At 38.2% G+C, this 67,584-nt stretch overlaps 1 protein-coding gene across 1 annotated transcript; it reads right to left on the minus strand.

The window, feature by feature from the left end:
* Positions 1-7,510: 7,510 nt before the first annotated feature.
* On the minus strand, positions 7,511-58,106 carry LOC139728135 (nuclear pore complex protein Nup155-like). Its single transcript, XM_071639094.1, has 34 exons — positions 58,079-58,106; positions 56,414-56,537; positions 55,576-55,713; positions 54,361-54,457; positions 53,507-53,670; positions 51,926-52,089; positions 50,899-50,998; positions 50,299-50,464; positions 49,500-49,597; positions 48,316-48,477; positions 47,912-48,012; positions 46,309-46,521; positions 45,365-45,475; positions 44,075-44,246; positions 43,056-43,278; positions 41,225-41,291; positions 40,448-40,554; positions 39,519-39,622; positions 38,078-38,211; positions 37,303-37,362; positions 36,387-36,518; positions 34,886-34,963; positions 34,183-34,243; positions 33,355-33,490; positions 32,593-32,743; positions 32,154-32,258; positions 31,497-31,651; positions 30,717-30,846; positions 29,588-29,704; positions 12,081-12,201; positions 10,864-10,974; positions 10,167-10,303; positions 9,330-9,436; positions 7,511-8,648 (listed from the first exon to the last, which is right to left on the minus strand). The coding sequence occupies exons 1-34, from the start codon at positions 58,082-58,084 to the stop codon at positions 8,498-8,500; spliced, it is 4,203 nt and encodes a 1,400-aa protein (XP_071495195.1). The 5' UTR covers positions 58,085-58,106; the 3' UTR covers positions 7,511-8,497.
* Positions 58,107-67,584: the final 9,478 nt, after the last annotated feature.

Here is a 67,584-nt window from a genome sequence, read left to right on the forward strand (position 1 = left end):
TGCATTTTTTTATATCAATGGTAATAATGATGATGATGATAATAATAATAATGATAATGATAATGATGATACTACTACTACTACTACTAATGATAATAATAATAATGATGATAATAATAATACTAATAATAATAATAATCATGATAATTACAATAATATTAATCATTATTGTCATCATCATCACCAATGAGCTTTTTTATTCAATTATATAGGGGCTACATGTACTCTTACGGGCATATTTTTAAATCCTCCGCTGTATTATTCGGTGTTTGCCTTCGCAAATGAATGTCAACTAGGTAAATCTGATTGAAGTCATTTTATTTCTTCTTTTTAAGTCATACATGATAGGTGGAAACTGATTGATATAAGCTATATAGCTAATATTACATTCGAGAAAGCATACCAACAATATAGTGCTTGAAAAGAAAAGTACAGTTGACGAGGAAACTGGTGGGATGTTGTAAGTGACGAAATTTACCAAAATATTGCGCCATGTGACCAGGGAGTTCGATGGCAAGCCCACAGAGTCAAAAGATAAAAAAAGAATTTTGTAACATGCTCGAGATTGTGGGAAAACATCTGATAAGTGGCACAAAAATTTCACAACATAAAAGTATACAGAAACAATGATTACAGAAATAGAGATAAAACAAAACGAAGCAAAATCAACACACGTTATGGTGAGCCATACTGATCATTTTCATGATATGAATTATATTATTTGCTATTGTTTTGATTTGAGGGGGGATAGGTTGGTTTCAACGAGGGCACGTGGAGGACAACGAGTATTCGAAGAAAGTTGAGCCAAGCAGATATAATGAAAACGGACGTGATACCCGTAGAATTATCATACTTTATATGGCGTGGCCCGAGACAAATACATGTAAAATGTGCTGAAGCCGCTTTCCAAAATTCTCACACTCTTCAGGCGCCACAAGCATAGAGAGAAAGGCAAGACATACCCTGATCTTTACCATGAGTTGAGGACGTGCTGTCCCCTTCTTGCGAGTTTCATTCAGTTAAATTTTACAACCCTGTCATTTTAATTGGGTTGCTTTACTTCTTTTCATATCATTTATTGTTAAGATGGATGAGGTGATAGTCATCATCGCAGCTCGCAAGAATACGCTGGGTCCTGCACAGATCCCAGGTGTGGACTTACGATTGATTTTCAGCAGTTCTCTATACTGCTCAAAGTCTCATTTGGATTTCTTTGTTTTTTCCCCTTTTCACGGAACGGTGCCAGTACATTTCCGATAATTGATTCTTTCCCCAGAAGCCTGCTTATAGCGCAGGTTATATTTCCTTTTCCCTCAATAAACCCGTGCAACATTATTTTGGTATCTTCACCCGTAATCTTGCAACATCTCCCTAACGAGATAAAATACGGCTTGCATCAGAATTACAGAATTATACTGTACAATAAAGTACCGCAGCATCATCCGCTTGCATGAAAATTACTCGATTCGTCGAATCGAGAGCGTTGTGGAAGTGATCCAAACGCTGAGTTCCAGAAAGACAAAGCAAATGGCTGACATGCAGTCTTTGTCAGTGATATTCGTTTGCCTCAAACTGACTTTGTCGCTGCAGTAAATTTCCTTGTTCGTAAATTTGCACGTGATCATTATCGGTATATTTTGTGTATCATATGGCATAACACATTGTTGTCATAATATTATATTCCTTCTCCCCCTCGGATTTCATTGTCAACGAATAGATGCCGATCTCCCGAAAGTTGTATGTAACTATAGATACCTGCAAAATCTATCGTTTTCAGGGACTTATCCCCCCCCCCCCCCCCCATTATGAAGGTCAAAGTCACCCACCCTTTTCCAGGCAACTATAGCTGGTCGTATAAGGGATGTTTTCATGACCCTTTCCTGCTTGAAAACAAACACAAATTCGATTAAAAGTACAGAGCATTCCTGTTATGGCAGTAGTCGCATGCGGGTATCACTTAGCTCTTTTAATTTTGTGTGCACAAATTACAGGTCAATTTCTCTCTCCCTTGCTAATACCTTTCTTTCTCCCTTTCTTTTTTTTCTCTCTCTCTCTTAAAATATTGCGATTTAAGTTCTATATTCATCGAATGCAACATGTATCAAACTGAGTCTCTTGGGAATGTAAATAATTAAACTGAAATTGTAAAATTCTTGTAATCCTGTCACCATTCTTCATACTAATTTTCTGGACTATTTCATGTGTCCCGTTGACCTTTAAAACTTTAAAACTTTCGCTATGTCTAGATAGGGCCTATCGGTTAATTCAACCAATACAGTTGGGCCTAAAGTGAAAGTTTTGAAGTAAATGTCAACAGGGCAATTTTTATCTATAGTCCAGAAAATGAGTACTGAGAATGGTGACATAATTACAAGAATTTTACAATTTCACTGTAATTCACATTACATAGCCTACGGATATTTACATTTACGCAAGCCAACTCGTCGGATCGGTCATGTATGGGGCCAAACTGAGCGGCACATTATTATGCCTGAATGATGTTCCTTTTGCTTGGATTTGCCACAAATGTCGAGAAGGAAATGTCTTCGAGATTGCAACGAGATACTCACGAGCATTACATATCGACATGTATACTTGCATGATTAATGTTGAGCAACAGGAAAAGAAATTTCTCGGTATTGAATTTCAAACCTCTGATTTACTTTCATTTCTTATTTTCATTTGTATCTATTTTTTTCTTGCCATTGCGTGTATTTCATGGTGAATTCACTCAAGTGCCTGTAGTGTTTGCTTTGTTTCATTTTTTCCTTTTATCCGTCACCATATCATAGGCTATTAAATAGTCTACGACTGAATGTATCCCCACACACGTTCAAAAGAAATTGAGTCCAACAAGTCTAGACGAACGAACGGAAAACAGAAACAAACGAACGGCATCTTTGCGCTCTGGGTCTTTTGACAAGTTTTGATGATTGACTTTTGTCTTACTTTGTGTCTGAATTAATAACCACTCTAATCTTTTTTTTTTTAATTTTACTGTAACATAAGGGGTATTTCATTTTAGTCGCGCGTAGATACGTACACATACATAATACATACACACACACACTAACACACATTAAGTACATTATCACTTTCATTATCATCATCATCATCATCATCATCACCATCATCCATGCGATGGTACAAATCTGATCTATAAATTATGGATAACATCGGGAAAGTTGCGCGTTATTCAGTTTTGTAATATGATAGTGAAAGTTGGGTACAAATTTTCATAACACATTTTCATAGGCCAGATGATCTACTTGCAAACAATATCGATTACCAAAATGTTTTTCGTTGATGCTAAATATGGAGCTGAAGAGGAAACGCTGGCATGAAAGCAAAACTCTTCATGTCTCCTTGAAACATCACTTTCTCTATCTATGTAGGCGAATTCACACACGAAATACTCATCGATCCTCTATCACTGAGCTCACGAAGATGGTCAGATGGTGGTATCACGGTCCAAGTCTCCAAAGTTGGCCACGAGTCAGAGGCAAGAAAGAATATGCCCCCAATAAAAAGAGCATGTAGGCCTATAGGCCTTACACCACCGATCATGAAATACACCTCTATACTGTATCAGAATTATCGCAGTGTAAACTAAAATAAAGCATATTACAACAGATCTTACATTAATGGAAAATAATCGATCTCAAAACTCGAAACAAAGGATTAAGTTCATCGAACAGCTATCATACTACAAGGCTGACAGATCTACCGCAACTCCTTTTTTTCCAAGGTCGAAATCTAACACTCTTTGTGTGCAACGCTGAAGCGACGTACCGCGTATTTGCGCAGACTGACGTCATACGTTACGTAGAAAAAATAGTTTTATAACCTTTTCATTTTCGCCTATCTGCACCCGTCGCTCACAATCACTCGACCTCCATGCTCGACCCTAGAGTAGGCGCAACTTTATTACGTATAGGTTTTATAGGGCAGACTATTGTAGCTCTTCATGCGAGTGGAAAAAAACACCACCTCAACAAAGTTGTTACTCGTACACACCCCGACATTGGGAAAAACAAAGAAAATACGAAGAAGAAGGATAAAAAAAAAAGACCACAAAAAACATCCACACCCCTGATATTAAAGAGCTGAACCTCGCTCATAACCGAGTCAGCATACAAGATACAATTGTTTATTGTACCAGGCAAGCTGGTACCACGAAGAGTGTGTTGAATGAGGCATGCCTTTGCTGTCTGGTTTCCAAAAAGATCATTGTGACGTGATTGATGAAGTTATCAAAATGATAGCAAGTGGAGAAAAGGACGGCAATGAATTTTGCACTATAAAACATGTCTTTGTGGGATAATAGTGCCGAGGACGGTGCGCTCCTATTTATTTTTATCAGCAAAACTTCCTGGCACCTTATCAATGTGGGTATATTGCGGTACGACATAGGCCTACTGTAGATTGCCATGGACGTCTAAATCAGAGACTGTGGGTCCAATGCCTGCCCGGTGGCACTATCATTTACAGGTGGTGTATACCAGGCAGGGTGTAGTGCTTGACCTATAAGTAAACTCTGATTCTTGCAAAACGGAGGTAATAACAATGGCGGGCAAGAAAGAAGAGCGCGCTTACAATACCAGGGAGGCGGGATATACTGATCATGATATCTGACGGAGTATGTAGTAAAAACAACAACAAAACAAAACAAACTACAACTGCATTCAAACTCGGTGTACAGCAACAGGATCCTTACTAAGAACGATGAATATTTCTAGATAAAGATGTGTTTGGGTGACGTGTGTGGGTTGGTGATGCCAGGGATGCCAAGTTCAAAAAAAAATTATGAGTGAGCTTTCATGACTCGGCATCTCGGCATGCGAATGTGCGCGCGAGCGAGGGTGTGGGAGGGGTTTTTCACCCCTGTGGCCTCCCAGGGTAGGGAGCTTTTTCAATTTTTAGCTCTTGATGGTGCGATCAGGTGCATACTTACGTGACTATTTTTTACTTATTTTGAAAGAAAAAAGGGAAATATACCTTCAATTGCAACTACATTGTATCACTTTAATCTTTTGAGCTATGCTCATTATTATAGGCCCAAGTTGCAGACTTCGCCCGATGCGTGAGAAAAATGGGTGTCATGCGTGAGATCGTGAGATGGCCCCTAAATGTTTGAATCTCACGCAGAATGCACGAGACTTGATAGCTCTGTGATGCATGTATAGAAACCCCTTTACAACGAGGTCGCCGCGGGACCGCCGATTTTACCTTGTTATACATATTAACGTCATAGAAGATAAAAGACCAAGCTAACAATAATAGGGCCTAGTGCTTACAGTGCATAAGGTGTACATTCGTACATGTCATTACATGTAGCAGTTTTTCCAGATATACATGTATAATATGCACAGTACATGTACAATTTTTAGACATAATGTAGAAATAAAAACATCTCTTGAAATCTGTGGTTCATTCATACAGCGGCGATACTCGCTGGATGGCAAGAATCCCACAAGGTTCTAAATGTGTGTTTTATTTTCTGTCAATTTTGTAATTCATTTCTTATTATCCTCTCACAGCTTTAAGCTTCTTTAAAATCAAACAGGTTTTCTCTGATTAACATCATACAGGTAACTCCAATAACGTGAAGTCCTGGGGACTGGCAGTTTTTTTTTTTTTATGTCAGAATCTGTTATTGCTAAAACAACACAGCATTATACAGTACGCTGCAGATGTATACCATAGATGATAATTTTGGGGTCTGAATGAGTACTTCGCTCTTACAAAACTTTATTACAATGTACCTCCAGTATTTGTAAAATCATGTAAAACTTGTAATGGGAGCACAATGTGCACGTTACTGTGGCTGTACTCCTTTGTGAGTAGGCCTACATAGTTGAATGTAATTCAGTGCATTTGAATGTAGGGCAGTGATGGGTTAGAAAAAACAAAAACAGAACAAGCAATGTTAGTCTTCAAAATCAGGTTGAGTACAAATGTCTAATTTATTCATCAACAATGATAATGTACACATTTTTGTAGACTGATCAATCAATTTCAACAAATAAAATCTGTACATGACTTTCCTTACAACTGACTGTGTGAGTACAGTAATACACTTTCCATGCAGAAATATAAGGTATGCTCATCCTGATTTACAGAAAAAAAAAGTACTACTGAAAATTCACTGGAAATATGAACAGTGGGACAAAAAAAATGCCTTTGTCTTTGAGCAATGTTCATATAATTCAGATGTACAGTAGTTTCCATCATGCACTATAAACTGATTCTTTACTCTCATGAACCTCCCACAAAGATTTTTTGTGGTTTATTTACCTCCTCAACATAAATATTACTGAAAATATCATGCAAATATCCAACAGCAACAATCCTAAGTTACTATCTTTCATACAAAATACCACTTCTTATTCCGCTTCAAGAAGATATGGTGTTTTCTCTAACAATGCATTTTTGTACTAAATATGGAATATATTGTACAAGGTACCTTTGCATTAAAGTATTGTACACACATAATTCACTGTTTGTGCACACATCTCTGTCACCGTCATCTCACATACATGACAAACATTTTTTTTTCTTTTGGTCAGATCTTCAAATAAAGGCATCCAAAACTGCTAAAAACTTGTTAATTAGGCACTTTCTGATCACAATGGCAGAAATGTGAGTACAGACACATGCTTTAGCGGAATGTGATCTCAAGATTTACAATTGCTCAAATCATATGAAATGGTTTCTAAATGTGTTTAGTCTGGGGATTTTTTCCTCAGCTAAAAAGAAAAAAAGTCTTCAGAGAAAACTTGGGAGTTTTCTTGATATTCAACCACACATAGGTAAGTCATGAAACAGGGAGACTTGAGAAAGATTAGATGAAGATTAATCATGCTTTGGGATACTTTCTACTACATATACTTTCTAAAAGAACTACTCAGGTGACAAAGTGTCTTGCCTGCATGGTCGTGGGAAAAGTCTCATTACATGAGAATGACTTCAGTCAGCTCCTACTGGTTCCTGTCATAAGAGTGAGAGTCACATACCATTCCCTTAACCCAGTCAGGACTGTGACTCAAAATACCAGTGTCTTCCCATCAGATAGCTCTTCAAATGACAATGAAGAGCTGAATTCAGCCTTCCAAGTAGAGAGATTAAACTATGTTTTGAATCTGTCACTATTGGCAGGCAAGTACTGTAATGGTGAACATTTTTGCATATTTCACACAACCAGAAGCTCGTGTGAAAATAAAAGCACAAAAATATTTTTGCATGCCATATGTTCCAGTAGGAAATGTCCTGATTCCGTGCAATTAAAAACATGTGAAATTCATCTTACCTGGCCGAGCATGAAAAATTACTCACAAGAAAATATCCACATTTACAGTATTCTGCTTGTTCATTTGTTTTCCTTTTACTCATTAATTTGAATTATGTATTTAATCAAGGCTCTGAAAGAGTTCTTCTCAATCTTCCTACACAATTAAGATCCAGTTTTATCTATATGATATGGTTTACTAAACTAAATTGCAAGATGATCAAGATAAAAGCATTGAAGATTTGGACACATAGTACTAAGAGGAATCTCCACTAGATTTCATTTCATAGTGCAGAGGGTACATTTTATATGCAGTGAAAGCATACAACTTCGATATTGTTTTACAGAAAGAAGTGGCTGTTAGTCTCATGCATCAATGCATCTAACACACATAATCTCATACCCACTCATTTCATGTTCATTCTTCACCTACTCTACACTTCCCCATTCAGACATCATTAAGGGATATGACAGATGTTCATTTTGTTGTCTCAGTTTCACTGTTTGTAGTAGAGTCATATGACTACTGTTTTGATTACACTGTTAGTGTAGTCTTGATTGCAGACTTTGGGTATCTATATGGGAGGAGGCTTTTGCGTGCATGTTAATGAAGCTGGTGTTTACTGCACACAATGTGAATCCTGCTCTGAGTTAGATAATGATAAATCAAAGGAACTGTTCAATAAATACTGAACTGCCATAAAAACTGAAGATTTGATTATGGTATAATTTGATGTGAACTTGCCAATTTCAACTTAAACTGGTGCTAATGATACATCAAGACTTAAATCGCTTTGCTGTTCTCTTTGCAGCACATCATGCAATGGAAAAAAAAATCAAGAAAACATATCAAAGAGAAAGAGAGAGAGAAAAAAGGAAGTCTTAAAAAGATGGCACTGTGTCTGGTATTTCATGGGATCAGCTCACACATTTACAAGTAGTTGAATGTCATAGAAAAACCCAATTTATGGTTTGCAGCCTTTACACTTAGATCTCCCATGCCAATTGGGGTTTTATTTCCTATTTCTTTTAAAAATAAGGAAGTTACGGAAAAATTTACATGATCTGGTGCTGGATGGAACACAGTATTCTATCCAGATATCATTGGACTTTGGTCTGAGTTTGGGATTACATATTTCCGTAAGACACTGAGCTTTCTCTGGAAGGCTACAGGAGTTTGGCGAGAGATGATGATGGTGGTGAGGGATCTCATTTCAAGATGAGCATTCTCTCCAGCCGTATCTGAAGTTCATTGAAGTCTGCCAGGTAGGACTGGACGGCCTGGGGGCGCCCTGCTGTAGCCTCCAGCTCCACCTTGTAGCTGGCGATGTTATCCAGACAGGATGTGACAAACTGACGCCTGTTGAGCAACACAAAAACAGCATTTTGCTTTATCTCTCTATCACATACACTGTTCACATCCATTGACTTGCATTGATTGTATATTAAAGAGTTGGAAAGGTGGTAGCAGGCAATCAAACCAACCACAGTCATTCGGTGTTTTGATTGTTTGGCACTAAAACTGAATTTTCCCTACCGTCATGTGAATATCAGATTTCAAACTGAATCAGGAACTAGCTTCAGAAATTGTCTCTGCAATAGTCTTCTGTTTAAAGCATTTTTTTTTCTGGCCATCAATTACCTGCATTTTAATGGAAATCAACCAAACTGCTTTACTAAAATACCACCTCTCTCTTTTGACAAATCACGCAATGCCAGAGCACAACATACACATGGGTAAACAAACAGACAGAGAGACAGACACACGCACACACAGAGCAAATCATAGATTCAATGACTACCATGCTGATATAATGAAGTACTGGGAATGCAGGGGCAGATCCAGGATTTCTGAAAAGGGGAGGTGCCTTTACAAAATAAAAGGGGGGCGCAAGGTCCCCCTAGTTTTTCTTTTTATTTCTTTTGTTCTAACAAAAAATAAAGAGGGGGCGCGCCCGGTGTGCCCCCCTCTGGATCCGCCACTGGTATGGAAAATGAAAGTTTTTCTTCTTGAACTGTTTTCAGTCTAAAAGCAACGAACCTCTCATGGATGGAAACGAGGCTGGCGTTGTCTGTGAAAGTAGATAGGAGTGAAGCAATGACCTTCAGCAGGTGGAGAGGATTCTTGGAGGTTAGCCAGAAGGGATCCTGGGAACAGGAGACAAAGGTTACACTGTCAAGGTCAAAGAATGGTTTGGGAAATTCTTAGGAAACATAGAAATCAACCAAACAAAAAAGAATGTCCCCGTCCTCCCTCTACTGATGGTTGACATGTAGATATTTAAGAATCAGCTAATATGGGTTGTACTGTCACATGTTCTTTGACAAAGTTATGACCGTTTCCTTCTGAGGCAGGGGTGTTTGATTTCTGCTCTCAGTCATTTGGAGCACTTTGTTGCCAAAACTTTAATGACTCTGTGTCACCAGAATATGACCACTCAATTGATTGAAATCTTTGGAAGCTGCAGAACTTGTCTTACATAGAATTATGATGCAGCGTTTTGTCCAACGATTTTTGGGACAAATTTCCTCTCAGCCAATCAGATGCAAGGATTTCAATAGCCTATAACACCTTGTCAGAAAAAAAAAATCACAAAACACTTCATGAACACTTCAGATAACTGTGATCCTGACCTGACTTTGCTGTTACTCTTTAAAATGACTGGTTTTGGTAGCCATAATACACAGGAACATGGTCTGAATGTGTTCACTCATCCTGTACATCAGTGGACCTCTTTCTTTTGTGCTTAACAGCCTCTGTGAACATTGACAATGGAGATGATTAGATTGGCTCTATTCAAAGACATAGGTCTCAATACACTATGCCTATTTGAACATAAACAAGGCTCTCCTGTGAACTTGATATGCACTCCTGTACCTTTGCCCTGAAGTGTCTATCATAGACACTGTGTAGCTTGGTGAGGGGAATCCCCACCTCCAGCATGGCTCTGTACAGCCAGGATTTCTCCCACTCCAACTCACAGCTCTGTTTCTCCAGATACAGGACCAGGAAGTCTGTCGGACAAAGAATGGTGGCTAGAGGTCAGAGGTCATTTTACATACATAGATCACCTGTCATTAATTCCTACAACACTCTATTTATCACATGTGGTTTATTTCTTACATGGGCATATAGTCCAGACATGCATGTTGCATGTCTGGTATCAGTATTTAAATAAGTGATTCTTGAGTGTGTGTTTTTAATGGCAACTGATTGACAAATTGCCCTTCAATGATGTAAACAAACATTGATTATTCAGTGTTTTTTAGTAATAGCAATGAAAAAAAAAAAAACAAACCCAAAAGAAATACATATTCGGGTGGGATTCCAACCAATGACTTCCTGATTGCTAGACAGGTGTCATATCCACTAGACTAACAAGCTCTTGCCTGATAGCCTGTGAACATTCTAATCCCTTATGGCAGCGGCTCAAAGATCACTGTGGACTTATTCTATCATTTTATGAAATGTTGAAGAAAAGTTCTTGTCAATCCATCGTTTTTAAGGGAGATTTGTCGCACATTCCAATGTGTTCTAGCAAAGACAGAAAAAATGGTCGAAATCTGGGACTCACCTAGAGGAAAGTATCTCTCTGAGCTGCTGTAAACCTTTCCTTGAGCCACCAGCACAGTGGAGAGGATGGTGATACGTGTTGCAGTCAACTTGTTGACTGATTCTTGCAGCTCTGTGAACACACATTACCAAATAATTTGTGGTTGATGTCTTTGATACATTATGTCTTCATCACATTCAGTCACTTTACAGAATTGACAACATGTCTCACAAACTTTCCAGGTTTCACTGGACTGTCATCAAAGACATATGAAAAATGTGAGAATTGACAAAACTAATTACTTTGGACAGATTTTACATCACAGAACAGAAATACAGTAAGGACTGACTTGCTGGGGTACATGGTAAATGTTGTGTGTTGGATGGGTGAGCTTGTTACCATGATACACTACTACTATACTTCATGCCTTCAACTACATATGGGGAAGCTTTTCTTACTGATATGGATCCAATTATTAATTTGAAAAAAAAAAAAACCACAAACCAAAACAAAACAAAACAAAGTCTTCATAGAGCTGATTATCAACAATCATGAAAAACAGTCACATGAAGACAGGATGGTGGAGATGAATGAGAAGGAAAATGACCACCTGAAGGAAGCCAGAATGTTATGATAAATGTACCAAGGAAAACCCCTGAATCCAGTGAAGAACAGTGCACACTACAGAGCCACAAACCTAGCGTCAAATCTATTTTGAGAGATAACACTGGTGCTAGCAAATCCCTTAGGTTGCGAACCTTTACAAAACACTTCCTATCTTCTTTATGCTCAGTCAATGATTGCCCTTCCTTGAAGAATAGATGGTTTACTTTGGGGACTGACCACAAAACATCTGGATGCCTCCCAGGGGCTATGTATCACTCATCAGCAGTGGCTATTGGTCTGGATTGGGAAGGTCAAGGCAGCTTTGCGTCCATCAATAGGTCAAGGTAGCTTTAGTGTCCATTATTAGGTCAAGGTGGCTATTTGTCCATTAGTGGATCAAGGTGGCTATTTTGTCCATTACTATGGAAGCAAGCTTGAGTATCAGTAGGATTATACCATAGTGATGTAATACCCACCCATACTATGAACCAACTTCCTCCAGATCCCATTGTGTTAGCTCCTCTATTCCTGAAACTCTGCTGGTATGATGGATGGGTCGTCACTACTTTGTGCTGTAATCCAAGGCATACTCTAAATACCACTTTTATTCCTTGCCTCTACACTACACTGACCTTTGTCAATAATCTCCAGCCAGAGATCTTTGACCAGACTTTCATCAAAGTGACCAGCACAGTGGACAATGGCCAGCTTACACTTTGACAGGTGGAACTCATCTGCAAAGTCTCCATATAGCTGTCATGTCAGAAAAAGAAGTACACATTATGAGTTGAATCGAGTGTATTTCAGTTTACATCACATTTGTTGAGAGTTAAAAACGAGTGTTCACAAAATTCTGAGTTGTATTAGATTGCTGACATTTTGCACTTAGCACATTCTCCATGTTCACATAATTCTGAGTTGTATTAGATTGCTGACATTTTGCACTAAGCACATTCTTCATGTTTTCATAAGAGAAAAGTTTCAATGTTGACTAATCAACAGTGCTGCAACAATCAATCTTTGCAATTGTATTAGAAAGACTTGTTGTTAGGCTGTCTAGGGGTTTAGGGAGCATTGCAATACTAACATGCACTTCAAGTGTAATGTATACATGAAAACCAAGAAAAGGATACAAATGCACACAACTAGGATACATTCCAATGGTTAATGTATTGGCATAGGCCCATTCAAAGTAAAGCTACTGTGGAGCATTTCCTGACATGTGTATCCCTTACCTCCCCTATCAATACTAATTCCATAACAATTGCAATGACACAGGGTGAGAAAACATGTTATTTAGAGGCTTCAAATGCATCTCTCCTGTACATAGTCCAATCTATGACGAGGTTCATCTGATTGGCAAGTTTCAATTAGAAGCAAATGTCATTAAAGGGACTGGGGAGGAGTGTTGGAACCCAAAATGCAAAAGTGCTATTTCATGAAGTGAAACAGGCAAAAACAAGGACCAATGCCTATGAAAGGACTAAGCAATGAAAAAGAATCGATGAAAAATACGGCATTATGAAGATATCTATGATTTTTTGAAGAGCGTTACATGTAACGCTTGTCAAAATCACGGGGGGTCGGCTTAGAGGCTCTCCGTTCAAGTGTTGTTTTTGCCTCCCTCTTTTGTCCGATTTTGGCACAGCGTTAATGTATTGCCTTCTCCTCGGCGAAAAGCAAGCCCAAGATATCGCCGCGATTGCGAGGCGAAACCCGGGTGCCTGTTCACTGGCTAGCGAGCGTTATCGGTGCATTTCCCGGGATCCGCCCGGCAGCTAGCTAGCACGGGTCCGCTTGAACTCTGATCTGCTTGTTGCTAATAAATACCATCCACACTAACAATTAATGGAGCCGCAGGAGGAGAGCGAGAGATCTGTCTCCAAGAAGAGGAAGACCATGAAAACCAGTGACAGAGTATGGAGATGGTGACAGAAAAATAAAATGTAGAGTCCCAATTCCCCTCAAGACACTAGAAGATAAGAGGCTGAACGACAGAGATGTCATTTCACTTCGGCTGGATCGGTAATAAATTTGTGAAACTCGGAAGACCTCATAGAGTTCAGTGAGTAGGACCTATAACAACTGTTACAGTGTTACTGTTAGTGTTGTTAGTGTAACATTAATTGATAGAGATGCCACTTAGAGGATCTACACACACTATTGGCCTACTATTTAGTAATACTGATAGTAGGCCTAGATTAGTAATTTTGTTAGGTGTCCTATCCCCTATGCCACACCCTAACATTTTTCTATTAAACTAAAAGATATACTTATAGGCCTATCAGAGTTTGCCTGAGATTTTACTCACATATGTGGAGAAAGGCTACATGCAGATTCACAAAAAGGTGTATTCAGAATGCGATTGAGGTATGGTAGGTATCCTAGACCTATGTATTTTGAGACCCATAATTTAATGACATGAAAGTAGAATAGGGCAACGTAATCCAGAATACGGTAAAATAGGAATTCGCGTATCTACATGCAAAACACTTTATTAGCGTGCCATTTCTTAATGTGAACAGCGATTTATGTGTAATTAATAGAGAAGCACATTTCAAAAAGGAGAAATGTTGAGCCAAATTTGGGATGTCATTCATAGGCAAAAAAATTTCCAGTTATGGTAACTGTACACAGCCCAGTCGCTGTACGTACGTAGCGACAGGATTCGCACAGTGTACTTACAGCGTGTGGCCGCGGGCTACAGCTATAAAATGGCAGAGAAAAAGGGCCTCGGACTAGGAGTGGTAGACGCTGTAAGTACGCTGTGCGAATCCTGTCGCTATGTACCTACATACAGCAACTGGGCTGTGTATAGTTACCATAACTGGAAATTTTTTTGCCTATGAATGACATCCCAAATTTGGCTCAACATTTCTCCTTTTTGAAATGTGCTTCTCTATTACACATAAATCGCTGTTCACAGGTAAGAAATGGCACGCTATTTGTGTTTTGCATGAAAATATGCGAATTCCTATTTTACCGTATTCTGGATTATGTTGCCCTATTCTACTTTCATGTCAAATTATGGGTCTCAAAATGTCGAAATAAGAAAGTTACGACACTCATCAGAACTGACGTTTGTTACAAATTGGCGATAGGCGAGAAATCCAATTTTACGAAACGACACTGAATGAATGAAAGTGTCAGCGAATCTGGTAACTCGGTTTTTACAAAATACTTTGTGGAGACTCAACTGTGTTTGTCATCATAGCTATGATCGGACCAAAAACGTGAATTCACATGTTTGGTAAGGTACCTTGTTATTGTCTCCGGTACACATGGCATTGCAAAAATGTTGATTGAAGTGTGTCTACTGTGCGTACATACATAAGTGGCTAATGGCGTATATGCATTGTAGCGCAGTTCACTCAGTCTCTATAGTGTAGTGGTTAATGGTGTATGCCTTGTAGCACAGTAGGTGCTAATTGTTGAGAAAGGTCTGTCAGATATTATTGTGGGTATCTTTTGTAGGGCAACAGCCAGCATCGCATTCAAGGACCATCCTGACTAGGCAGCTCAGTGAAGCCAGTGACAGCCCCTCTGGTCAGTTGAGACCAGCCCTCCCAGCTACCCAGCTTGATGAAGCCAGTGAAATTCCCTCTCGTCAGTTTTGACCAGCTACCCAGCTCGGTGAAGCCAGTGACATCCCCTCTCATCAATTGAGACCAGCCCTCCTAGCTAACCAGCTTGATGAAGCCAGTGACATTCCCTCTCGTCAGTTTCGACCAGCTACAATGTAGCCTATACCCGGCTTGGTGAAGCCAGTGATGTCCCCTCTCATCAGTCGAGACCAGCCCTCCCAGCTTGATGAAGCCAGTGACATCCCCTCTTGCCCATTGAGACCAGCCCTTCCATCGGTACAAAAGGTTTGTACAAACTAACTTTAATTACCTGGTACTATTTTAATACACCTAGATCCAACAACTGTTTTGAACCTGCAAATGAAAGTTAATGTTGATATTTAGTACACAAAACATCAATAAATTGTTAGATAACTCTGTGTTCTCAAACGATGCTGTTCTTATTCTTGCTGTAATTTAACTTATAACATTTTTTTTTTTAAACCCAAAGCTGTGGTAGTGGTTAATAAGATTATGGTTGTCTTGATCATTACTTTTAGGGTTACAAGTTACATAGTTTGTACATTGCAGCCACATATAGGCCTACTATATGATTGTATGTGGAATTATACAGACCCCCAAATCCCTTGCATGTGGCTGGATTGAAAGACATCATAGGCCCGATGTGAGGTTGTATACACAACATATAAATAAATAGGGCCTACTTTGTAGATGGGTAATTCCATGAAGTTGGGGCAGTGTCCATGTATGTAGCATCGTGATATTGACAAAATACATGTCAGCATAACTCAATATCAATTATGCTATACAGTTAGTGTTTGTAGGCTTTACATTTGCATTGAGGCCACACATTTTCCTGGAAATTTTGTGCCATTCAGACTCAATTTTAATGAAGTTATTAAACAATATGTAACACTGTGTCCTGGAGCATCGTGACGTGTCCACGTAGCATCGTGATATTTTAAAATTTGGTCCAAAGAGACAAATTATGGCAATGAGCTTGACCAAAATTTGATGCAATATGCATATTTACAAGGTATGAATAAGATAGCTAAATATCTCAAATTTCCTGTACACAGTTTCAATTTTAAAAGAAAATTACAAAATGTATCACGATGCTATGCGATGTCCTTTTTTGTGTAAAACTGTGGAAAGGAGAATTAAGATATTTAGCTATCTGACTAATCTAGTAATTATGCATATTATATCAAATTTTGGTCAAGCTAATTGCCTTAATTTGTCTTTTAGGACCAAATGTTTACTATCACGATGCTACATGGACACGTCACGATGCTACAGGACACCATTACATATCGTTTTAATAATTTCATCAAAATTGAGTCGGAATGGCACAAAATTTCCAGGAAAATGTATGGTCTCAATACAACTGCAAAGCCTATAAAACAATACATGTATAGCATAATTAGTATTGAGTTATGCTAAAATGTCACACTTCGTGCCCCAACTTCACAGAATTACCCAGATGCACAATGAGAGGCTGAGGTCATCCCGACGTCATGTGCAGTGTCAACTCATCAAAAATTTGGCTAGGGTCTCTGTAGGTCTTATTTTCCTTTTTGCTATTTAAGTTCTACAGTAGACAGTCTATTTCTAACATATTTCATGGAGTTTTCTCTGTTGCATGTATGTGAGCACTACAAGATAAAGCTACCTGGTAGACTCTACACTGAAATACATGGGATAGCAAGTTCTGTGACTAAATTTACAGATTGGTGAAGAACTAACGGGACTATCCTAATTGTAAGTCAGCGTTAATGCCTTTCATTGTGTCTGATATACAGATGAACTCCAGTCCAGATGCCCCTGTGAAATGGAAAAAGGACAAGTTCATGAATGCTGTTGCCTTCTCCAATTAGTTGTGGAGGAAAATGCTACTCTGAGGAAAGGACTTGGGTCAAATTGAAGTGGATCAAAACCTGGTGAGAGTGCTGACAGATTTTGATTTTATCAGAGCCTGGGCAGATGTAAGGAGATAACAGGTTACTGTAAAAGTGGATATTTTAGCGCAACTAATTTTTTGCGGTCGGCGGGGTAAGAAGAGTTTCGCATGTTTATAGTTCCGCAGAATCAAGACATCAACTACTTGAACAAATGGCGAGCAAAAATATTCGCATGCTTTTATTTTCGCGCTAGTTTCGGCTTACGAGAAATGCGTGAAAATTTCAACCAACACCGCAAGAAATTTCCACTTTTACAGTAGATGATGAAGACGTCCCTTTGGCATGCACATTAGGGAATTTTTATGTAAATATCATAAATAAAATGAGCTATTTTCATTGGACTTTCAGCACATAACATAATTGCTTTCATCAGTACTAAACTTGTCATTGCTTGAATGATAGTCTTTAAAGAGAATATTTACTATGTGTATTACTGAATAGTTAATTGAGTCTATATGAGTAGTAAAATAATTTTTCATTGTAAATGTGTAGTAGTTACTTTATTACCAACATTCAGTCATTAGATGAGAGATCAATAGAATGTGCTTGTTGGCCTCTATTGCAGTGGAACAGCTAGCATCACATCCAAGTGCCATCACAGATATCCAGGTTGTTGAAGCCAGTGACACCCCCTCTCGCCAAATAAGACTGCCTCTTCTAGGCTACGCAGCTCGGTGAGACCTGTGACGTCCATCTCGCCAGTGGAAACTAGCCCTCTCTGCCACCAAGCTCAGTGAATCCAGTGACATCCCCTCTCATCAATCAGAACCAGCCCTCCCAACTACTTAGCTCCATGAAGCCAGTGACATCCCCTCTCATGTTCTTCTTTGTGGCTGGCAAATGTTTGAAAACTGAACTTGGATGACTTCAATATCATAATTATGTTGAGTGCATTCAAGTGATGGCAATGATAATAGCTCTGACACCAGTTCTTCCTGTAGGCCTACTGTCAATTTATGCCTTCATTGTGTATTATAGCAAAAGACATGTTAGTAATGAAAAAGCTGCACCTTTGTACCAGGATTGTTGGGGATTCTGATAAATGCACATTGAACATGAATAACATCAATTCCAATCATAGACTACATTCATGTGATGGCAGTGATAACTGATATGACACTACATTTATATCTCTGAACTCTCTATTTCTGTCTTTCCTGTGAGGTAACAACAAACATGTTAGTACTCAAATCGTCGGCGTTTTCACGAACCGACGCTATTTCGATTTTGGTCAAAATTTTCAAAATCGAGATATTGGTACCAAATGAAAGTGCTTTCAAAACTCTACCAAATCCCAAAATTTTAGATCACAAAATTAATTATTCTTAATTTTATCAAAGAAAGAAAAAAACGACGGTACTCGAAATATCGAGAAATTGAGAAAAAGGGGTTTCACGAACCGACGCAGTAAAGATACGCCGGTTCGTGAAACCCGAATTGCTAGGGTGAAGAGCAATGCGGGTTTTACGAACCGTCGCAGTTGCATTATTTTGAGCTTTGTTCAACTTACTGGCCTAGAATTAGGTTTTGGCCCTAATCCAGATCTCAGAGTGAGAACCAAACCATCTGAAAGATGAATGACGACCTAAGCCAGCCCACTGTCCACGAGTGAAGTGAATGGTAAGCTATAATCCTATTAAAATCATGCTCAAAATAACAGTTTCAGTTGGACTACCATAACCATTAATTGCGGTAGAGTGTAGTCCCATGTATTCAATCGCGTGATGCTTATGAAGCCTAGTCTGTAAACGCCATCCAATTTCAAATTAGATCCCAAATCATATTATTTATAGTTTCTTTTCAACTTATGTCGTTACTTTTGAGACTACTGAGTACTGTAGTCGTAACGTCTGTGTGCAAGACATGCAAGATGTCAAAGTCTCGAAGACACTCATGGCTATGCCTTGACTTGAGTTGAAAATGAAAATATGAGATTGACAAAGTAGGCCTACTAAACTAAAAAAAAAGTAAAAAGTCTAAAAGTAAAACTCAAAGGAAGAGTAAAGAATAAAGTTAGACATGTTAGACTTTAACTTTCAAGTTTAACTATTAAGTCTAAGTTAAGACTTTACTTGTAATGCCAGTTACTAAAACTAAGATCAGCTGAAGTCTAACACCAAGTCAAATGAACACAGAGTCTATAGTCTAGCTCTAGATCTACATCTAGACTAGTAGTAGTGGTAATAGTAGGTAGAGTCCACCCATTTTTTCCCCCAATTTTTACTTGTCCATTCCTGAAAAAGTTACTGGTCAGTGTCCAATAGTGATTTTTCCTGGTCAGGGACCGTCGGACCAGTGCCAGTGTGCAGCGTTGGTGTAGATGTCATCTATGACAGTATGTGGTCTAGTGATACTACCTAAACACTACGAGTAGTACTCTACAGGTTAGGTGGCTTTCCTGTACAGTGCAGTGTTAAAGTATACTTGTGAATTCAGCCCTAGTACCGTACTGTGTGTAGATATGTGACATTATGTCTAACGTTAGTTCGAGTGGAGTACCTTTGAAGCACAGCGGTGGGGCTTTTTTTCCCTAAAACTTGTGAATGCGGCCCAACCAAATGGCGTTTACATATTCACGCGTGATTGATAGTGATACAGTAGCGCTGTCGATTTCCACAGCATCCATACATAATCTTTTGTCCTTTCTTCTTTCCTTTTTTCCCTTTGTTCTTTCACCCTTTTTATTCTTGGAATCGAAGGACTTCTAAGAAATGTCCCTTGACTGATTTAACCAGGACTCTTGAGTCGTGGTAAACCTAACCTAACCGAGTAACCGTTAACATTTGTTAGGCCTAACATAACAGTAACACTGACTTAGCCCTGTATTGACTTTGTCTTTGGCCGACTTACTGAGATGGCGAGTCTAACTCTTTAACGTTAGTCTAAACGTAGTCGTTAGATCTGTCAGTGTCACCGGTTATTGTATATGGTGCCATCTCTAACGTACGTTAACAAGTTGATGTTAGTTATCTATGTCAACTTACTGAGTCAGTAATAGTGGTACTGTCATCCTGTTGGATATCGCCGCAATATCATCCGTGACGTGTTAATTTCGTGTCACAAAGACAAAAGTTGCCAAGATCTAATAGTATTAGATGTCTAGATCTAGATGTAGTCTAGATCTATAATATAAATTTAGTGAACCACTGGTAACTTAAAAGTGAAAGGTCTAGACTTCACTTAGTCTATAATTAGACCAGACATTCATGAGGCAAAGGCCTATTTAGTAGATCTATTCTTATTCTATTTTAACGTCAATTCCTACTAACTCGCCACGTGTTATTCCTAAGGCCAAGGACTTCCGGGTTAGTGATTTTTTTTCTCATAAATACCAAACAGCAGACGTGTTTCATTTGCATTCTTGTGCAGACTTCATGAAAATATGTGCTGTATCAAAGAAATATGATGCACATGACAATGCCAGTGTTTTATAGGTGAATGGTTAATACCTTTAAAAGCTGAATGATAATGTAGAGTCTAGGTCTAATTAAGATGTTACAGTCTCTGATAAGAAACAGGTTTGATTGTCATAGACTGTTTCCCAAATGCAGGTACATGTAGTAATATTCAGCTATTTCAATGCAATGCCTTGTTAACAAATACATGTAGATTTATATTCATGTGAATGATAATTCAATTTCTACATGAGACATACCAAGTGCTAAACATAATATCTTGCATCAGTAAAATGTGTAAATGAAGAGACAATTTGAATATGCATCAAATACGAACAGCAGCATTTTTTGACATTCTTTGATCCTGCATAGGCCTACCATATTGTTTTATGTTTAATATAAATAGAGCAAAATAATTTCAACTTCAGTTTTGTTGGCTGATTTTTTTTTTCTCAAAATTAAAGTTGTATCTTGTGCCATGATGTTTGATTTTAATCAAAAGTTCTTAATTTCTTTCTTTTCTTTCAGATGACTGGTGCCATGTAGTAGCGAAGAACTGGACTGTCTCAGAAAAGAAAAGGAAAAGTACAGGGTCGTGTACATCACCAACGGATGTGAATACAATGGTAATGTAGAGTCTAGGTCTAATTAAGATGTTAAAGTCTCTGATAATAAACAAGTTTGATTGTCGTAGACTCTTTCCCAAATGCAGTTAGTAATATTCAGCTTTTTCAAAGCAATGCCTTGTTTACAAGGACATGCAGATTTATTCATGTGAATAATAATTTAAATTCTACATGAGACTTACTAAGTGCTAGACATAAGATCTTGCATCATTAAAATATGTAAAAGGCGAGACAATTTGAATATGCATCAAAAACAGCAGTATTTTTTTGACATTCTTTGATCCTGTATACCGTTTTGTTTTATGTTTAATATAAATAGAGCAAAATAATTTCAACTACAGTTTAGTTGGCTGATTTCTTTTTCTCAAAATGAAAGTTGTATCTTGTATCATGATGTTTGATTTTAATTGAAAGTTCTTAATTTCTGTCTTTTCTTTCAGATGACTGATGCCATGCAGTAGCGAAGAGCTGGACTGTTTCAGAGAAGAAGAAAAAAGTACAGCATCGTGCTGATCATCAAGGAATGTGAATACAATGGCTTAGGAAAGAAGACAATCTACAGATAGGATAGAAGGGAGAAATTGGGATGAAGGGCGACAACATAAGGACGGTATATCTACAGTGAAATGTGATTGTAAAGTGGAAACATGAAAGGAGATCCTAAGATTGAAGGTGAAAACAAGGCATTCCATTCTGTGATGTCGTAATTACAATTTTGCTACACTTTAATAACACTACAGAGAGACATTTATATCAAGGAAAGCTTCATGTGGATATGGAATGTTAGATTTTTTAAAGTGTTCATTGGTATGTATTTCATGATAATAAATCTTGAAGGTTTTGTGTGGTAATCATAACCTTGTGATAAATCTTGATAGATTTCTAAGTGCACATTGGCAATATTTAGATGATGCTGTAATCAGATTAAGTTCTATTCTCCTTTATTCTTTTATCTATTATTTTGTTGTCTTCAACCCACTTTGAATGTGTCACGTATGATTCTTATAAACATGGGAACATGCACTCCATGTAAATGATAGGACTTATAACAAATTGACATAATTATTCAACCATCACTAGACAGTTCTGTTATAAGATGTTCTTTATCTAACTAAAATTGTAAATTATGATACGTGTATGTTCCCATGCAAACTCACAACAAAATACAGAAATTTGATTTCTTTTAATAATAATTCATTATGTCTCTAAATTTACAATTAAAGAAAGTGATTGCAATAAGGATGTCAAACATCGTATATTAAAATAATAGATTATTCATTTGTCTCCATCCGTAGTAACGCACGCAACTGCAGTGTGCAGTTTGTAGGCTGCTGTGAAAAAAAAAATCACAGGCAGCCCAAGCAGGATTCGAACCACGACCTCTGGATTACTAGACCAGCGTCATAACCACTAGACCACCGGAGTGCCCTGGCGCTACCTTTACACATGAATAATTTAGTATAGAAGGGCTTGGGGGCGCTTCGAAGTTTACTGCTCTTATTAAATATGTACATGTCATTTGCAACTCAACTAAAGATGATTAAACACACTGAAATTCTTACTTTAAATGATATTCATAATCTGTTTTTTTTTTTCTTTAATAGCTTGGGATGTACACTTTATACACTGTATCGGTCTACATTTCGCCTACAATATGGAATTCTTTACTTCGAGACGTTTGTTTTTAACAAACAAAAAATTAAGAGTCCTTTAAAGGTGCTGTAAAACAGTGGTGTTTGTTTGTTTGTTTGTTTTTTGGTGGGGGGGGGGGGGAGTCAAATTAGCCTTGGCCCCTCTCCGCCGTCTTTTTTTTTTCCTTTAGCTGCATATTTTTTAGTCATCACATGAAAATTCGTCTGCATCCACCCCGTAGTTTTGCTGATGACCTTTCTTTTTAATTATTTTAGCCACACACAATTTTGGCTGAATTTCCCCAACCCTCTTGTGAATTTGCTAGTACATGTACTAAAACACATTCTCAGAATGTGTTTATAGTACTGGTGGATTAAGGATTCACAGGGAGGGGGGGGGGGGTCGGCCAAAATTTCTCTTTTCTCATATGTAACAAGCCTTCGGGGCGAAAGGCTGATATTATGGGCTTTCTACACACATTTTTAGATGCTAATTATTGGTTAACATGAGCATGATCATTTATGTTGTGATTAATTTGTTTCCTTATATATGTATGACTTCTATTAGAGACTTAATTGGCTTGGCACTCCTTACATCGACCTATTTTAGACACCCATTTCCCTCTCTCTCTCGTGCTTTTTCTCTACTGTCCTGTGAATAGTGTAACTACATGTACATGCAGTACCTCTTCTCTTTTGTATGATACACATCAAGTTTTTATCTGAGCATATGGGTGTTGCAGCACTCTCAAGCTTCATGCATATGCAGCAACATCTTTGTGTGGTCATATACATACATGTAGTTATGCTTGATATATTAATTTGAGAATGTTATTCTTTCTCTTGTATATGTTCCGTCCGCACTCTATAGATGTAAATGTACGATGTAAGATTTGGTGTGCATGTTCGAACTGTGTTCCTCTTTTTGTGAACACACAAGAACTGATATAATAATGAACTTGAATTACACATATTCTTGAATCTTGATTCCATCTCCATTTGCCATTAGATATGTATTGATTTATGGAGCTCTTCCACAATTGTTATCCTTCCCATTGTCATTACTCATCTCTGAATAATTCAAATTTGATATTCTATTGAGGACCTATGTTTCTTCGATTACATAATGTACCTCTTCAATATATTGCTGCAAAAGGCATAATAAAACATGACCATTATTATATATTTAAAATGAAGCTTGAAATTCTGATAGTGTCGATATTCATGTATTTTTAGGAGTTTATCAGTTTCGAAGAGTGCATGCAGGATGAGTTTATGTTTTTATATGATCAGGTGCAGCTATCATAGAATCTGTTGAGCAGGAAAGAGAAAGATGGAAAATGAGGAATTATGAGTGAATTCGCATGCGAGCCAAATGACAATAATGACACTGATAAAAATTGTGACAAAGTAAATGTCACAAATATGTGGAATAATAAGAAATAAAGAAATTAATATATTATTTCAGAGAAAGAAATAACAGAGTGCATGCATGAGTATGAAAGATGAGTAAATACAAGTAATTATTATTGACTGGCACGTCTTTTTCCCAAGATTTAGCGGTATCCTTCATCTTAGAACAAACATTCATAATTATTATGAAAGAAGTGAACTGAATTTGAATTAAAAATAATGTGAAAAAATGAAAAAGTAAGTTAATTAAGTAAAAAAAAACAGTAAAAAGTAAAAAATATGAAACACTATACCGAATACATGTATTACCAAATGATAGATGTCCAAATGCAAAAGTGTTAAATAATAATATATCCACAAAAAAGGGGGGGCAAAGAAATCTTTGGAACGATCAACCACAGCTATAATAACAATACATGCGTGTACTAAATGAAGATGAAAACAATGACAACACTCTTTTTAGAACAATTAAGAGAAACTGGCTTGTATTATCATCTTGATTATCACTAAATGTATTGTAATCATCACAACAATCATTACATGACAATTAATTTCAATTAATAAGGTTATTGTTGATAAGCAGGTATAGCCCTAATAGTATTTGTATGTAAACATATACGAAAATGAAATAGCGACGGTTCGTAAATACACGCGTATTGCACGTTACCTATTGTACAGGCCCTACAGCGCGGGTCTCACGAACCGGCGTAATACAACTTACGTCGGTTCGTGAGACCCGCGCTTAAGTACATAACCTATGGTGCGCGCAAGAAACGATGGATTTACGAACCGACGCAGTGAGTTTGAAGACAGAAATATCGTAATTTTTTTGAATTCACACTAAAATTACACTATGGATAGGAAGAACAACTTCCACTCTCATCACCCTGTCAAAATTTTCACACACAAGACAGGAAAAGTCATTGAAAACGTTGTCTAAAACTTGTGAGATCTTTAAACGCGATTTTCTCAGAACTGCATTTTCGCTCAAAAACGAAATAGCGTCGGTTCGTGAAAACGCCGACGAAATGTGTGAATCAGAATGAAACAGTGAATTGATTGCCTGGAAAATTTGTTCTTGCCCCATGTAGCAAGTAGGGAAAATAAATCCTGTAAACTCCTAAACTGCATGTGCGTTAAACTGTTACTGGAAACTGAAAGGGCTGCAATATCCAGGCACAACGTGTTTTGTCCTTTTTTTTTTTTCATTTGGTCTTTTTTCCCCCTGTGTTTCCCAGGTGTTTCAGAGGTGAAAAACTACAATTACTCCGTTACGATAAAATATTGCATCAGTGTTTTAAAGTGAACTTAAGCAGGGCTGTCATGCACAACAGTGTACATCACTGAAGGGCCTTTCACACATTTCATTATTGCTCTAATTATTATTATTATTACTACTACTACTATTGTTGTTGCTAATTTTTTATTACTATCATCATCTTTATAATGATTATTATCCTCATCATTTATGTGATCACTGATATCATGCCATGTGTTACATTCAAGTGGCACAGCAGGTCCTACACAGTAGCATTGTCCATCAGCATTTTGGAAGACACTTTTTCAGCACAAAATTTTGTGATAACTCTATCAAATCACATTATTATGAGGACAATATTTTTGTGGTAAATGGAGTTTGTGCCCTTGTAATATTCATTGCATCTATATTTTGTGGCCAAAAAAAAAAAGTATGAATTTTGATAAACAAATGTGTTGGAAGTGCTTCAAACAAGATGTTCAGTTTTCATTCACATAGATATAAAAATACATTGTAATATACATTTTGGTAGGTCCCTACATGATGTTCTACTGATATAATTGTATATGCTCAAACCCTAAACCAATTGTGTTTTGACAATGCAATATGTAGAAGGTCTCCACACTGAAATAGTATAGTGTTCTTTGTACTTGAAGTCATTAACCCTGTGACATTGATTCTTGGACTTTCACTTCAATATTTTTTCCCTGCAAATGTGCAAGTTATTTGAAAGTGGTTGCATTTGTAAGGTTCTTTAATTTACATGTTTTAGTATTATTATCATAATTGTTCAATATGATAGGAGTATAATGTGTAGATGCCCAAATTGACTACTGACAGAATGCTGAGCAGTTTCTTTTTTCTTTTTTTTTTCTGCAAATGATTACCTTACCTGTGTCAATTGGCAATCTTTGCTTTACAACTATTTCTATTATGACATTTTATATTTAAAAGATATAGGCCTACATGCAAGTAGCCAGCACAGATTTGTTATCTCTACATTGTATATCACATCACATTACTGTGAGAGCAGTTTCTAAATACATGTAGCACATTTGCAATTAGAACCTGTGCTCATGATGCAACACCAAATGCAAATATACATGCAAAGATAAAAGAAAATGTAAGGTCAGTGTACCCTGGTACACACAACTTCTAATGTAGGTCCCATGTACACATGCAATTTATATGTGCACATGAAATTTGTATTTATGCATGGTAGTTAACGTAAGTGTAGGGATTTATTTTGAACCTTTTATTATAAGTGTATCCCCCCTTCTGTTATTACAGGTACCACCCCTCTACACATAAATACGTCAACCCACACATACAGTAGTACCGGTATTCACATCCACAGGCATCCACACACCCCACCTACAATTGTATCACAGACACACCACATATCACATGACATTTTCCACTCTTTCACTTCTCACCCATTGTTCCCTGTAATGCTGAAATCATGCCTAAATCACCCAAGCCTGCACATCATTTACATATTATTATGAATATTTAGTTTTAACCTTTGTTTCTTTATTTGCATGTTCTGTTATGTTGATTTTGTGTATGCATGAATATTTATGTAACAAACCACATTTACATGTAAACCCATGCCAAATTATGTGAAGAATAAACTGGCTACAAGTTAGTTAGCCAGGGGACTCCTTCCAAGTAACACATGTGTGCTGCCCTAGTTTGCTTTTAGTGTGATGAGTGCTAGAGAGCTAAGTGAACCCTAGCCCTACATAAGTAATGTGTTAGATTTAAATTCACTGAAATATCACAAGATATTACCTGTGTATACAGGCCTAATTGTTAAGCATCAATTTACCAATGAGAAAAAAATGTGTTTGGATGATAGAAACCTAATCAGGGTTCTAGATAAAAACTGAGTGAATGTTGTTGACCTATGTGGAAATAATTGACTTGAACAGATTATTCCTTGTGTCTTGATTTTCTCCTTGTATAGGTGAACAAGACATTGCATCATGCATGGTTGCATTGTACAATGTGTATGATAAATAAGAAAATGTATAAGATAGCCTCAGAAATTGTTGGATTGGTTATTAGACTATTACAGGTATCACATTATTCAGTCTAGAAGACTGAAAATGATCTGATTCCCAACATTTTTGGGTGTATCTGTGAAATAATTCCAATTAACCCTATTTATACAGAAAATAGGTAGGCCTAAGCCATACCAATGACCAACTTTCTAACCTAGTATGTGCATGTGTCAATTGTGAAGAAAATCATCCACAATAAATGTTACAACTATTAAAGTCACATGAAATTACGAATACATGACAACTGTACCGGTAATAAAAATGAACTATTGGTTAGTTCCAATGCAAGTTTAGATATAACATTGTACCGGATACGGTACTTCGAATTCTCTGGCCTACTCGGTACTTGTGTTTCAAATCTTTGAAGAAAAAAAAAAAATGGGTTTGCCATGAAGATTGCATTGAATTGCATGTACATGTAATAACACAACCCGTTTGTGTTTCATGTAATAATTACATGCATAAATTGTAAATTATTGTAAATTGAGATTTCGTTGATTTTTTTTTTTCTACGTAGCCCGACCAGACGCCGTGCGAAGCACGGCAGTTACTGCGTACATGGTACCGACCTAGCGCTGGGCCGGCTGTGTCCGTCCTTACCCGGAAAAGTTTCTATGTACGTACACGCACAGCCCAGTCGCTGTACATATAGCCCGCCCGGCGTCTGGTCGGGCTACGTATTAATGAACCGCATTCACCTATCCCGCTTTCGGTATACTTCTCAACGAAGAATCTTGTAATAAATGGAGTTTGATGGCTTTTAGGATACGTAGCCTACCGAGTCTTCCGACGATAGAACTAGCTCTCATAATATCTTGGAAGAAGGACATGTGAATCGGAAAAGGAGGAGTCCTTTGATTTTAGGTTAGCGCTCGATCTCATCAAATGAAAACACGCAAGATCGTACAGCAGCTCGAGCTTAGAAGCACTAGCACTGGACACTGTGTATGATGATGCGAGTTATGGCAAGTGAAGTGCGGCCAGCGCTCGCCGCGCCCATAGGCACAGCCAGCCGTAGAGCTAGCCACAATTGCTCTACGTATAACTACTAGTAGTTCCGCAGCTCACTCAGCATGTTGGCTTGATTTCGCTGTAAGTTGGCTTGATGTTCGCAGTCAACAAGCAGTATTCCGCAATTCAAATACGTATCGCCATCGTATCGAAGGGTCTTTTTCCAGAAAAGTATGTTTTGTTTTTCGCTTTTTAAAACATTTGAGAAGATTCCGATTTCCAAGATATTTTCACACATGTTAAGTTACATATCTACCTTTCATTTTATACCCAAAGCACCTTCTCTTTCGCATGTTTTGCACAACTGAACACTCATCCCCAGTCCCTTTAACAGTATTTCACAATGACTGTGGATTAATGAAATTTGCTTCCCATTTGCCCAATCTATTTTTGATGTACATTGTACATGTACAACAAGAAATGCTCACTGCTCACTGATAACTTAGCATGGAGGTGCTGAGCTTAGAGCATGTGGAAAGGTCCACCAAATGTTAGTTAATGTGTAAAATATATTGTTGCTATCATTCTTTCCACTGCACTTAACTGCATCACGCATTGCTTACAAACTCCTCCCTATTTAACAATAATGTTTTGAATATGTAATCAACCACAACTACTATTGACTAGGCAGAGTGTCTTAAATCTGCATGACAGAAATGTCACAATCTCCTAAATCACCTTAAAAGAGAATTTATCTGTCTGACATTACCATCCTGTTTCTCACTTGGAGATACGCTAATGATGAGCTAGGGATAAAACTGATTTCTTAGGTTAATCTCATGACTCTATGTTCTATGGTATAATGCCAGCCAATCAAGGCCTTCAGGATATGTGCTGAAGCCAGAGTAATAATATTCACTTTTCAGCTTTTGTCAAGTAATTTAATTTAATTCGTGCAAGAAGGATGGAGGTGCAAACAGAAAAATAGAAACATAAAAACATGATTCCCAAATGTATGCATGATTGACATGACATGATATATTCCATCTACCTTTCAGCAAACTTTCTCCACACTTAAGTCTTCACTTTTCTTACTGCGTCTTCAGCACATAAGTCATATGGAATTGGAGCAGTACCCTGTATTATCATAATTATTACTTTATTTTCCTCGTCCTGATGAACACCAGTCTGAGGAAACAAATTACTGCTATTAAGTTCAATTATGATGTTGCCATGGAAACTGTCTGTACTTACCCTCGTGATGTCAACCAACTCTGAGTTGAGGATGGAAAGAGCATTCTGGACTCTAGGATCAGCTTGGTTGCAAGTCTGCGATATGGCTTCAAACACCTGCAGCTGTAGACGGGCAACCTGAGCAAAACAATGCAGAGAGAATTAACACATGAAATGTATGTAAGTATGTACAACCATAAAGGCATAATTTACCATTTGCAGATGGAACAAAACCCAGCATCAGTGCTTTAAAATAGTTCTAAAATGTGAGTTAGGGATAGAAACAGCCATTGTAAAAATTTGAAATGGTGAAATATACCAAATGTGAACAATACTTATAATAAGAATGTTTCCTGACTAAACCGTCTACGGTTACGGTTTATTGAGAAAAATACAGATATCTCTTCATATTTTAGGCTTTATCACGAAAAATTTTAGATGATAGGATGCTTTGTGGTACAAGAAACCTACACATATGCATTAAATATCATATCCTGATTTTTGTTTTTGTTTTAAATCACTGTTCCCAAAAGTAAACAGGACCTTTAAGAGAGACTAATGCACTTGTCAATTGTAGTTCTGACTTCATTGAGTTGCATTTTTTTTTTCAGGGTGTAACATTACCTGACCAAGCACTGGTCAATTCCCCAACGGGCCGGGCAATATTTGTGTAGAAATCTCCAGCCAAGTCCCTGACAGGATGACAATGCTTACACAGAGCCCTCCGGCCAGGTTCCTGACAGGACGGGCAGTACTTGGGGCAATCAAAAAAATCCCTCCATGTAAACGTTTGTCCGTAATCCCTGCTATATTCCCAACCCACCAGAGCAAGATAAGTGAATATCCCCTGACAAACCCTGGTATATTCCCAACCAACCCGGGCAAAAAATATGCTAAAATCCCTGGCCAATCTGGAGGCATGTCCCGGCTTGCCCCAGATACCTTGGGGTCAGGACTAAGATTGACAAGTGCATTAGAGGTCTTAAACAAAACAAAAACAAAACAAACAATGACAACAACAACAACAACATCTTCATTTTTCTCTGGGCTTTGGCACATAAAGTCTGTCACATTATAATGTCATCACGAATGGTATTGTCATGTATTGGACAAATTTTAGTAATCTTGGTCTGCAGTCTTACAGACTTACTTCAAGCTTTTCCTCCAATTCATGTAGATACTCTCCCTCACTGGCTGAGCTAGTCCGAAGGCTGCTACTCTTACTACACATCACAGCTCTAGACAAGTACTCAATGCGCTGCTGGAGTTTGATGTCCGTACTGTGTTGATATAAAGATTACATATCATTACCTTACATCATACAAATGTGATTCCTCACAGAAACAATGAACTTTATAATTGCCATCTAGCATGACTATAAGTTCAAACCAATAGCAATTCAATCGAATCTCAAATCTGGACATAATTTGATTAGTGAGATGGATACTCTTTGCTCTTTCTGTGGTTTCCATTAAATGGAAATGCACTTTGAAAAACATTAATATCAAGTACACCATTGTCAATGTTACTATTATTTTAGCCGTATTACGACTATAAAATTCTGGTAATTGCAATCCTAATTGACATCCGCATCAAATGGCTTTTATCATTGTCTGAAACTTATTGCCTAAAACACAACAAACCACATTTTCATTGCTGATGCCAGACACACTACTGACACTTATCCAGTGAAATGAATATATTGTGAAAGTACCAACAGTAATGTGTCAAAACCACAGCCATGTTTTGTGCATGTCTACACTAGCTTGCTTGTCTGACACCGCACAGTGTATACTACAACAAACTCCAATGACCCCCGCCCCCAATTGTTTTGTGTTGGCATGACATCTACTTTCCAGACAATGTCACAAAAGAGATCACTCTCTTGTCAGACTATGACTATGCAAAGATCAAAGGTTGCAAGGCCTACCCCTGTCTCTCAGCCAGTTTGCAGAGAATCCTGGAGGCAGCGGGGTAGTTTTTACACTTCTCATGGTACTTCCATAGCAGGTCTAGCATCTCTAGACCGTCTGGGTTATAGTGGACGGCTCGCTGGATGTAGGGCTCCACAAAAGGTGATGAGATCTGTGGAGGGGAGAGGAATGCTGACATTACTGACACACACTTGGAATATAAAATTTGTACTGACATGCAGACCTACATGCACCAACTAATACATCATTGGTATCACACGTACCATGATATATACAATATGGCACGGCTTTAACCTCCTATCACAAGATTTCAATATACTTTACGTCCGTGCTGGTCATGGCAATATCATACAGATGCTCAAACACAATCATACATGACATATTGAACTTCTGATTTATGAAATATGAATGATTCCAATACAATGAAAGGGAACAGAATACACACACTTTTTGGATGGTTTGGTAAGATATCTTTTGCCTACAGATACCCACACTGGATAGTAACTTTACACTGGCTATCTTAAGCTGTTCCATACGGGAACCTGGTGGCCAGTGTATTTAACTCTATGGGCATTTTAGAATTCAGTGTGGAATGGGTTAAATTGGGGGGGGGGGGGGGGGGGGGGGTATGCATCAAGACTGTACAAACTCACCTCAAGGAGCTGCTCCTTGAGCCCCTTGTTCACTAACCAATCATAGAGGGCGACATGGAAGAGTTCGTCCTCAGACGACAGGCATTTGTGCATCATACTTTCAAGCTGCGGAAAGTTCACAGAAAAAGAGAAGAACATCAACAGAAACAATGTATTGTTTTATATATTGATATACTAGCAATACGGGGATGTTATATGTTATGCAATACATATACTATTACACACTATCTCTTGTCATCATCATTGTTATCATTAGCAATATGATAACAATCATTTTTATCTATTCTGAAATCATCATCATCATCATCATCATCATCATCATCATCATCATCATCATCATCATCATCATCATCATCATTAACATTAACATTTAGGAAGCACCTTATCTAAAATGTTTAGAAGTACTTTTACCAAGAGATTGCTATGTCAGCATACTCACATAGTGCTCAGCATCCTGAGTGCTGAGTCTATAGGGGTCAGGTTGGGGAGGAGGACCAGGGCGAGTGGGGAGACTAGGGGACGAGGGTTGGGCCCGACTGGCTGCCAGTAACTCATCCAGGATGTCAGTGATGGACTTGTAGCACTCATATCTAGGAATGCAAGGTGTTGTAATGGTGTGTGTTTACATTGTGTGCATCAAAATGTCTTGGCAAGCTGACCAAATTCAAGTGACATATAGCATTCAAGTGACTTCAATATTCATATTTTGCTCTTTTGAGATGTGTTCCTTGCTGTCCGGAGGGTAGATATATGACTAAGTGAGTAAATGTTTATGGCCTATTGCATGAGATTTCAGCTGTTGGCTCACTATCACAGTAGGAACACTTCTGCTCTTTGCTGCAATAGTACATTTTACTATTAAAATTCCTACTATCTTTTCATCACTTATTAACTTTAGAAAGCCTATTCATGACATATTATGTTTTCAACTACTCCTTTGTAAACATGTTTCTTCTTTTTTCAGCTGTTTTCCCGATCTAGTAAATATGCATCATAGAGTGAGAGATACCAAAATATATTTCCTAAAGCACTGAGGAATGAAAACTTCTACTAACATCACAACATGTCCTTTATCCTACATGAAAGAACTCTGCAATGTGCATCAAAGGAAATAGAGTGACAGAGCCCACTAAGTCTTTACATACTGTACAAGCACGACACATCTCAGTGATGGCATTGTATTGGTTAATTTCAATCTGACCTGGCAGAGAATGCCTCCATGCCGTGTGTGTCCTCTGGTCTCTTGCCATTCTTGTAGAAGAGAAGAGCAAGGTTCTGAGTGTCACGCTTTGCTGCTGCTGACAGACACAGGTCCACCACGCCGTCATAGAAACGAGCTGCAATAGATACAACAGTGGTGGTTTGGAGTTACAAACTGAAGTATAAAAAGAAACACTGCCTTGCATTGTGTACTTGTTGATATCAAGCCGCAGGACATCTTCAACAGAAAATCTACTGAAACATTCATTGTAGAAACTAAACTGACTTTGCAAAGCTGAGCTGAACATCATCTTGTATCATCACCATGACATCAGTGTGGTTTGAAAAATCTTGACATGTGCGTGATCATTAACATCGCCATCATTCATGTCTTTGAACACAGCTGCTCTTAGTGTAGTATCTATAATACTGCAGATAATGGTTAATGTAATCAATAAAACAACATAATCATTATAAACATCACCATCGAGACTATCATCGCCACCATTATTGTACAAATTATCACCTCTCACAATCACTGTCACCATCATCATCATTACCACAATCAACATCACCATCACTATGACCACCATCATCATCATAATTATCATCACCACCATTATCATCATCATTATCATCATTGCCATTATCATCACCATCATCACCATCATCATGATCATGATCATGATGATCATCATTATTATTATCACCACCATCATCACCATTAAGATGCACATTATTACCATCTCCCATCACTACAAACATTAGTTTCTTAAACTTGATATCATAAAAATGACCAAGGAATCCCTTTATCAAAGAGTGTGGTTACCTTGGTGATACTCTGCACACACTGCTGATAAATTCAGCTGTTGACTCACTTCCTTGAAGAGCTGCAAGAACAGAGGAGATGATGAGGTTTGAATAATTCATATCTGATAGAAAGTAATGTGACTGTGTAGATGGGTAACAGGTAAGAGGAATGTTGTAGTATCAGTGATTATAATTCATGTTAATTTTCCTCCAGTTACTTACAGCATTCCAGGCCACAGTATATGAAAGTGGTTATCAAACAACACAAGCATTCTAATCTAAACAATGTAGAACTGTCGTAGCCACACGGTTATATATCTATAACATCATGAAGTTAACAGAACTGGAAACAAATGATTTGGTTGCTCTGCAGCAGGCACTATAGAGGACTGCAAAAAAGGAACACAAGTGTGTGTGACTTATAAGCTTGCTGTTTTGGGAGCTACCATTTTAGCTGAGAAAGAGAAAACAAACACTAACACAGGGGAGCATAACAAAGTTCAATATGGTCTAGTGGCTAACTGCACTTTCACATATTTCTATCCCATAGCTCCTCTGTTGCTCCCTCCATTGTGATGTATGAGTTTAACCCACATAGTCTATGTAAAAGGATACACATAGCATGGTGCCTATAATTTCTTAACTGCAACCCAAGAGGGCAGTCTTCATCTTTCTGTATCAAGCTTGTAACATAGGAATATACTCCATTGTGAATAACTGACCCGTAATGATTCCTTGAGTAGTCTATCAAGCACAGACTTCGTCTCAGCCTGCATGGCTGCCTGGAGAGTCTCATTGGCCTGATATTGGGGGGATGGAAGGAAGGATGGAGGAGAGACAGAATGTGAGAGGGTAACAGGAAGAAGAATGACAAGAGGGAAAAGAAAGAGGCATGAATGACGGTGGAAAAGTAGGTAGAAGACAGTAGGTGGGAGACAAAATGTGGACAAGAAAACAGAGATTATAAAAAAAAAACACAAAGTGGAAGAAATACAGATAAACAGGTCATTTATCTCTCATAAAGTTGACTCTCGGCTCTTGCTGGTATGACACGTAGATGCAAACACAACTAAAGAAACTGGATATGGTCACATCTCTCTGTGGTAAGATACCTTCCGAGGTTGGAGAGATGCAGTCAGACAAATATTAGTATTGTTCAAGACTGACAAAAGTATGATTCGCAAAGAACTAAATCAACTTCAGCCTCTGACTCTGATAGGGTAAGATGCATCCAGCTATTTTCACAAAGCCACTATTATAACTCTCATTCAAAATGAACAGATGAAACAGACTACTGTAAAAGTGGTTTCCTTCGCAGTGGTTTTATTTTCGCGCTTTTCGCGCTTTGAAGTTGAACCACGAATTTAACATCACGCGAAAATGTTTTGAAAAGTCGCGCGAAATTAACCAAGCAAGGAAATGTTTTGAACTCGCCGCTTGTTACAACGCTATTGCGCACATGCACACACGAAGATTCCGCGCATTGAGTGTATTGATGGTCAACACACACACAGTATACCGCCCAATGTAGGTACAAGCATGTTATAAAGTACTCGAGAGACAGGATATCAGGTAAGCCTGCATTTAATTTTGATTTCTATTTAATAAATAAAAGAATAATTGGATTATAGTTTGGGTTTTCATGTGCAAAATAAAACAGTTTTTGCCAACTGTGAATTCACAGATTTTGCCGACCGCGACTTTAAACACACGCAAAAGAGTTGGCACCAATCAAAACCGCGAAAGTATCTGTACGCGAAAAAAAACACTTTTACAGTATCTATCAATCTGTCTTTCTACCTATCCAATCATATTTTTCTGTCTTGCAGTGCAGAGGTCATTAGGGCAAAAATGTGATGGCTTTTTGGACATCATATGAGACAGCTTGCTGAGATCACTTCCCATTTCCCCCTCTAACTTGACATTTAACCTAAATATAAGGAATATTCCCATTTGAAATTAGCCTATAATTCAATAAATTTCTAATCAACACAAATCATAGTCAGCTGCTCCATCAAAATCAACAGAAGCATAGACATCTTAAAGAAACAACGTGTGTTCCATGATTGCATACTAACGAAAATGTTGCAATTTACCAGTTTCCACTGCAATTTAGCTCTTAGCTGTGATAACTCTCATTCAAATAAACCTTTCAAATCAAATCCCACTGAATGAAATCAAATCAAATTAAATCAAATCAAGACAGGAGTGAAAAGTCCCTACCTTGGTACAGATGGCATCACTGACACTGTAGAGAGATGGACAAACTTCCCTCAGCCTGGAGCTGATGGCATCGGTGGTGCTGTTATCTCCGATGTAGAGATTGATGAGGGCTGTGATCAGACCTTCACACATCTACAAGGTAGGCAGATTGAAGAGTGATTTCATTAGTAGACAAAATAGATTCTATGCTGCAATGATCATAGCATGTACAGTATTTAATTTCAGGAATATGCATGCAGCAAATAACAATAACAATCACCTAGTTCATCTGTCTAGTCCTGTGCAATGTCTGTGGTTTATGATTGAGAATCTGTTGGATACGCTTTTTTTTGGATGTTCCAAGCACAACCATTGCTACCATGACCAACAAGAACAAAGTAAACAAAATAATCAACAAACAAATAAAGAAACAAACATACATCATAAAACCAAGATATTTCTTTCCACTGCATTCATACTTGTAAAAACGCCTGTGGTACTTTTATTTCAATGCATGGATGGTCATCACACCCACATAATGTGTACAGTACATGCTTCCCCCCCCCCTTTTTTTTTTGTTGGCATTTTAGCAAATTACTACACATGTCAACTTTTATACAAGCTAGCCCGTTGAAGACTAGTACCAAGTATACTTGGGCAGGTGTCTATGGAAAATGCATGATATAAAAAATCAATTCGTCCTCAACGAGTTAAATTCTTCACACTGGGTCAATCTTGGTACAGTTTGCTTGCCTGCAATTAGTGGATAGGAGAATATTTGGACATTTTACCATCTCGCTCATGTGCTCCTATTTTTCATGCTAGCTAAGAACACAAAATTTCCCAAATTGTCCACACTGAAAAATTGTTCATGTTTACAGAATTATATTTGGGTTTGGCAAGAATTATTCAATTCAAATCTTTTTCGGTAAATTACCTCTCTTCCTCTCAGCACCAAATCTCTCAGAGTCATCTTCTTCAGGTTATCCTGGTCAATCTGCAAAGGTGTTGAAAACAAACCTGATAATACTACAGCATCACTGGTTACTTAAAGAATAATTACAAGCATGGGCAATTAGCAAACCTGAATAATACTTTAGAGAAAAAAGGAGGTCTGAAAATTTGAAAGAAGTGGCAATGCATGTTTGGAGATTGACTAGCTGGGAAAGAAAACACAATACTCTGTTAGAGATAATAAGATATTCAAAAGACAGAGAACTCTAAGACAAGAGTCAATCAGTTTGAATTGAGCATAATCACAGCATACATCCTTGGTTCTAAAAGACCAGTCAACAAATTTGTTGAATTCAAGAGCTGAAATATTTCAGGACTATTTACTGTTTGATGGACATGCAATAAAAAAGCTGAAATGTTGGTTTACTTTGTGTGTTCACAAGAAGCTGACAAACTTAATACAGTCTGTTGCAATATGGCAGTCTTCTGAATATCCAACACAAATGGTTTTGTGTAAAATTGTCGCATGTATCGTATATTCTCTCATTCTAACAGGTTTATGCTGTGTCATTATTGCAATATTAATGAGACTATGAAAGACAGACTCACACTGGATAAATGAGAAATTTGCCAACATTTTCTCCAATTTAGCAAGCTCTGGCTCTTTTTATGACTGGGGTATAAATGTCTCAAACTGCACAAAGCTAGGGTGTACTAGCACACATTGAAGTCAAACCGAGTGGATGCAAGAAACCTACTGGATTCAGCCTATCAGCCAAGACGTGGAACTGGCGGTAGGAGAGAAGTTTGAGCATGGCCAGGACTTCCACCGTCATACTGACCAGCTGTTGGAGATTGACCAGTGCTTGCTTCTCACTGGCCTGAGCATCGGCTGGAGAGAGAGAAAGAGGACTATTAATGATTTCTGGATGGTGGTCAAAGAATGCTGGTATCAGAGCTGCGTAAATGAGGCTACTTTACTGCATTATATCACAGATCAGTGTCCCTGGGAATTTATTTATATCACAATATCACTACCCACACAGTCATATCAACAAATACTTCTTATGTTTCAATCACAGCACTTGATTTATTCTTTTTTCAGTTGAACGTAGCTGTTGTGAACTGATGCCTATTTGAAAATTATAGAGCTAAAGAGTGAAACATTCAGTGACCATTTTGATTAACAAAGTTGTCCTGTAATGAGAAGTTTGAGGAAAATTTTATATGGGAAGCACAGCTTCAGATTGTAGATATTAACTTTAAGCCTGTCATTATACTTATGGCAAAATGGGCAGCAAATCACTAAAAGACACTCCTATAAATCCTGAGCCTAGTTGATACATTACCTGAAAATTACTTTAGCAAACTTTCACAACTGTCTACAAATATTTGCCCCTAACTCATGGCTCGACACTAACTTTTTTGTTTGGTGGCCCGATGGGACCACCAAAATCCTACATTTCAAATTTTTGGTGGCCCGAGAGAAAAATTTGGTGTCCCGAAAAAAAAACAATAAAAAACATTAAAAGTCCTTTTTTTTTTAAAAATGAGTCAAATATTTAATATTTATGATCGTAAGAATTAGAAGTTGGACATATCTACTCATAAATAAACTTCAACAAACTTGCAACACTCACTCTAAGGCATTCATTCAGTCCTTTTCATCCATCCTTTGAACAAATTTAACTACTAATTTCTGGCGCAAAAAGTTACAAATTTATTGACATACTTTTCAAAAAGTTTTGGTGGCCTGAGGCGGGCCACCAAATTTGCCCTTTTTTGAAATTTGGTGGCCCGACTTTCATTTTTGGTGGCCCTGGGCCACCGGGCCACTGTTAGTGTCGAGCCCTGCCTAACTTGTAAAAAATTATAGAATTTTGTGGGGACACTAAGGCCTGCATTCACAAAGGTGGCTTTAAAATAACAAATGTGGTTTAAATTAATTCTATGGTTTAAAACAAGCTTGAAATAGGAGTAACTTTTGTACGGAAGTATCAACACGCAGTTATTATTCATGTCTGTTGGCTTACGCGATCTATCATGTGCATTTACACAGAAGAAATTTACATAAACCATGGAATAAAATATAAAACTACCTTCATGCATGCCAGACATTGTGCCAAGTAGAAAGGTACACTGAAGAGAGAGAGAGGTAAGGAATACTTCCTGGGTGGGTGTGGCTGTTTGATAACTTACCCCTCATCCTAAGCTGTTCCCTCTGGGCTGCTTGTATGCTGGCTTGTCCTCCAACCACTGAGTCTGGCCGCACAAAACCACTCGCTGGTATGTGTGGCACCATACTAGGACATAGGAGATAGAAAACTCACATGACTTCTGAGTCATGATTTCTTTCCAGCTTTCTAGGGCTTTTCATATATTATGTAAATGGTGCACACAGAGGCTTTAAATTGACTATTACTGTAAAAGTGGAAATTTTTGCGGTGTTGACATTTTTTGCGCATTTTGCGCAACCAGAAACTAGCGCAAAAATAAAGCACGTGAATATTTTTAAAGTACTGTAGAACGAGGAATGTTTGCATGCATTTTAATTTCACGAATTTCGCGAGCGCCATCATTCGTGAAATTAAAATGCAAGTGAAAGTTCTTGTCTACACTATATGCATGGACGCCAGTGGCAATTTGCGAAAATTTCATGCCGCGAGAAAGGTCATCAGCTCCAATTCGCGAAATTTTCATGCCGCGAATATATCATGATTTACAGTGCTTGATGTCTTGATTCCGTGGAATTAAAAACACAATTGACTCTTCTTACCCGGGAGAGCGCAAAAAATTAGTCACACAAAATATCCACTTTTACAGTAGGGTACATCTCAAAACAGGTGCACCAATTCTGTAGACAGAATGTGGGGTAACAACCTGCTGATTGATTCTTATATATTGTAACCATGATACACTGTACATGGATTCACAAACTTAGTACCTTCTAGATGATGTTACTTAACACACATAAAGCCTTTTTCTGTCAATATGTTTACACAAACACACACAATGTTAACACCTTATACACATAAATACACTTCACATAAATACATGGTGCTATTATCATTTCCTTTCTTAGTTTGTATGTCTGTCTCTCCACCCCCTTCCCCCAGGTGACCCCTCACCTCTCTGCTACCATGGTGAACTGTGAGTTTTTCTCCAGGAAGGACTTGAGGGATAGGACGTCTTCCAGCACAGAACTCAACTCTTGACTCCCGAAAGCAAAGGACAGCTGAGAACAGAATAATGGACATGATGTATCAGATCATCAGTTAACAGCTAGAAGGATGTAAGACACTGTTCACTATTCATCGAGGTGATACAATCTTGCTCTCAATTTGTTATCTATAGATGCTCAGAGAGCGAAATTCAACTACGTCAAGCACCCTAAACATCATCAACACTGTATTAAAATCCAGATGACAGTATCATGTGTATGCAAAGAAATCTTAAGTTACAGGATTTAATTCAGATCTGAAGTTTGAACAGTAAATGGTGGCATCTATATCTACTCAAAAGTGATATGGGAAATGCACATGAACAATGCATAACAGACAGACAATAGCCAACACCAAACAGAATAAACAAAAGACTGTTGCGATTACTGTCATGACACCATGGCCATCCTGCTGCTTAACTTAACTCAACCACATGAAGGATAATTACAGTTACTGACAAGATAAACTGAAAACATTGTCTTTATTTGGTGTCAGTCCGCATCTGTTGACGTTACTTCTACAAGATTGTTACTTACACAGGACACCTTGTATTGTTATGGGTAAAGGAAAACATGTCTCATCAAAGTAAAATAAAAAGTCATAATCAGCAAGTTTCAGATTTCATGAAACCTATTTAACAGGACAAAGTCTCCATTCTATGAAAATTTGACCTGTAAAACTTACCAGCTTTTTATTAGGAGGAGGTCCTATGACTGGAAATTCCTTGACCAGAAGTTTTTCCCACATTGGTCTGTGGAATAAAGGCAGAAAATGGTGATTATATTGGATGGTGTCAGTTAACCAGTTTTCTCGTGACAGAAATATTTAATAGTAAAGGTGATTGACTTAATGACTAAAAAGACATGTATTCCATTCAAGATGCATACAATAAGCTGCAAAAATATCACTTTCAAAGTATTACTAGAGCTGAGCAGTAATTCATATTTTCTTGCCACAAGAACTTCACTTGAGTTTTGCACATAATTTGATAATGTGTTTGTATTTAAAAGTGACTCTACTCTTGAAATTCTACATTACAAGAACTCATGAGATGGTGTAATCAACCCATTGAGGACAAGTCCTGAGTATACTTGGGCAGGTGTCTATGGGAAATGTGTGTTGTAGCAATATCAGCCTGTCCTCTACAGATTAAAGGCATTCTTTTTTTATTCAAGGTAAGACGGATGAAAACGACAACAGTAAAATGTCTCATAAATTGACACTTCAAAAATGAATGTTACAGTTTCTACATCTGTACATATTCACTTAGGTACATGATTAAAAGCACAAGATACAAACCCTAAACAATTGCACACAAAGCAATGATATTCTGCATGAATAAAAGACCAAAATTATTCTTGAATTCTGAATGATTTTAATGTCATTCAATTACTACAATGTGCAGTGCTTTGACCGCTTTCTGCTCACTACCATTTTCTCTTTCATTTCATAGATGATATAAACATACAGACATTTTAATTTTCACACATCAGTTAGCATATTGTGTCCATAATTGGAGTCAAAAGGGGCCTGAGCTTACGATCCTAGCAGAATCTTTGTCAAAGGCAAAATGACAAACAGGCAGGGAAAGCAATCACATATAAGGACTACACACAACAAGAACAGTCAGGGACAGGCCTCCCCCCCCCCCCCTTCTGCTTATGTGCTTCATTATTATTATCTAATTTCTTTTATAAATACCATTATCATTATTGTTGTTGTTATTATCACCATTATTGTGTATATACACTTTGATGTATATGTTTGATTACTTGCATTTGTTGGTTGACTCTCACTTTTATTTTGTTGCTTCCTCTTGGTACACCATTTTAGGGCTTGCTGTTTCCTCAGCTCCCCCCCCCCCTTCCCCTTGCTGTTGCTATTTCACTCTTTTCCTTTCTTCATCTCTCTGTTGTTCCTCATCTTGTTTGATGTTGCCTCCCTATTCATCCTTTTCCTTCAATGGCTGCCCCCTTGGTCCTCAGGATCATTACTGACCCTCCTCTGCCTTTTGTCTGTCCGCCCTCCTGCTCTAATCCCCCTCCCTTTACCTGTTGGGCTCCTTGCCCATGACCTCCTACCCTCTCCTTTTGTTTTCTTTATTTTCTTTGTTTTGTGTCCCTAGCCTGTCCCTGACTGTTCTTGTTGTGTGAAGTCCTTATTTGATGTGATTGCTTTCCCTGCCTGTTTGTCATTTTGCAACTGACAAAGATTCTGCTAGGATCGAAAGCTCAGGCCCCTTTTGACTCCATTTTACTCTATTGGCTCGCCACTATTGGATAAGCAGTTTCAGCAGCTTTTTTTTTGCTACACTGTGTCCATAATTGGCACAAATCACATGAAACCAACAACAATTCACATTACAATTTCATTAAACGATACTTTACCCTTTTCAAAAAAGTGCAAAAACAACAACAACACCCCCCCCCAAAAAAAAACAAAAAACAAAAAACAAACCCCAAAACAACAACAACCCACAATGAAACAAGTTGACTAATCAAAAGGAGAAACACACCTGACCAGCCTACTGAAGTAGAGGCAAAGTCCCTTGAACTTGCCAGAGAAAAGTATACCCTGGTGGCTGGTGGGGGCAGCAGACATCTGGTTGCCGGGTGTGGCCGCAACGAACGGAGTGGAGGCAACATTGGGGCGCATGGGAGAGGGTGAGGCTAGAGTAGGGCTGGAGATGGGTCGGGTTGAGTCCAGACCACTCTGACCTACCAAAGGGGTGGTGGCTCCTATGACGTTTGTAGACAACATAAAGTTAGATGGGTGGATAACAACAATGATTAACTGACCACATAGATTACTACACAAGGGACCAAGTGTGTCGGATGGAGACTTCAGTATAAACAGTCATGAAATCATATCAAGTCTTTATTCACTGATAATACTAACTGAGTTCCACTTATCATGAGTTTAAGTTGAAGTCCCACAAGTAAATGATAAAATATGTATTGCAAATAGATTGCACAGAAAAGATGGTCCTATGGGCAGAGTACAAGATTTGTGCCAATTGATGAATTGCATGGAATACTGTAAAAGTGAATATTTTTGCGCGACTAATTTTTCGCACTTGGCCCGGTAAGAAGAGTTTCACATATTTTTAATTTCGAAGAATTAAGACAGTGGTACTGGAACATATGGCATGCAAAAATATTCGCGAGCTTTTATTTTCGTGCTAGTTTCTGGTTGCGGGAAATGCGCGAAAATTTCAACAACGCGAAAATTCCACTTTTACAGTACCGTGTATATAACAAACACAGATTAGATATCTACTTTAATAAATACCAGCATTATTATTCACTTGCACCCTAATAGACCTAGACCAATGAGGAAAAACCAAACAATTCAATAAATAAATAAAAGATTGTGATTATGGAAAACAACACATATACACAGTGAGGCATTGTGAAAACAAAATGCAGCAGATCTTCCAATTTGAGGTCTCATAATAATATGTTAATACCTTAGACATGAGAGATATGACACACACATACAACTAAAATGAATAGGTGGGACTGAGAGACTCACCAAACATGGCAGCCAGGTTGGCTACAGGTGGAGGCTGGTGCTCAAGGCCCATAGGGCCCCCAGGCTCTCCCCCATAGAGAAAGAAGGCCTGGGTGGCCCAGTCTGTGATGGTCTGGTCACTAGAGGCCAGAGAGCAGGCCAGAATCAGACACGTGGCACACGCTTGCTCCTCCTGTATAGGAGTGAGGACAAGATGAGACGAAATAAGACAGAGTAAAACAAGAAAAAGAATACAGACACAGTCACTCTGCAACATGCATGTAAAGACAACTCTCGTGAAAACAAAGTCATTGGGACTGGCAGTTTTATTTCTTTTTATCAAAATTTTCAGTCAAACACCCGGTGAAAATCTAAAACTGATAATTTGGGACCTGAATTTTCACTTGATTGTAACAAGGAAAATTGTTATAATCATGCTTGTAATAATGAGAGTGCACTGTACCACATTGCAATCTTTGACATAAGAGAAGTCAAGCCTAGATGGGATGGGAAGGTCAGTGCTGCGAACAGCAAGGATATACAAGACTTTCACACTAAAATAAGCTCTCCCCGACATAAAAAACACATACAACTACACCAGCATTAACGTCAGTAAACAGTACAAGTATTTTCTTCAATTTTGAATATGTGTATGCTGTTATTTCTGTCAGAGAAGAGAATCCTTCAACCAAATGCCCAAGGCACAGAAGTGCTAGTGCTTAGTTGACGAAAACGTATCACACCACCCCCATGTTTGATTAGATTCTTATCCCATGTTTGATTAGATTCTTAAGTATTTGTAAAACAAATACTTGAAATACAAACAAAATATCATGGGATAGAGGAATAGAGAGCTTTAATTTCCGAAAAATCACAAAATCAGGTTGTAAACTCGCAAAAAAACCCCCCAAACCTAAACATTTAGCCCTCCCTTTCAAATGAAGACAAATTTGGTGAAGAGGAAAGAGAAACCATCTAAGACACATCAAACTCCAGAATGTTGTGCTACGATAGCACCAAATTCTATGTAACTTGGGAGGCCAGGTGAGAAAAGTGAGGTGACCAAAAGCCTTTTTTGAGCTGTGTTATCTCAAAGCAGGTCTGCCAACATTCCCACATCTAAATCAGGGAGATTCCACACAGCAATCCGGGAGATATTTGTGTGGTACATGCATTTCAATGGGTAAAAAATTCTCAAATCAGGGAGATTTTAATAATCTCTTATTCAGACATGAACAGATTTTGACATTTTCATGGAGACTCCTGCAGAATCAGGGAGACTTGGCAGCTCTGTCAGAGGTGTCTACCCACCTTGTGAAGTTTGAAGAAGTTCTCCACAGCAGGGTTCTCAGGGCCCATGTTGTTCAGCATGAGCTGCCGAAGCTGATCCACAGGCCTCAACCTGGAGATGACCACACTTCCCTGGGTAATGAGTGAGAAAACATAGCAGATTTATCAACATTTCCATGGCATTCCTTTCACTAAATCACTTACTCTCTCTCTTGAAAGCAGCAGAAAAGCGTACAGTATTTCATCTTGAAGATAGCAAATTCACATGAAAATGGTGTACAATATATCACAAAATCACCAAACTACAAAAAAGGTAAATCAACAAAAGTTTGTTCTCCCCTCCCCTCCTATCTAAACTGGAGTGAGATGTGATGAGTTTTGAAAAAAGTAGTCTATTGTCATCCCAGAGGAATGCAAGCATGTCAGGATTTCCTGAACTTCCCAAAATGACATTTTATCATAGACAGGAAACATGACGTCCCTGGATACAATTCCCATTCACACATAGTCTTATGGCAGCACTGTACTAACCCACACTGGCTGCACTAAATGGTTGTTATTAGTTGTGGAATATCTCCTCCCTCCCTAAAACAAACCAACAAACAAACCAACAAACATGCAAACAAACAAACCCCATTACAAAAACAACAAAGTAAAACAAGTAACACACACATCCCCCACTCTATAAAAAAAAAAAAAAAAGAGGGGAAAAACCCAAAACATACATGACCCTCCCCCCAAAAAAAACAACAACAACAAACTACAAAATAAAAGAAAGAAAGAAGAAGTTTCCACACACATCTTTGAAGACTGCCATTCCACGATGCTCTATAGCAAGATTACGACTCTTGTTCTTGTCTGTCCATGTTTGTTTGTCTGTCTGTTTGTCTGTATGACTGTCTGTACATCTACCCCATTGCGTGTTATCTTTCCCCCCTCAGCATCTGTGACCACCATGTTCTTACCTGAGAGCTGAGGAGCACGTATCTAGGAGCAGGAGAGGAGTGCTGCTTGATAACAGCAGGTGGGTTGGGTAAGACCATTGACAATGGGGATGAGGGTTGCTTAGCAACAGATGGAGACAGAGAGATGGTGGAGGGATGATCAGGATACTCTAGCTGTGACTGTGAAGGAATCTCAGAGATATACCAAGTCCTGCTGTCTACCAAGTGGGTAACCTACAGGAATAATGGGGGACCATGAAAGGTATAGAGCTGTTAAAGTCTGAAGTTTACACCAAGACTTTGTCTACAGTCTCTTAAAAACCATACAAAGGCAAACAACAACCAACTGTAAATTACCAAACTATGAAAGAACAGGTGAAACTTCAGCTAGACACTACATTTTATGTATCAACTTTACTTATATCTCAGATGTCTCTACCTTTCCAAAATACCATGCATATTTAACCCGTTCCTTCCGCAATTCTCTGAGTGCCTTTGATGCCCCCAAACGAGATTCTTTTCGCCCGTCGACAGAGAGGCACACAGGTTGGTAATCCAGCTGTGTGAAGGCAGTCAAGCGGTTCATTGTGTCCCCCTTTCTACGGTCAACTACATGTGCCCGTGAACAATGGACATATCGATCGGGTGCGAGGTATGAATAGAGCGTGCGCTGATGAGCTCTCAGAATCTTTTGTTCTACACAAAACCAGGTACCTGAATGAGGTGACTGGGGTCAGCGAACCCGCATTTCTAACTGATCTCAGCCTTGATCATTATGTACATGTTCGTACGAGTTTACAGCAGAACAAGCAAAAAACTAAATCAGGAAAAGGTACATAATACTGTAAAACCCCCTTTTTTTAAACAGCAGGAGAACAAATCCTGATAGAATAAACTCTGATCTTTTTATCAAACCCACTTTTCTGAGCATTTTAACACAAAGAAACATGAATTTAGGCCACTGAAGCAGGCACCCTTGTCTTCATTTTGGGAACCTGGTAAACCAGGTTCCCGTATATCAGTTGCTCCCACGAGAACCTGGTAAACCAGGTTCCCGTAAGGAACGGATTAACAGGGAGTGCATGCTTTCCGATCATACCACTGTATTCCCACTAGCACCTACATTACCTCATGTGTGATTACAGCTTAACTCTGCATTATCAAGCTTTCATCTCTGGTAATAACAGCAGCGCCCCCCTGGGGCATGGAGCTCGCACCAAACATCCTGACCTTGGATGGCTGAAACATAACACCCACTTTCACTCATATTTCCCTGTACTGATGAAGTATGCCACATCCTGCTCCAAAAGCTCCTTGGATCATAATTTAAAACTCTATTTCTCCCTCATGTACTAAGAAATTACAGCAACACCTTCTCACACTCCTGCACCCACGAGGCTTGATTAGCAGCTGTGAGCTATGACTTTCACCTTAAATTGAGAGCTGTGACACAGTGGGATGGGGTGAGTTGGAGGAGGAGGAAGACGTGGGAAGGCAGTGACTTCAGAGATGTACTCATCTTTCTGAAGCAGCACCTTTTAAGATCACAAAACAGTCATGTCATACATATCTTGGTTTCCATTAGAGACTGTTGAAAGGATAAGGCATCAGATATCACACATACCCTGGTTTCCATCAAAGACTGCTGGAAGGGTAAAGCATCAGGACTGAGACACCAGAGTTTGTCGCTGTCTTCACTCTGGGAGGCACACAACAACAAACATCCTGGAAAAGAAATCAGAGACAGGAGATATCAAAAATCACAACCAAACCTGTCTTAAGTCATGAACTACAATCAGTCCATTGCAGAGTGAAGTCTGAAAAGAGACTACAGTTTGCATCAATTAAAACAAAAGTCAATGCCTTCTTGGGACCTTGGAAAGTGCATTATTTGAGGACAAATACATGAGGTGAGCTCAATTCAATGTGTTTTGACACCCTAGCTACATTACTTCCTCGTGAAAATTCATGGAAGCCAATGAAATGGAAATCATTGACTGGGCTGCTGTGGGGATCGAGGTCACTAACCTTTAGTGTAGCAGGCCACATGGACATTAGAAGGTCTGTAGGCAGACATGTTAGCTGTGAAGCCTGGAGGTAATCTAACGTGTACCAGTGATAGTGATGAAGGCCGAAGTGTGCTGCTGTCACCAGCCTGCCCTCTAGTGGTGGAGAAATATAGCCGGACTCCTGCACAATGTGACAAGTAAGACACAAGATTCAACTATACTCCAGTCATTACTACAGACTTTTGTTACATTCCCTAATATTGTAGACACACTCTCAGGTGACTGTCTCAGCAAAGGTTGAGATTGTCATATCTCTAATGGCTTGGTGTTTATGACTTGAGTGATTCTTCAATACATACACATCACTCCAAAAACTTAAAACAACGGTATACATACGTGACCATGCATAACAAAACCAACAAAAAGTTGCACTTCCTGATCTTACATAACTACTAAGAATAGGTGAAATGGCTCAACATGGTCAATCTTTTGTTTGTTATATTTTCTGAAAGAGCAATTCTTCTTTTACATAATTGTAAAGCTTGGGATTATACAGTGACTGGTAAATTGTGATACCTGCAGTTTTTCTACAACAAATAATTGTAGAGTACTGTGATTACACATGTTTTACTGGTCCCTTTACATCTCTTTAATAGAAACTCTCTACACACTCTTCAATTTCAACTCTAATAACTTTTGAAAGGATGCTGCTTGTGCTTTGAAAGTTGGAAGTAGTCATGAATAGAATGTACTTACAGTGTGCAAAATTTCAGCTGAATCTGATAATCACTTTATTGTGGTTACTACTGAGTTTTACACCATGATTTTTTTTTGTCCCATTCATCACACATAACACATCTTCATGAGGATTAAGCGCTTGAAAAGACCCTTAAAAAAAAGGGAAAAAAAAGGGCTGTTTTCTCAGTAAATGCTTTTCCAGAGTCTATACTTTCTTTTCATTCTTTAGATAGGTTTATAGGAAGCTCCATTTGTATTGAGTTATACATCAGTTTAAAGCTTAGAGTCTGCTTTTTCAGAATCTACTCTTACATGTAGCTAAAAATTCATGTCTGGTGACTTTTTGGTGGGTAGGGTCACATTATGTCGTAACTTTACACTTCTCTTGGTTGCTATCTGGACATTATGACATCACAAAGATGGTAGTGAAGATTTGATGTCTGCATCCTCTCTCCCACTTCTCACCTGACTGGGTGACTGCTACCAGATGTAAGCAAGAAGACTCTTGGCTCGTGATGGGGGCGATGTAGACCAGCTGTTTGAAGTGGGATCTATCAATGGTTCTGGGAAGAGTACAATTGTGGAATGATGATATGAAGAATAACCATCATTACTTCAGTGCAAAAGTGATGAACAAAAAATTTCTATAGCAAATAAAGCTCAGATTCTAGGTTTAACATCAGACACTACCATTATTGAACAGATTGGATGCTGACTGATGTTGGTCTAAAGCTTGGGTAGCTCTACTTGAATGTAATTTTATCTGCTTCCAAGTCACACCCAACCCAACAATGAAATGACAGAACTGTTCATAAGAAATATTTCCTGGAAAAGTTGGTGCTCAGAAGGGGATGGAAACAGCAATTAATGTTATCACATTTGTGTCTAATCACAGGTCTGTACCACATGAGCAGTAATATCTTTCAAATATCTTATGCCAGGTGGGTCTTCATTTCTTGCAAGGGTGCAGAAAGATAAATGTAGTGATTCCTTTGAGTCAACATTACAATGTCACTGCTACATTGTAAATTCTTCTTTAATAGAATGATGCGACTATTAACTGCCGAGACAAAAAAGAACAGAAAGAAAGAAAAGGAGCATATTTCATATCATATTTCATATCATATTTCATATTATACTTCATATTACTTCTTCAATTTGAGTATATTCATTGAATATATATCTGTCCACACACCACACAGACAATGCATACTTTGCTGTATCATCCACCCACTCTTAATGTGACATGAAAGAAAGAGCTTACTTTGCCGCGGCGATGGTCTCCCTCAGGATATGACTGTAGTACACACTTGTCACTCTCTTCATATCAGTCCCCTGTGAGCCCATGTCATACACAGAGAGTGTCCCTTGCTCTGATCTCGTATACAGAATGTGACGGCTCTCATCGTGGGCTATCTGAACCAGTGGGTCTGATCGGTTCAACGAAAATGGGTGAGGAGGAAATATTCACAATTCATACAGATATAATCCTTTCTTTTTTTGTGGTACAAATGTATTTCAATCACAAAATGCAAACAAAAGTATAGCAATTCTTTCAATAAGCAGAGACTAAAGAAAAAAAAGAGTCACACTTATTTGCTTCATATAGATTTCGCTGACAAAAGTTGTATGATGGTATGCAGAAATTTTGGCCATATTCAAGTTTAAGTAAGACACAATTGGGGGCAATGATCATTTGTTTAGGATGATAAATTGTAATTACTTAATCTATGATTTTTTACATGAATGTGGACAAAGTTATCAGCTATGGAAGATTAAGAATAATTCCTTTTCCACAAAATACACAATTAATATGACTAATTAATCTGTGGCCGAGTATCTGGAAAAGAAATGTGTTTCTCACCTTTATCCATGAACTGCAGCATGCTTGGCACAAGATATGACAGCATACTGCTGGAAAGGTTGACTTTACGACATTTCCTGCTGAACCAACCATCTTGAGCCTAGCACAAAGAAACAAACATAAGCTGACAGCTGAGCACTGTTGAGGTAATAATAATAATAATAATGTCTTATTTACCCAGGGTAGCCTCTTCAGTGTTGCCACTGCTCTACCAGAGGGCCCTGCTATTATTATTAACCTAGCATTGCCAGGTACCCATTTATACACCTGGGTCAAGAGGGACATAGTGGGTAAAAACATCTTGTCAAAGGACGTAAGCACTGGGCGGGATTCAAATTCGGGTCCTCCGATTGGGAGTCGGGAGTCTTATCCACTATGCCACAGCACCCCCACTATGAGGTCATGGAAACACAATGGTGTATAGGAATACTAGTACAATTATCTCACAATATAACGTACACTATTAAAGTCTCAACTTGATCTCTCAACTAGAGGTAACCTCTCATGGATGACATTTACATTCACTTCCTGGTTCAGAAATGAGAACCAATCACATGGCTGCAATCTTTTCTGTTTGGCTAGGTCTCCAGTGTCTGAACATTTGAGTCTCTCTTACATGAAATGCATCACATGTCATTGCACATTCTGATCAAACAATGATCTCTCATGATCACAAACTTTGTTTAAAATCTTTGTATGTATCTCTCCTGGTAACCAATGGAGAGCTCTCGGAGATTAATGCATTTACCATGTAAATAGGATTAATGTTGTGGGTAATCAGGGCCAAATACCAAGCATTATCATATAAACAAAAGCAGACACACACACACACACACACATACACACACACACATTTCATTCATTGCTATTCCATGTAGCCATGAGAAGGCATCCAGATCTGTTTTAAAGGTTGACCAATCCAATGGTAGACTGTTAAAACTAAAAAGAAGCAGCACATCTAACTAGCTTCACTGTACCCAGGGGGGTAGCAATCTCAAGAAGCAGAGGATCTTGTTAGACTACCCACCTGGTAGATGAGCTCATAGAGGCAGGCATCCTTGCTGGCCATAAAGATACGGCCATCTTTGGTACCCAGGATGCTGGTGATGTGAGAGTTGTCTGATGGAATGGCAAAGAGAGGCTCTGGGATGAGGTGCATCTCACTGCGCCCATAGTCACTGGCATCAATGTCTAGAAAGATAGGGGAGCAAAATGTTTACAACAGCAGTTTACACATAAACAGGTGTGTATGAGTTCATCAGGTGTACTTCCTTCAGATTAGTTGCCAATCTGACAAAACTAATGATTCACAATGCAATGATTCCATATCTCCTCATGACATTTGACCTGTAAAGGTGGCAAGCAATCTATTATATGGGCCGTGATGCGAGAAAACAGCCCTAAGGGTATAAAATACAGAAAATGAGTTTTCACCGTCACACTGTAGAATGAACTCTGAGGTATTTAGATACGCAAACTGTTTTCTGAAATTCCAATCCCAAATGCCCCCATTATGACATTTAAATAGGCACGTTTGTCCAAATCCTGCCACTTTGATGCATCTATGCATATGCGCACAGACAGCTAGCTGATCTTATTTTGTGCGTATTGGTTTGCCAAACTTCCGCGCCATTTTATGGCGTTTGTGCACAGCAGCGCTAAGGGCCCTTTTATCTTGTCACGGCCCATAATTTTTAACAGTACCACATGAAGTCACACACCTTGTATATCCTCATGTGCACTTGTGGTATTTTGAACAAAGCATGGTGTCTAGTGTTTTCTAACATCTTAGGTATACCTGTCACTACATCTATTAGTAAGAACCATTCTGCGTTTGTGTTCATCATAATCATACGAGCATCCAATCCTCATCGTTCCATGACACAGGCATGTTATAATAACTTTAGTTTCCACTTAGGTGTTAACTGTTTATATAAAGACATAGTTACTCAACCTAACAAAGCTGATATGTACGCACTTGCCAGCTTCTCTTTAAATCAATCCACTTACTTCATCTGAAATGTCTGGAGAGTGTGAATGTGATTGACCTTTCAACCCATGTCTGGTGGCAAATACAGCCAGTTTACTCATGCGAGTGTGTCTTGCAGACACCTAGCTCTTGCGGTATTAGGTCCTGACTTTTCTGTAAAACATGATATATTCGCGGCATGAAATTTTCGCTAATCGGAGCCGACAGCCTTTTTCGTGGCATGAAATTTTCGCGAATTGCTACTGGCATTCAATGCATGTAGTGCAGACAAAAGCTTTCGCGTGCATTTTAATTTCGCGAATTTTGGCGCTCGCGAAATTAAAACGCACGCGAATGTTTCTCATTTTACAGTAAAGCCTATTTTCTAGGTCAATATTTGAGCAACTTGTACATTCTCATATCAACGGATACAAACTTGGTATAAGTTTTGTGCATTCAACTCATTTTGATAGACATGGAACACACAACGTGATCAAGTTCAACAAATGCACATAAGTCATGGCAATTACATTCATAAGTGTTCTTTACACCTGAATCTTATCAGACCAGCTGATTGTGCCCCCTCACTACTCATGCCACATCCCTGCTCCACCCCCTGCTCCACCCCTCCCTACCTACCTTCCCTGGGCCTGGTGAAACTGACTCCAAGCAGGATAATCTCCACAGTGGAGGCCAGGCAGAGCAAGAATCGGATGTGAGGGCGGAATATGTTTGGCTTGGGCCTGACCAGACCAGCACACAGAATGGTGTCACTCAGGCCATCAAAGTATGCCAGGTCACCTCTGGTGGACATAACAAAGTGGACATGTTAAATTCTTACACCTGGCTTTCATATTGGTATAATGTTATGTGAAGAGATATTACACCACTTAATTTTCTCTGCATTTAAATTCAGTTTTTAATCCAATATTTGTTGACATCTCCAATTGCTGTACTCTTTTGATGAAAGACTGCATATTTGACTTTATTTGTGCATATATTTTGATTAAGACCTCAGTATGCATGTCTGCATCAAAATTGACTTTAGAAGTATTACAGATAATGTGACTCTCATAAATCTACATGAATTATGAAGCATATTCTGCAAAACTATAACTGGACATTACTGGATGCATGGTTTTCATCTATGGCAAGCCAAAAGGAAATGCATCCAGCAATTTGCCATCATGTTACATGATCAGAAAATGGATTTCTGGCTAGAAAATCGTCCTCCATTCTATAAAACAGATGATGTACAGGTCTTTTTGTACATCAGTATGAATAGTATATGCATGTGGTAACTATAGAATTTAGCCTAAACCCACTCAGCTTAACCTCATGGGTTCAGCATTCCATAGTTACCTTATGCACACAAATCCGACTGATGCATTCAGACCCGTGTGTCTTTTGTATTCTAGAACATTGAAAGTGTAACATTTATAATCAATGCATTACAATGTACAGTAACATATGATCAGCCATGAGCTACTCACCCATCTTCATAATTCCAGACAAAGATATCTGTATCAATACTCAGCCAGGCTCTGCTGATCTCAGGAAAGGCACCCATCATACAGTTACATTGCATGTCTGGGGTGAAGGGGTTAAGGTAATTCACTACACTGGTCTGTCTCATTTTAATGAAGGTTCCCACACAGGCAATCACATGGGTGGAAAAAAAATTAGAGAAAGAGAAAACACTATGTATGATTTTTACTTATACTGTAAAACACAATATTTTCACAGCAAGAAATTTTCGCGAATTGGAGCCGACGGCTTTTTTTTTTGTGGCATTAAATTTTCACGAGTTGCATCTAATATTAAATGCACATAGTGCAGACAAGAACTTTCGCATGCATTTCAATTTAGCGAATCTTGGCTCTCATGAAATTCGCGAAATTAAAATGCATGCAAATATTCCCCTTTTTTACAGTATACACACCCAACTGGGACAAAAATGTGAAGTGATGTACTAATCCTTCTAAAGGGTTAATTTTAAAGCAATTAACATAAAATAAACACTACAGCATTACTTCTAGTAGAAAGTTATTTTTCATTTTAAAACAGAAAAACCTATCTATGATCCGCAAATGAGATAATTCGGAATTGTAGAAGTTAGTAATGGTGCCGTACTGTCAGACAAAATTGTGGTACTTGAACTACATAAAAAAAAGATAAAATCATAACTAGTAAGATGAATTCTGAGAAGGGGGTTTTATTTATTTTTATTTTCACAGGGTGGCTCCGTCAGTGGGTTAAACACTGTTGTTCTTGGAGGCCCTGCATGAACACATACATACAAATAAACACATAATAATCATACAATACCAACATCAAATTTGCAGTATCAAATCTGTATATAATTTAACATACTATATACTAATATATATATCAAACTCAAAATATAACAAAAACTAAAATCATCACTGAAGGGGATTAATACCCCCGCCCCTAACGTTGTTTTATAATATGTGATGTCATGATATCAGCTTGTCTATACCATGGATGGGAACAAGGTTAATACACTCCATGGTTTCTTCTGCAGAAAAGTATTAATTCAAAAGGTGTTTAAAGAATTAAACAAATAACAACAAACTAATAGGGGTGTAAATCAAATGAAACTCTCCAGCGCCCATTCACTATGCAAGCTATCATTAGATAAAGAAGGGTAATCCTTGTTCTGTGTCTATGTCTTTAGTGAAGGATACGACCAAACTGCTCCACCAACTCAGGAGGTAATGGAGTCTTCTTGGTGGGTCCTAGGAGAGGAAGATCAGCCAAGCCGATCGATGGTGCACCCAGTGAAGGGTAGTCATTTTCTGTCGTACCACTCACTGTTACCAAACCTGCGAGAGATTGCACACAAAACAATACTACCTGAAAACAAATCATAACTTCAAAACAATCTCAGTCATTACAACCTAAATCACACAGTTTTTTTAACGCTCTTCTAAGTGTGGAATTTCATATTATAAGACCCCTCAGTTCACGAGTACTGTATGGCAAAATGAAACAGTCTTAACAGTACACTTTTTATCTCTTGTCTGATATTGAATCTCTTTATGTCATATTACTTTTTATTTCAAGGAAAATTTAATCTGCAATGTCTTTACAGATGCTTAGATTATGTTCTGACTGAAATAAGACGGCATCTAAACCCTCCTAATCAGGCCAAAGCTACAAATAACCAGTAGAACATCGCAAGATGAGGACAAGGAATTAAATGATACAATGAAGCTAATTTTCATTACAAACTGACAAAAACTTTGTTTCCAATTTCCCTTTTTTTCCTTCACAGCTGGATAATTTCATACTGCAAGTTGGTACATGTATACACAGAGCCTTAACCCACTGGGGACAGGCTGATTTTGCTACAACATGCATTTCCCATTTACACTTGCCCGAGTATACTCGGGACTCGTCCTCAATGGGTTACGTATGCTAGAATGTTTTGCATTAATACATGACATCATTAATGTCATTCCCTAAACATGACATGTCATCTGATTGTATGAACATCAGACTTTAGAAGTAAATCAAAATCACCTGTTTTTGAAGCATCAAGGAGGCGTTCCAGTGGTGGGTATGACTGGTCTTGAGAAAGAAAGACGTCGACATGGTAACCAGCCTGCTGTAAGGCCTCAGCCATCTGAGGATTCACCTGGGCTCCCTGTATTTCGACAAGGAAGGGCAGAGATGTAGGGTGGATTGACTCTACAAACTAAAATTATTGTGGTAGTTTTATAAGGAGAGGCTGGATATCACCGTAGCCACATCAACACGCAGCGTACATCACACACCACCTTGCGAAGCGAAGAAAATAACCTCATTTTCATACCTTGAACTACACAACTTTATTATTCTACATTTCAATGTCTTTTACTCTATTCTTATCGACTTTCTTTTAAGATGGATAAATCAAATCAATTGCAAAATTATGATTGATTGGGGGATTTTGCAATTGATTGGGATCAATCGCAACGTTCCGATGAAGTCTTGCTACGTGGTACTTTGCTGGCTAGCTGTATACAACTGAACATGTACTAAATGAGAGCATGGTGCATATATTGCAGGGTATGCATATTCTTTCAAATATAATCTAACCACATATATTCAGTGGCGCTTGCTTGCTCTGTGTACATAAAGCGTACAATCAAATATAATCTAGCCACATGTATATATTCAGTGGCGCTTGCTTGCTCTGTGTACATAAAGCATACAGGAAACACATGGTAGGTAGGGAGTGTCTAGCACTATCTAGCTGCTGCCACAGTGCTGACTGGGGCCACTACTGTGCTAGCCATCGATTGTGAAATCACCAATCTGTATGTACCAAACCAAGACCAGGGTCACGGGGTAGGAAGTAAGCTCTTTCGAATCTTTGTGACAAGACCAAAAAACCAAGGAATAATGTATGTAGACAGAAAAATCTGTCTGTCCCAATGGTCCGGTGGGTTCTTTTATCAATTTTTTTTTTTCATTTTTAGGGCTCTCCTCCGTTCTTTCGGTCAAGGAGAAATGATGATGAAAATGAAGTAGAAATCATTTTAAGAAAACAAAGTTGATGAGAAGGTAAGAAAATTTGTTATTTTCATTGTATTAAATACCAAATGGTGGCGCATGATATAGATCTCATTAAACGTTACATTGTTGTACGTGACATTGTTTGGCCTAAAAAAAAGCAAAAAAAGGGATGGCAATCCATGCCAATTTGACACAATTTTCTCGCTAAAAAAAGGTTCAGATCACCGAAGGATGAAGATATCGTCAATGAAATTTTCTCTTTTTCTAGCTAAATTAAGCTAACTACAGTGAAACATCCGTAACTTCAGAGGTTGGCACAACGAGTACGACAATTGCGTAAGAACCGTCTCGAATATCGACACCGCGCCGTTGTTCATGTCAGTCAGCGATGCAATGTTCACGCGCCCGCCGGGCCTAGCCCGCTGGTTTTGTCAGACATGTCGCTACCGCGCCATTGAGCATGCACTGTGCGAAGCATGGTGCACGGTCATGTGAAAAGTAGAGCTCACCATGCTCACTGATGTGTGTTTGTTCCTACATTTGGCCGTCTTAAGATACACTAAAACTTCATTCAACTTTAAAACACAGAATATCTTATATTCAACACCACTATTCTACTATATTAGCACAGAAAAATGCCTGAAAAATCGAGATGGAATAATTTTACTGATAACAGAACGGACTTACCGCCATATCTGCCTTTCTGTTTCAAAAAGGTACTCTTCTGCTATGGTGTCCACAAATCGAAAAGTAGACGAAGCTATGAAGAAAAGGAAGGGAAAGAAAGAACGCAAGGGGGGGGGGGGGGGGGGGGGAGGGGGAGGGGTGAGGGGGCTGAGAATAACCTAACCCATAACTTAATTAAAAAAAAAACACTTCCTCCTACCCAAATGTAACATTCAGTCAGTGAAAACCAAGATAATAGCTTTAGGATCAAAATGATGAAATGAATCTGCGTTAGGAATTGTGTCAGGTATAATCGTCTCCGTAGAGGTGGTAAGATAATTATCAATATGTTAGTTCGATGGGAAAATGTCTCCCAGACGACTTATTGTGAGGTTCCTCAGCAGTGGAGGATCCAGAGGGGGGCGCAAGGGGCGCACCCCCCTTTATTTATCGTTAAAAACAAAAGAAATAAAAAGAAAGAAAATTAAATGAAACCCGGAAGTGGCACCAGAAATATTACTTGCGCCTCCCCTTCACGGAATTCCTGGATCCGCCCCTGCTCAGGGATCTAGTTTCAAGTTTCAAGTTTCTTTATTTCACCAAAGCATGGAACATATTAAAAAACAATGCATACATCAATATTCGGATACGACTACGAACATATCATACAGTGAAAAGGAAAAAAAAACAACAGAAATAGATTGACAATAACACATATATGAATAGGTTTAACAGATATGCTATGGAAGGTAGCAGCCAGAAAGGAAATGTCCCTTATTTTTAGCTGACCTAAAATCATTCATTCAATTTCAATTACATTTATCTATAGTGTGTTCAATTGAAGTAAAATGTAGGAACAGGACAAGACAAGACAAGACAAAACAAAGCACACAATGACAACAAAATACGGGATGTCTTGAATCATAAAGAATAAAAGATTATACTCTTGACCTCAATGAGTTTGGCTATAATTATAAAAGAGAATTTTTTTTGTAACCAGATTTAAATGTATTCAAAGAGTTAGCATTACGAATTGCACAGGGGAGAGAATTCCACAGGGTAGGACCAATGTAAATGATGGATCGTTGATAAAAAGAAGTACGGGATAGAGGTAGGTGAAAATCATTCGCGGATCGCGTGCTATAATTATGAATTTGATTATTAAAAGTGAACAAATCTAAGAGAGTCTTTGGTAATAAACGATTTTTGCACAAATACATAAAAATGCCAGCTTGATATTTGTACATATCATTCAACTGCAATATCTTCAGGGATAAAAAAGTGGCTGGGTATGGGCAAGAAAAGTGGCATGGGAAATGATTCGTATTGCACGTTTTTGAAGCATTAAAAGTCTTTGAATGTAACATTCGTGAGCATTGCCCCAAACAGTTATTCCATAATACAAATGAGGTAAAATTATAGCATTATAGATTGACTTTAAAACAGACTTTGGGAGAAAACTAAGTTTATACATTACACCAATATTTTTTGATAATTTATTACAAACAAAATTAATATGATTCGACCACTTCAATTTATTATCTACATGACCTCCAAGGAATTTCACTGAAGATGTCTGCATAATTTGACAACCACACATGTTAATAAATACACTGTCAGTGTTAATTTTTTTCTTTGTAAATATCATAATATTAGTTTTTGATATATTGATTAATAATTTGTTCACTCGCAGCCAATTTGTAACATATTGCAATTCCTTATTAAAAACCTCTTGCAGAGAATCAATATTATCATGAGACAGAAATATACTTGTATCGTCTGCAAATAAAATATATTGTAGAATATTAGAAACATTGGGTAAATCATTTATATACAAAAGAAATAAAATAGGCCCGAGGATCGATCCCTGGGGCACTCCACATCTTATGTTTTTGTAATCTGATATATTATTATCAATGGACACAAACTGTTTACGATTGCTCAAATAACTTTTCAAAAGTTTTAAAGTGACTCCACGAAATCCATACGCACTTATTATGATCAAGTGTGTCAAATGCTTTGCTGAGGTCTAAAAATAAGCCAAGTAAAATTTTCCCACTATCTATTGCACAGATCACCTTATGAATAAAATCAATCAAAGCAGAAGATGTGGAGTGCCCTGGTCTAAATCCATATTGATTTTTCTTAATGATATTGCATTTCGTAAGAAATTCAACAAGCCTATTGGAAATACATTTTTCAAAAACCTTGGAAAAAACAGATAACACTGATATTGGTCGATAGTTTGTCATTACATCAGAGGAACCACTCTTTAGGATTGGTACAACTCTGGCTATCTTCAATCTATCTGGAAAAATACCAGATCCCATACACTGATTAAATATTGCACATAGGGGTTTACATAACAAATGAATAGCTCTTTTAACAATTCGAACATCAATATTGTCATATCCAGCACTTACATCTTTCTTAAAATTGTTTACAATATCAATTATTTCTTTACACGTAATTGGTTTTAAAAATGCGGTTGACTCAACCTTTTTAACATATTGGAGATAATCATACTCATATGAATCATCAAAAGAAGAGTTAATATCATTACCAATATTGACAAAAAATGTATTCAACAAATTACAAATCTCTTTGCTATCTACTACTGTTTCACTGTTACACTTAATAGATTTAATGATTGTTTTCGAATTACACTTTTTCCCCAAGGCAGTGTTTATCACATCCCATGTCTTTTTACTATTGCCACTACTGTCAGCTAGCTTTTTCTCATAATATTTCTTTTTAGCTAATTTCACCATATTAGTAACTTTATTTCGATATTTCTTATAAAGAGCTTTACGATAATCAGTCGGATTCTTCTTATACAATTTATACATTTTGCATTTCTTCCTTATCAATCTACGAATATCTTTTGTACACCATACATTATCATTTTTCCTGTGTTTACAATTTGAAATTAATGGAAATGATTCATTATATTTGTCAGTGACTGAATCAAAAAAGTTATCAAAGCTAATATTACCATCATTTCTATCACATACCCATGACATGGATTCCAATGACCGTAAAAAATATATGATATTATTTTCATTTAAATCCCTCGTTACTTGTCTTTGGTCTCTTTTTACCAATGAAATGACACTTTTACAAATGCAATAAACAGGAAAATGATCTGATATATCAGTAAGAATAACTCCGGACTGGATTTGGCAAGAATCATTGGTGAAAATATTGTCAAGTAATGAAGCGGAAGAGTCAGATACACGTGTAGGATGACGAATCAAAGGTAGCATAGAATTCAGTAACAACAATTCCACAAATTCATTTACATATTGCACATGCCCTACTTTAAGCAAATCAATATTAAAATCTCCCATCAAATAAAAAATTTTCTTTTCTTTCTTTACAATATCTAAAATATCATTCAAAGACTCACAAAAGTCTTTAACTGACTTATTGGGTGGTCTATATACAACACAAATTAGAATAGAGGAATTGCAATTTGTTATTTCTATAAAAATACTTTCTAAAAAATCAGTATTGGTATCAAGGTCACAACGGCGATTAAAAGATATGTCTTTGTGTACATAAAATCCAACACCTCCTCCGCGTTTTGTTTTGCGGCTGTTACCAATAAACTCATAACCATTCATATTGCACAATGATAAAGGGGAATTATCATTTATCCATGTCTCACTGATGCCAACAATTTTAGTTTGCATGGACAAAGAAGATAAAAAAAGTGATAAATCATCAAAATTATGACACAAGCTTCTCACATTAATATGAATACAAGACAAATATTTACTCAAATCATCATTAGAATATTTATTTTCTATAAAATCATTAAACTCCTCAGGTGTACAATTTGTTTGAAATGACTCATTATTTACTTCAGATTCAGGTGGTGATAAATATTCATTAAGAGTATCAAAGTCTACATCATCAAGACATCCTAGAAATCTACGCTTACATGACATTACACACTATTGCACACAAAATACAAATATACAAACATATACAGTGAATATAACAAACTGAAATACACAAGAAAAGGAGTAATATACCAATTGGAGATAAAATGATGCTTGGAGGGTTGTCATTTTTCAGAAACGATTAGTTAAAAGTTAGGATGAGAACTAATGTCATTATTCTAATTGCACAAAACCAAAGTTAAAATGAAGATGCCATGTTTATGAGGAAGCTTGAGGATCAACATTGCACGTACTACAACCTGGTCAGATCGGCTTTGCTGTGAATTTGTCTCCGCATTGTCTTCCCGTCTGATGTCCTCACTGCGACGATGATTCTACCATCTTGTGACCAAGCGGAGACAACTTTGCTGTTCTGTGTTCTACTGGCAAGAAAGGCATCATGGAGGAGAGATCGATTGGGGTCGGTCAAGTCTTCACAGATGCTCAGGCCGGTGCCTTTGAGTTTCTTTCTGTTCGTGAGCAGGCGTTGGCGAAGTCGGTATGATGTCATCTTCACAATTATCGCTCTCGGCTTGGATGATCCGACTGGTGGTGGAGATCGTCGTTGAACGCGGTGACTGCGATCAATGTCGTCTCGTCGTAGCTCCACTCCGAGGTTCTGGTTGGCGATCCGACAGACAACGTCATCTGTATTTTCCTTGTCAGCTTCCGGGACACCAAAAATGCGCAGACAGTTTCTGCGGGAGTACTGCTCCTGGTTGTTCAGGTCAGATTGCAGTTTTGCAATCAGGTGGCGATCCTTTTCAGCATTAGCTTTGAGTGTGGAAAGATCTCGCTCTGAAGAGTCTACTTTATGCTGAAGATCAAGTATCTGCCCAGCCTGTTCCTCGAGTCTAGTGAAGAGCTCCTGGAATTTGGAGTCAAGTGCTTGCATCACAGCTTCTTTCATGACCTTCAGCACCTCATCATCCTGGAGGATCTCCTTAATGAGGTTCTTTGTTGTCCGGGTACCAGCCATTGTGTCGTGAAGAAGTAAACCCAGGTGGCAAGAACAATACACAGTCCAGTGAGGCAACTTCAATAGAATCAGCGGAGCAAGTAGAGGCAATTTCAATGGGATGAGTGGGGCAAGATAAGGCAACACAGGTCTTATAGCTGAACAATCCAGTTAGACCACATGAAGATGAGTGTATGGGACTGCTGCTTGTCCACAATCCAAAATGTGCAGTCAGATTACTAAGTAGAAGTTGGCAAGAGTGTGCAAAAATCTCAATAAAAGTATAAAGTTCTCACCACATAAGATTCTCCAAGCATCCAAAAGGCAAGAGTATCACATCAGCGCATATTTGTGATCGCAAAAGTGTGAATTTTAAGCAAAAATGACGAGCTTGTTGAGCAGCTTGCCTCCAGCTTGCCAGCTTGCCTGTATCATATCTGTGTTGGGCCCGACATTGTTTCTTATTTATATTAATGATATGCCTTATTAAACTAATTTCTTTAAATTCAAGATTTTTTTAGACACATGTCAGATGACACTAATTTATTTCATATTATAATTTCCCAGTCAAAGATGGTAGAGTAGATACGTCTCAAGTCAATGTGCAAGGTTTGTTAGGTAGCTACAAGTGATGTAACGTTAATAAGATTGACAATTAACTTATCAAAAACAAATTACATGATTGTCAGGGGAAGACATCGATCGGTCAAGGTAAAAGGGACAATAACAATAGCTAATACGGTAATCAAAAAAGTAGATGCTGTTTATTTTGTTGGCCTGCATATTGATAAACATTAAAGATGGAAAACTCACATTGAAAAGATAAACAGCAACCTGAGGAAAAAGGTTGGTATATTGTTTCGACTAAGGAATTTTGTGCCAAGGTATATCTTGATACCGATGTATAAGACACTACTGCAACCTCATCTTGAATATGGAATAGAAGTTTCGGGGAGTACTTATGAATTAAATTTAAAGTGCCTGTATATTACCCAAAAGATGGCAGTATAAAGGCCCATTTCTTTCAGCCCTATTATGAGTCCATCAATGTCAATATTTCAGAATTTACGGCTTCGCAATATTTTTTCAATTGCATAAATTGTGTGTCTGTTCATTTATATACAATCTTATAAATGGTAATCTGCCTCATTCAGCTTCTCGTAGATATTGTTCATTTGTATCCAATAGATATAATACTAGAAGTATCACAAGAAACAATTTGAATTCGCCTAAAATTAAGACTAATTACGGAAAGTTTTTGTCATTTGTTGGTGTACGGAATGATCTGCCGCTACCCATACGGGGGTGCAGTTCAACATACTAATTTCTTAGTTCACTAAAATCGCTCTTGTTAGCTGCAATACCAAAAATACTATTATGACATTGTGTGCTGTCGCCAACTTTACAGCTGAATATCGTACAGTAACATATTCATACTATACATAATCCTTGCTTACTATACAAGTAGTTACATTATCTTACACCCACATATTAATTTACACTTATAGTAGGAGATGAACTATCATGTCAAGTTTTCAACTCAGATATTTTGTGATGTAGGCCCTAAATACTTGTAAGTATGTTTATGTTTCATGGATTTTCAAACTACAATTTGTGGAGCTATTCATTGTATTGTACTTATTACGTTTTTAGAACCTTTGTATCGGACAGGTACCGGACTTGATTAGCATTCATGCTATATTTTCTGGTACCTTTTATCCTATATCGTGTCTTTTGTTATGTATTATGCCATATTGATATGTGAATATAGATAATAAACTTCAAATTCAACTTCAACTTCAACGTTGGACGATCACATTGAATTTTCGATGGGATAGTCGAATACTATTATACGACTGTAATTACATCGAAAATTCAGTGTGATCGTATCATCAAGAGTGCATGCCAACTGTCAAACATACATGGCCGGCGGAGCCACGTTTTCAAAAGTGGGGTGGGGGGGGGGGCACTTCAGACTTCTGGTGCCACTTCCGGGTTTCATCAGCTAAGCCTTACCGCGCTCTAACTTCAAGGTTTCTATCTATTTCTTTCTAGTGCCATTTACGCAATTCCGGGATAACAAAAGTATGGAAGGGGCAAAAATGGTGACATCATGTATTCCATGTATGGTGCAAAAAAAGTGTGTGTATGTGTGTGTAGGGGTGGGGGGGGGGGGGGGGGGGGGCGAGCCCCCCTCCCCGGGTCCGCCGGCCCTGACATAGGCTACGCAAACCTCATTCTCGGTCTCATTCATTCAACAACATGCATAGATACAAATTAGAGGAATTCTTATTTCCAATGAGAAATGTTTAGAAGCATATTTTTCTAAGCTTAATAGTAACAATAATTATGTTTACTATCATGGTATTTTTTGGGTTTTGTTTTGCAATATAAATATTTGCCGAGCACTGATCACGTTGAGTGTATGCTTTTCATAATGTGTATCCAGTAAAGGGGGGGGGGGTGCAAAATATTTCTGGTGCCACTTCCGGGTTTGATCAGCTGACAAGAATAACAAACAAACAAACAAACAAACAAACAAACAAACAAACAAACAAACAAACAAACAAACAAACAATCAAACAAACAAATAAACAAAAAGGCTCCCGTGTATTTTTTCTTTTCTCGTGCCACTTTCGGGTTTTTCCCCTTTCTTTATATTCATTTTATTTTAAGATAAAGCAGCTCTTTCTTTTCAGGGTACATGTATTAACATTTTCATAATTTTAGGCCTGATAACGATAGGCAGTTCACTCCCATTTGCCAATCGTATGTGGTCCCTATATTTAACATGTTTCTGTATTATGTTCAAATTGTTTTATCTAAAATTATTCGACATAAAGGCCCATTTTCTTCCACTTCAATAGACTGCTATATATAGTACGTAATCAATTACCAATGTGCAGATTTAAGGGAGCAAGCTGTGACAGTATATAATAGCTCTTAGTCTTTTTTATGGCAATTGCCCAGTCCGTCTATGGTGTAGCTATCAATCAATATCTTTTATCTGTCAATCTATCTATGCTCTCTCTCTCTCTCTCTCTCTCTCTCTTTCTCTATCTATCTCTCTATCTCTCTATCTATCTGTCTGTCTGTCTATCCCTCTATATACATTGTACCTATATACCTATCTATGTCACAATAATATAAAGAGTTAATTCTATCAACCCTGAAAAAAAGCGGAAGAAAAAAAAAAAAAACTGATTTCATAGGCCTACTTGTTCACAGACAAAAAAAAGACCAACAACTATCGTTTGTCAAAACTTGGAGTGATAAAGAAAGGTCGTGCGAGTGGGTATCTCATTTGACTGGAGGCCAGTTGGCGAGCTGGTGGCGACTCGAATCTCCCTAGTCGCGGAGATGTCTCCACGACGGCTCCTTTCTAGCCGAATCTCCGCGGCCAGGAGTCGCGAGAGACTTCTTCTAGTGTCTCCTGCAGCTGGTCTCGGAGACGTCTCTGCGACGTCTCCGCGACGTCTCCCGTAGCGGAATCGCCGTCTAGTGGAAGGTTATTCCGTGACTACCCGCGACTACTCGCATTGAGAGTCGTAGTCAGGGGCCGCGGAACGTTTTTCAGTGTGTTTGTGTGTGTGTGTGGGGGGGGGGAGGGGGGGGGGGGGCTGCCGGACCGGGGGTGTCATGGTCAAGCCCCCCCCCCCCCCCCCCCCCCCCCCCCCCCCCCCCCCCGCTCAGACGCACCGGCGCGTAGCCAGGATATGATTTTTTTTTTGGGGGGGGGGGCGGGCGGTTACTATGCGAGGGAGCGGAGCGACCGATCCCGAGCGGAGGAAGCGAGAGGGGGAGGGAGTGGGAGAGGGTGTCCCCCTCCCACGGTGAGAACTTTTTGCATTTTGATGTTGTATATGGTGCAATTTGATGCATGTTTTCGCGTATTTTGTCGACTTGAAACGGCCCCACTTGTTTAAGGTAGCAGGATGTTTGATGTGGATTATCATTGAACAATTTGTCTAAAAAGTGGTAGCATTCAAATAAACTTCATGTAATTCTTACAATGAATTTCATGAACGCTGTCGGTTAAGCAAGTAAACAGAAAAGGCATGCACACGAGGATGTACATAAGGGATATTTCTCCTCCCACACGAAAGTGATTTTACATTATCAGACCTAAAATTCAGCGATCTGGTGCAAACTTTTGATGCAGTACTTGGAATTATTTTTAAGCTCCCCTCCCCCTCCCCCTCCCCCCCCCAAAAAAAAAAATGGAAATAATTCGGGCTTTTTTTTTCAGGGAAGTGTTAATAGCAAAATAACGGAATTTAGCTCTTTTTCCGAGTGTGCATTATCTCTGTAAATGGACAAAGTCTAGTGAGGTAGAGCTTATGGGAGGATGTGGGAGGGGGATGCCCCTCCGTATCGACGGAGCTTTTGCGTTTTTTAAATTGAAATAAAGCGATCTGAAGCACATTTTTCTGCGGGAAATTCGGAAATTGTCATTCCCCAAAGTATACTAAAGTCTATAGAGGGGACCAATCAATGGGAGGGTGGCAAGATACCCCTCCCATATTCGAGGGAGCTTTTGTTTTTTTCATTTTAGAACTGAAATTCAACTTGGGTACGGTTCTGTTGGAATATCTGGAAATTTGTCAATTAGAGAAACTTGT

This window comes from Diadema antillarum, unplaced genomic scaffold, assembly GCF_040938485.1.
Source record: "Diadema antillarum isolate AM-2024a unplaced genomic scaffold, OU_Dant_1.0 seq00000166_RagTag, whole genome shotgun sequence".
Classification (NCBI taxonomy): domain Eukaryota; kingdom Metazoa; phylum Echinodermata; class Echinoidea; order Diadematoida; family Diadematidae; genus Diadema; species Diadema antillarum.

Bases quoted from the DNA above. Each gene is read 5' to 3' on its own strand.
- LOC139728135 (XM_071639094.1), bottom strand. The intron at 55,714-56,413 runs GTGATTTTGATT...AATCTCTCGCAG, and splicing joins CCTTGATGCTTCAAAAACAG to GTTTGGTAACAGTGAGTGGT. The intron at 32,259-32,592 runs GTGAGTATGCTG...AACTTTCCGCAG, and splicing joins CTCAGGATGCTGAGCACTAT to CTTGAAAGTATGATGCACAA.